At 47.5% G+C, this 71,826-nt stretch overlaps 3 protein-coding genes across 3 annotated transcripts; 1 reads left to right on the plus strand and 2 right to left on the minus strand.

Annotated features, from left to right (window-relative positions):
• The first annotated feature begins 24,644 nt into the window (after window positions 1-24,644).
• Window positions 24,645-28,459, plus strand: LOC149338206 (uncharacterized). The gene is made up of 4 exons (XM_089550714.1): window positions 24,645-25,183; window positions 25,258-25,458; window positions 28,126-28,177; window positions 28,394-28,459. The coding sequence occupies exons 1-4, from the start codon at window positions 24,930-24,932 to the stop codon at window positions 28,457-28,459; spliced, it is 573 nt and encodes a 190-aa protein (XP_089406840.1). The 5' UTR covers window positions 24,645-24,929.
• Window positions 28,460-34,030: 5,571 nt separating this feature from the next.
• Window positions 34,031-36,649, minus strand: LOC149338207 (uncharacterized). Its single transcript, XM_089550715.1, has 6 exons — window positions 36,523-36,649; window positions 36,274-36,460; window positions 35,592-35,834; window positions 35,106-35,277; window positions 34,885-35,033; window positions 34,031-34,212 (listed from the first exon to the last, which is right to left on the minus strand). Exons 2-6 carry the CDS (start codon window positions 36,431-36,433, stop codon window positions 34,031-34,033), a joined length of 906 nt encoding a protein of 301 aa, XP_089406841.1. The 5' UTR covers window positions 36,434-36,460; window positions 36,523-36,649.
• A 1,090-nt stretch (window positions 36,650-37,739) lies between these two features.
• Window positions 37,740-39,157, minus strand: LOC149338208 (uncharacterized). Its single transcript, XM_089547551.1, has 3 exons — window positions 38,839-39,157; window positions 38,615-38,761; window positions 37,740-38,214 (listed from the first exon to the last, which is right to left on the minus strand). Exons 1-3 carry the CDS (start codon window positions 39,155-39,157, stop codon window positions 37,883-37,885), a joined length of 798 nt encoding a protein of 265 aa, XP_089403677.1. The 3' UTR covers window positions 37,740-37,882.
• Between the last annotated feature and the right edge of the window lie 32,669 nt (window positions 39,158-71,826).

Consider the following 71,826-nt stretch of genomic DNA (forward strand, 5'->3'; position numbering starts at 1 on the left):
TTGGCATACATGCGTACTATATGTGTGAAAGTACAGTTTACAATATTCAAAAATGCTTGATAGCCTTACAACAACCAAAAATTTTGTTGGACTTCCTATTTGTTCTCTGTTCATGTGTAGAGGGTTTCTCCGCTTCATCGTTTGAACAGGGCTACTTTGGTACTTTAGCTGAAATCTTTTGGTTAACCAGCATGTTTCTCACCTATGGGACAGAAACGTCGAGGCTAATAGAAAGAGTTAAGCTTAAAATAGTATAGAGCCTAATTTTGGCGCGTTTTCTTCTCTATAATGATGCGGAAGACACTACTATGCATGAATGATCACGTGGTATTTGCCTGCGACCGCTAAATAATTTGCATTCAAATTTTTCTGCCATGCTGTTTTTGTGAACAGTTGAACTATGGCTTTGACGTCAAAGGGAGGTTATAGGTCACGCGAGGCATGGAAAAACTGCGATATAATCGCTGCTTTATCGTTTTGATTCACTACAGTGCTGAAGCCGGCTTTCCTTGAGAGCTTGAAGTACCAATTGTATTGCAGTTTTTCACGCCTCACGTGACCAATAACCTCGCTTTGACGTCACAGCCATTATTCGGCTGTTGAAACTGAAACAGATACAGCAGGAGAAATAAATTTGATTATAAATTATTTAGCGGTCGTAGGAGGATGCCACGTGGCAAACCGTGTAAAATAATTTATGCTTTATTACAAAGAAAAAACAGGTGCCCAAAAGATAGATGTCTGTACTCATTTGGGTTCAGGACAGCAAAGTGAGCTATGGAAAGGAAAATGAGATGTTGAACACTAGGAGACCAAAAGGGGTGGAGCGGGTGAGGGAAAAATCGCGGGTTAATGGCAGGCTACTCGAAATTTAGGGGAAGAAATAGGCTTGGGCAGGCGTTATAATGCGAAGGCAAGATAACCGCTAGTCTTCAAAGGTAACAGTGCTATGCTTGCCAAGAGAAGGCAAGCATAGCAGGGGGTGGCAGAAAGTTAGATGGGCGCAAGAAATTAAGAAGTTTTCGGGGATATGGTGGCCACACCTAGCGAAGGACAGAGTTAATTGTGGAGACATGGGAGAGTCCTTTGCCCTGCAGCGGGTGTGGTCAGGCTGATGATAGTTGTACGTGTCGCACCTGCTGCTTCACGCTATCAGCAGCCGCATGCTTGGGCAACCAGACTAGCCAAATTTGTGATGTTGGTTTTCTATCACACCTGCACTTCTGTACATAGAGAACTTGAATGGCAGCAGGCGACCCTGTGCATGTGTTCACGCCACAGCACACACGACCCACACTGAAAGCTTCTCGGCCTTTAGTAGACAGCACTGTCTCATCTCAGCTGCACCAGTATGGGACATAATGTATCCCAGTGCTAGAGTATGAGTAAATTGGTCTGGAATTTTAATCTGGTATCAGATAGCATAGCGGAAAAGAAGGCTAGCGCGGCTGCCTAATATTCTCTTGGGCAGGTGTGCTGGATTTTCAGTGTCTCTTAGAGTAGACCGTGAAAGTTCATTGCAACTCATTCGTTTCGGTGTAAGTTAGAAAGTTCTTAGAGCCCTCTGCTTTTTAATGATAATAACAAGGTAATAAGGCAATTCAATTCCACCTGTTCTCTTTCAACACAGTAAAATGCTGCTGGGTCGAGTCCACAGTTTTACTTTGTAGGTGTGCTCAGGCTGTGCTGTCGCATTAAACAAGAGGTAATTCATCAGATTATCATTATCAAGCTCGTACAAATGGATTGATGCACGTAGTGTCAGGTGCACACCACCAGCTTACCCCTGCTGAGCTCACATTTGCCTTATTGATGCAGGACCACCAAGGCAGGCGTGAGGCTGAGTGGTGCAAAAACGATTTTTCAAGAATGTCTTTGTGGGCATTGCCATTAATCATCTGAATTTTCTTTCACTTTAGGAGCTGCACACAAGTTATGTGCCTTTCCATGCTGATCATGCTGGCCAGGTAGGCTTATGGTTACATTACTAGGCTATCTTCATAAGGGCAATTGTGGATTTCTGTGTGGTTTTGAAGCATAGATTGTATAAGTATTTGGCCTGCCACAAAAGTATAGTGGTGCATTCAAGGCCCGTGTTGCAAGCGGATGTTTTGATTCCTACAAGGAATTGAAGCCCGTGTGTGGTTACTGTGGAAGGCCCCCTCACTACTTAGGAATGGCTATTTGGGTTAGTCATTCATTTGGCAGAAGAATAGTATGTACAGATAAAGAATGGAAGACTGCTTTTAACTAAAGAAAAAAATCCAGCAAGCAGACTCGGAAGGACTACAAAAATGGCAAGACTCTCGAATCTTTTACACTTAGAGTTCTTATTGCATAGACCGGCTGATGCTTGGCTTACACACATAATTTCTTTAGGTATGCAGTAGGTCTCAAACATCTTGTATCATATGCCCACGGTGCCAAAAAATGATGGTGGTGTCAGAAAACTCGGAATACAGAGGAATGTCTTACAATCAGCAGCGAGACCTCAGGTCAGTATCTCTCGAACTAAGTTCATGCATCTTTCATCTCTGGCTGATGAAGCAGCTTGTCTGGCTATACACCTTCGAGTGAAAGTTATACAGAGCACCAATAGCACAACCTATACAAGTCCCAGTGTGCTTGACATTGCACTCATTTCGCATACATTCTCCCATATTTCATTTCTTAAAAAGTAGACAAAGGTGCTAAATAAGCTGAGTAGGCATCAGGAAGGCACTTCCACCTCATAAATAGCATTGGAGTTCATTACAGAATGATATAACTTGTGTAAGTACGTTGTGACCACAGTTGAAAGGCCATAATTCTTTTGAACAGAACCAGCAGTTTGGGGTTGTTGGTCAGTGATCATGGTTAAAGAATGCAGCGCGAAAAGACAAGGACAAACGAAGAAGTGGGCAGGACTGGCGGGTGAGCGCCAATCCTAATGCCAGCGGCATTCTATAACCATGATCACATTTCTTTGTCCTTGACATTTTTTAGAAACATTTTGCTACCAAATGTTAGAACGTATGTCAAACAATTGAAGCCTGGCTGATAACCGCCAGAAATTTGACCTGCCAAATATAATTACGTATGCAACAGTTAGACATGTAGAAAAATAACAGCAGTACAACTTTTTTAGATTTTTCACAGTAGTGTTGCTTGTAGTGCCGCTACTGCTAGGACATGTATTGCCTCTCCAGTACTGTTGCCTTCATGCATATATTTTGTAAACGAAAGGTTCTTGTCAATTGTAACCAGCCTACAAGGAACCGGCGTTTTGGCATCTGTTTTAACCTACCTCTGCAAAAGCCTTGCCAAAGATGGCATCCAGGAAATGCGTCCATTGGAAGAAAACTGACACAGGATTGCGATAATTCCGTACATGCACCAGTTATCTCATTCTTTGAAAAATGCTGGTGCCAAGTGCAAGGTTGTGAGGGCCCTGTGGGTACTTATAAACTTGAGCACCTTTGTCCCCTCATTGACTAATGGAAGACAGGCATTAGTAAGTGAAAAAAGCACAATGTCAAGCACAGCTTAACAAATGTAAATTGTGCTCATGGTGATTTTTTTCATTCCTTTGCTACGTAATAGAAGATCAAGGTGCTATCAAATAAATCAAAGTAAATGGAAGGCAGTATTAGCGAAAATTTTTTATTTCATAGCCGTCATTTTATGCATATCTGAATTGATATATGTGGTCTAATTGAGCTGGTGCAATTATATAGTGCACCAATAAATCTCGCCCATTACGATTTGAAGGCAGGTGTACATTGTCCAGGCCGGCCATTGCATCAACCCATTATTTTTTTAAAGGTCTTTACTTCTGCATTTAGTAGGCCGATACCTTGCGGCAGAACTGACCCATTATTTAGGGAGCAGAACTTGCACATCGACCTGCTTCATCTCCACATCTTGTGGGTCATTCTAACATGTCCATCTGGGCAGGGCAAATTTTCCAATGCTACCTTTATTTTTCGGCACCATGTCTAACTGATACAAGGAACAGCCAAACTGCTGGCCGCACAGCTAAAAACAGTATCAGGCGCAATGCAAGCATCAACCTTCCTACATGATTATATTTGCAATTAAGATTGCAATGAAGTTTCTGGCAGTAAATTCAGTTGTGAGACATTACTCGTGCTGTTTACTTCCTTTGCCCCTCATCTCTGGGTGCTATTCCTTCTTGATAGTCTTCCTGGGCTGAGCTTTTGTGATATCCTGTTGACATACGCCAAAGATAGCATTTGTGAATTTAGTGTCTTCCGGGCTCTGACTGGGGAAGATGCCCTTTTCAGGGCTACTACCTCCAGATGTGCCATATTTCTTTTCATAGCCAATGTTTGCTGTAGTGCTGCTATCCAGTTCCCCATTTTATAACGGAAGTTTTCTAGGTTGTAGCAGGCCAGACATTATAACTGTAATGCATAGAGTGCTACATACATTAGTCGAAAATTCATCGTCATCAGCCTCACTACACCGACTGCAGAGCAAAGGCCTCTCCCATGTCTCTCCAATTAACCCTGTCCTCTGCCAGTTGTGCCCCTGTATCCCCGCAAACTTCTTTATCTTATCTGCCCACCTAATTTCCGGCTGCCCCCTTCTACGTTTGCGCTCTCATGGAAACCACTACGTTACCCTTAAGGGCCAGCTGCTATCTTTCCTTCGCATTACATGCCCTGCCAAAGACCACTTCTACCTCTTGATTTCAAACAAGATGTCATTAACCTGCGTGTGTTCCGTCACATACTACGCCCGCTTCCGATCCCTTAACATTACAACTACAATTTTTCTTTCCATAGCTCGCGGCGTTGCCCTTAAATTAAGCTGAACCCTCTTTGTAAGCCTCCACGTTTCTGCCCCATAGGTGAGTACCGCTAAGATACAGCTGTTGTGTACTTTTCTTTTGGGGGATATTGGCAAACTGCAATTTCCGATCTGAGAGAACCTGAAATATGCGCTCCAACGCATTCATATTTTTCTAGTCATTTCCCTCTAATTATGTGGAACAGCGGTCACTACTTGCCCTAAGTATACATATTCTCTTACTACTTCTAGCACCTCGCTACAAATTGCGAACTGCTGCTCCCTTGCTGGACTGTTGTACATTACTTTGGTTTTCTTCATGTTAATTTCTAGCCCCACAAATCTGTTATGCCTGTCTAACTCATTCATCATGCTTTGCATTTCATGTCCTGAGTGACTTAGCAAGGCAATGTCATCAGCAAATCGCACATTACTTAGGTATTCTTCATTAAACTTGTCCCCAACCGTTCCCATTTGAGGTCCTGGAATACCTCCTGTAAGCAGGCGGTGAATAGCATTGGCGAGATCGTGTCTCCCTGCCTGACTTTTTCCCTTAATGAAATTTTTTGCTAACTTTATGGAGAACTATGGTACCTGTGCAATCATTATAAATATCTTCCAATATTTTCAGATAACACTCCTCTACACCCCGACTCCGCAGTGCCTGCATGACAGCAGTGGTTCCACCCAGCCAAATCCTGTCTGGCACTCAATGAGGCCAGCAATAAGGGTTGTCTATATTCTGCGCATTTCTCTGTCACCTGTTGGTTGTATGAATATGGTCTCTTGTTGAGTATCCTTTACGGAAGCCCGCATGATCATTTAGTTGATTGAATTATGAGGTTGTTCTGTGTCTGTTAGCGATCACCTTAGTATATTCCTTCCAGGCAATGGATAGTAAGCTGATCGGTCTGTGATTTTTCAAATCCTTGACGACTTCTTTCTTATGAATTAAAATAATGTTAGCATTCTTGCAAGTTCCTCATACGCTCGTGGACCCAAGGGAACCATATACAGGGTGGCTAGTTTTTCAAGCACAATCTCTCCTCTGTCCTTCAACAAATCTGCTGTTACCTGTTCCTCACCAGCTGCTTTCCCCCTTTGCATTGCTTCTAAGCCTTTCTTTATTTCCTCCTTCATTAGTGGCTGGATGTCCCATTTCTATGCTCTACTGCCTCTCTCAGTAACGTTCTTATTTCGTTCACTGCTGTAGACATTTGTGTAGAACTCTTCTTCTACTTTAACTATCTTATCCATATTGCTTATGACAATTCCCTCTTTGTCTCTTAGCGGATACATCTCGCTTTTACCTGTGATTAGTTTTCTCTTCACTGCTTTTAGGCTACCTCCATGCTTTAGAGCATGCTCGATTTTCTCCATGTTAAACTTCCTTACGTCGGCTACCTTGCGCTTATAAATACATTCGATAGCTCTGCTTGTTCTATGCTATCTCTTAAGTTAGACGTCCTCATGCTTTGGCGTTTCTTAATCAGATCTTTCGTCTGCCGAGATAGCTTGCCGGTATCCTCTCGAATGATCTGGCCACGTACTTCTGCAGCACCCTCGAATGAATTTAAATATGTATTCAAAGATAATAGTTAAAGTGGGAGATTGAGCTTTGAGATTTGCTCTTCAACTCGGGAATTATGCCGCTGCTACACAGAACACTTGATCTCCGTAGAGATATTTTATCGTCTGGGACCAAGCTGCTGTGGTGCCACTGTCACAGTTGATAATTTTGCTGAGGAGGTTTGGTAGCACTCACACAGTTTTGAAAAGATGGTATTGGTTGTTTTTGTGTAACTGGCAACAGGGATAATATGCTTGCTGCAGTGTTTTGTGGCCAGCTTTTCATTTTTTTTCAGTGAAATAAGATGTAAATTTATGTTCAGTGATTTTTCAGCGATTAAATTGCTTTGATTTTATCGCTTAGTGCACAGTTGCGAGTGCTCCATGTCTGTGTGCAAATTTCTACCACTGAAAAGCCTTCGAAATTTCAATAGAGTTCCACTCTGTTCTAGGGACTCGGTGCCTATTGAAAATGCCCATTTAGCAGCATTCAAGTGCCACTGAGTTTATAGGCTATCGGTTTGAAAGACTTCAAAATGCCTGTTTGATACGGTTATTAGATGATGCTGAGCAGCCTGCTTGCTTGAGTCAGGTTCTCCAATGTCTGTATATCAAAACTGAGAATTTGCGATGCCGTCATTAGTTCATTAATGTAAGAACTACTTGTGCCCTTTTCCGGATTTTCTAAAGAGAGACTAACTGAATGTTTTTACCTATACTGCTACGTTTCTGCAGATGCTGCATAGTGAGATCCTGTATAAAGACGCCAACCTGCTGGACTTGGGGAAACTCAAGAAGTTGTTTGGTCACTGTGTGGCACCCATTATGAGTGATGAGGCTACAATAAAGCCAGTTAAGGTGACCTTACCTATCTCCTTTTACAAGCATGCTACACACGTGAGAGCCATCCCGTGAATCACCATTTCTGCAAAGCTTGTTGTCTCACAACATGCATGCCGAATGAGGCAACGGCAGACAAATGAGGAGGTCTTAAGGCAGGACATTAGTGAAACGTGTTGAGCAGTGATGTAGGAGCCTTGCAGCCATACAAAGTATTATCGGCATCATGATGGTAACTCTGTTTGAAGCTGTCTAGTGCTCTGTGAGCCAGACTCGGCTCTCGCACATTCGGGGATTCACGCTCGGCTCTCGCACATTCGGGGAGCCTCGCTCAGCTCTCGCACATGAAGCAAGGATGTCACGCGTTGTGCGAGCATTGCTCAATCCTCACACTGTACGCAGCAACAAACACGCACAGAAAGGTACGCAGAAACCACCCTCAATATATTCTCTGGGGAAGTGAAGTGCATTGGAACAAGAAAGAAACCTTATTCTAGCAGCTGTCTCCGAGGGTACCGTAGTATACCTGACCAAATGCAACGCGAGAGGTTCCAAACAAGCACACATAACTCTCAGGTAAAAAAAGCGAGTTTGTTGGTTTTAATGGTGTTCTAACCACAGCTCTTTTAAAGTATCAAACATGCTATCTCGTGCTACTATGGCACGCTGAGCCTTTTAAATCGGATGTAGGATATCCAGGCAGGCTAATTGTGGGAATGTCCACTCTTTCCATGTATAGCTAATGTACATGGGTCTGTCGATAGGTGTTGCACGGCAAGTCGTTGGTGGCGCATGACTTTTCTCGATAGTGAAGCACAGAGTAATCTGCGCAGAACGAATGAAGGCTGCAGGCGGAAATATACTAGGTCTTTGCCCACAAAATGCCGCCTTGGATTTGTCAGGGTACTGCACGGGAAGACCCTCTTGAGGTTACCCGTTATTCACCGTGATGTAGCCCGTGTCTTTCATGCGCTCACTGGATGCTTCGCCACTGCCAGATAGGCAGGTTACAGGGCGGAGTGGGCGGGACTGACAAATGCGCACATACCCAGGGCGTGTATTTTCTATGCAGGACCGATGCAGGCTACAAGCGGCAGTACTGGTGTTAGCCCGCAAACAATCCAATTGGCTCCGTGAGGATTGTACGCGTACAGCCTGTATTCACGGTGCCCACGCTTCACTATTATGCAGCCCTATTTTTAATGCAAACTACTTGCATGCAGCGTATGCTTGGCCCTTTCATGCCCAATTTACGCTACACGCGGAAAAGTGTTGGGAAAGGCGAATACGCCCATGCCTAGCCCATGCGGGACCGTCGCACGTGTTGCTTAGGCAGCCCAAACTTGTGTGGATACCCATGAATCCTCTGCCCCATAGTAACAGCAGCGCGTAATTTTCACGCGATGTTATGCGCGCGCCGTTCAGGAGGATTGCGAAGGTGGGCGCTCACGCCGCCTCCCTTGCTCTCGCGCCACGCAGCGACGCCACCGCAGGAACTTTCCGTCTTTCCCCTCTTAGTACCGAGAGACCTCCTCTCCACAGCCCGGTGGAAGGCGCGTTTCTTCCGGCTCACTGGTCTTCTGGCGGGAGCCGTACGTGGCCTGCCACAGAGGCCGCTGCCCTTCCCACATCGCCCGACCACCGCGTGTGACTTGACCGCCGCGGGCCGTGAGCGAGGAGCCACGCAAGGTGAGCGGAACCCTCTCCTTCTACATTTTTGCTTGCGTTCTTTCCTTTTGTGCTTTTTACCCCCGTGCACGAGCGGAATTCTCCCTCGTGACGACGGTTTTGTTCCTGCTGTTCTGTATTGCACGGCAGCAATAAACGCGCATCCGAGTAGAATACTCGTGTTGGTCCCCTCTGGCCCGAACCCGCCGTGCTGGCGACTTACCGCACCGCAGGTTGGGGGTCACGGCTCTGACTGCTAGGGCTGGCACACTGGTGTAGAAAGCGACAACTGCTTCTGGCCCTTTGTGCCTTATTACAAAAATAACCCACATATTCTTGGCGCCCAACGTGAGGCCAGAAGTGTGAGAAATCGAGGGTCGGTGTGACCGACTGCCGACACACAGCCTAGCCATGGCGGCTACCGAAATTGACTTTCAGTCCTTTCTGTGGTTGTCCAATACCGTATCTCAGCAGCAACTCCTTGACACGGCAGTAACAACGACTGCAAGTGTATTCCCAGAGGCTGACGGTAGCGCCTCCGATCTTATATATTTTGAGCGGAGCAGTGATTCCCTCGACACATTGGCTGAGACGAGCTGAGACGCTAGGCACTTCTCACCAAGCTCTATGCCGCCAGGTGGGGAGAGCATGGCCCGACCTCTGCAACTTTTCTCATCCCACGCGGCCCCTCAGCCAGAACATTCTGGAATTGGCCACTTCCAAGAGGCTGTGTTGCGCAACGCCTTGCGCCAGGTAGAGAGCCTCACGGGTATCGTGCAGAACACCCTGCAAACACCCGCCCCAGCTGCGAAACCGAGTTCCACGGATGGACTTTCCCAGCTACGGTGGCTATCATGATATTGGCATTGCGAACGAGTACATTGAGCGCATGCTGACCTACCAGAAGGCGACGGGGCTTAACGATGGCGAGATTCTGGCGCGTGTCGTGCCAGTCTCTCTGACCGATCAGGCTGCCCGCTGGTTCCGCCTCACTGGCCGCCCGTCACGCACAATAAAGGAGTTCCGAGCGATGACTCTCGAGGAGTTCTTGCCAGCAAATCACGAGCGCCGTCTTTGGCGCGATTTGGAGCGGCGTATTCAGCATCCAGACGAATCCTTGCTTGAGTACGTGAGGGCGATGGACGACCTTTATCGTATCGCAGACCCCTCAGCTCCAAACGGCAAGAAGGTAGAGCGCGTCACGCGACAAGCTCACCCTTCGCAGCCTACCTACATTGTGGTCAAACTTGGCCCATTCCAGACATTCCTAAGGCACGTGTTTCAAGAAACAATTCAGGGGGCATACATTTCACAGACTTGGACGAACTCGCCTCGGCAGCCAAGCGCATACAGGCTGACCTACTCGCCTCCCGCGTGTTTCAGCCACACCCGCCAGCGTCGCAGGCACTTCAGCCGCGATGCGCCTGGAACGTAGACACTTTTCACATTCGTTCCCGGGGAGCCGAAATCGTTACATTCAGTGACGGGCAATTAAGAAACTGTTGGGAACAATCATACCGACCTTTCGACCCCTACACGTGTTGTATACGGGCAGCCCACGCAGCACTTGGCCGAGGTACGCAGAATCCGGACCGACATACCGACCCGAGGACGCTAGAACAAAGGACAACTCGACGGTACGTTAAATTGAATTCAGCGCAAAAATACAGACAAGGGACAAAGAGAGACACACTGAGACGTTCACGAGCGCTAAACGGTACGCCCGGCAGGGAGGGACGGTCAACCCGCGCGTGGCGAGAACTGCCCGCCCGGCAACGGCCGAATACCCTCTGCTACCGGTGCAACCATCGAGGGCACTACACACGGGAGTGCAGACGCCCCGTGAACCGAGAGCACGCGCTTTCGGGAAACGAACGCAGCCGCCGGTGACCAACGCTGCACTGCCGGTGGCGTCAACAGCGGCGCTCAGTGAGTCACAGGAACTCCTAGCCCCGCTGGCTTGTCGGTTGGAACCACTCAGCGAGACGCCTGTACCGCTTATTCAGCTAACAGTGGCACAACATAAGTTCATTGCTTTGCTAGACACAGGAGCGAGCGCATCTCTGTTTGGCGACAAGGTATGTGAGCATCTCTGTCGGACAGGACTCCGACTGCGAGCGAGCAACCTCACGTTCCGATTAGCCAGCGGCACTGCGCACGCGAGCGGTGTCGCGGGGCTTGTGGTGCGGTGGAAGAAACGAGTGAGACGCCAACGCTTCGCTAAGGTTCCAATTATTCTTGGCAGAGACTTCCTCGCCAAAACGGGCATTGTTATCGACGTCTGCAACGGAGGATATAAGGAGCGAGCATGTGGCACCCTGAAACCTGTCTTTCAACCCCCAAAAGCGTCAGGTGCACAATCGCTTTTCGATGCTACGCGTGCAGACATACGCAATGATCGCCTGAAAAAGAACCCCGAAACGCCTTCGGTCCGGCTGACCTGCCAGCCTGTCAACCACGTCGAGAGGAAAAGCGCAAAAGTGAACTTCTCCCCTACCGCGCGACCCCTGTCCCCTCGCGGTTGCGCTTTGCGCCACGGTGGCAAGCAGGCCTCCCCACTCACTGCTGAACAACTCATACAGCTTGTCGAGGGAGGAAAAGCGCGTTTCTCGCTGTTCCTGAACGAGTACGAAGCCGTATGCACGGAGCGGCCTGGCTGCACTACGCTGGTTAGGCACAAAATTGAGACAGGCGACGCTGTTCTAGGGAAGTGCGATCCTCGGGCAGTCAGCTTGGCTAAGAGGAAAGCGCTCGATAACTCTCTGGACTAACTTCATGACACAGGCGTTGTGGAACGTTTAAGCAGCCCCTGGGGGTTTGCGGTGGTGCTTGTGCTCAAAAAGGTTGCAACTACCCGCCTTTGTGTGCACTATCGACGCCTGAACGAGGTGACACGGAAGGATGCATACCAACTTCCGAGCATTCCCTCAATAGTGTCCAATGTTGGCAGAGCAATGTACTTCCCTACGCTCGATGTCAGGAGAGGATACTTTCAGGTAGAGATGACTCCCAGTGACCGAGAGAAAACTACCTTCACTTGTCACAGGGGACTTTTCCAGTTTACCCGAATGCCGTTCAGCCTGCTCGCAGCGCGTAATACGTAACAGTGTCTGATAGACCGTGTCCTAGGCTATGCAAGGTGGCACCACGCTTTTGCTTACTTGAATGACATCGTGGTGTATTCGGGAACCTTTGATAAGCACTCACGCTATGTTAGGGATATACCGGAAAGGTTGAGGTCAGCGGTAATCGCTCTGAACCCGAACAAGACCCAGAGAGCGGCGACCCGAAAAACACTGTTGGGGTTTACGCTAGACAAAGGACGCCTTCTGCCGTGGGAAGACATGCTGTGGGCTATTTTGCAGTTCCCGTCGCAGGCAGACATAGGCGGACTGAGACGCTTTCTGGGGCTGGTGGACTTTTATCGCCCCTTTACCCGAGATTGCGGAGCTCTGCAAGCCCCCGTAACAACGTTGTTAAGGAAAGGTGTGAAGGGGCATTGGGGACCCGAACAAGAGGCGGAACTACGCCATCGCTCGCGGAAACCACAGAGCTGAGGCTCGCTGACCTGAACAGGGAATATGTGTTCCACACGGACGCTTGTGTCTTGGGCTTAGGAGCAGTTCTGCTTCAAGAGCACAGACGTAGCCTGAGACCGGTGGCGTTCGCCAGCCGCTCATTACCTCTCGCAGAGAGGAACTATTCCGTGAGAGAAAAAGAGCGTCTCGCGATCATCGCCCTGCGGAGGTTTGACGACTACGTCGACAGAGTCGCTTTCGTGATTGAGACTGATCACATGGCACTCACGTGGCTGAGACACCTAGACAAGCGAGAGGACGCCTAGCAAGATGGGCGCTACTCCACCAGCGTTACGACTTTACCATGCGCTACAGAAGAGGAAAGAACAACGCGCTGGCGGACGCTCTGTCGCGCGCGCCCTTTGACGGCTTGGGAAGTAACAGCACTGCCCCCTCCGCCGCGCCCTATAGCCAGAGCAGCGCGACTGCTGTGAAGCTCACCCAACGCCCCGAGGGAAAGGACAACCCGTCTTCCGGAGCGAGCAGAAGAACTTGCTTTGGGGCTAGTTGGTTCATGATTGAAGTTCAGAATGGCGCAAAAGACACAACACAGTAAAAATAGGGGATGACGTAAAGAGCGCCTACTACCAACTGAGTTTATTGCGGAAACACCCTCTTTTATAAAGCAAGACATATCAACCACGAACCGGAAGCAGAAAAAACAGATATTCATGGTTTGAATTCACATTTCAAAACACCATCGACAGAAAAGAAAAAGCTACAAGAACAAAAAAAAACAACAGAATCTAGAACTATTCGTGGCCGTCTAAGAAACCCAGCTCCTGGCGGCACAGTTTAATCAATGAAGTGCTAATCCACGTGCACCCAGCTTTCTGTATATGATATGCTATTATAATCTCTCTTTGAAATCGCTCCCTGCCTCTGCCGATAAACGTTGCCTGTTCCAGCATCGGTCCGCAATCTCTGCATTCCCAACAGTGATCCGCAGGTTGCCCCTGTCATTGTTTTTAATTGTTCTTCTGTGCTCGCTAGCTCTCTCGTTGAAGCACTGGCCAGTCTGGCCAATGTAGGCGGATCCACAGCTGAGAGGTATGCGATATACGACTTCGGACTTGCATTCAGTGAACCGTATCTGATGTTTGATAGCGCATCTTCGGGATCGTCTGTTCATCATGGAACAAATTTTTGCAAGCTTGCATGGTGCTGAAAACAACGCATTTACACCATATCGACCCCCTACCTTCTTGATATTGTGCGCTATCTTATGCATGTACGGTATTACCACCATAGGCCTCTTGTCTTCCTGCTTGCTTTGCGTATCACCGCTAGAAGTGGCCTTGATTCTTTTTAGCAGACATTCACATATCACTGTTATCATCAGATACGGGTAGCCAGCGCTACCCAGTCTCACTAGCTGCTTGTCAAAGCCAGCCTGCACACAATGATCGCAGGATTTCGAGAGAGCTGCGTGTAGGCGCGTGACGGCATTGCTGCGTTTAACCAGTTTGGAGTGGGATTGCTGAACGGCATGAGGCTTTTCTTAGAACGGGGGTTGTACACCCAACACACATGGTCTTTTTTAGAGAAATCAAACATTATGTCCAGGAACTGGATTTTACCCTCTTGAGGCAGTTCCCAAGTAAAGTTATGGCCTTGAGAACTGTCTCTAAAAATGGTAAGAACATCAGCAACAGCATCGTCATAGATAAAAGGAGAGGCCCCGACAAAAAGAATAATATAATCATCAACGAAGCGGAAAACCCGTCTAACAGGTGTCCCGTTCAACTGCGCACTAATGCGCTTGTCAATAAATGATAAAAAGATGTCCGGAGCGAATGCGTGAACCACTTGGAAGGCGTTAGTTCAGTGGTGAGTGTTTTCAGCAGAAAGGAGCTATTGCAGGCATCGCGGGAGAATCCATTTTGTCGAAAAGTATTCGACGGGTTAGGGAGCCGGGCGGCGCGGCCGCGGCGCACATGGAAGCAACTGGTATTGTTGTCTGTGCGGGGCGCTCGAACAGAGCTGGTAATGCTGTGAGTGCGATGGATTCCTATCTGCTCGACTCCGATGGCATCCTGCTGAGATATATCCCCTCCGAGAAGGATACACACGTGTCCATGAAGGTGGTGATTCCACGCACGTTGAGAGGAGCACTTTTACGCTACTTTAATGGCACGTCCATCGCCGGGCATGCAAGTAGCCCTAAGACTTAGCTCACGTTGTACCGCCTCGCTACCTGGCCTCGCATGAAGTGGGATGCGATACCCTACGCCCGCACGTGCGACGTGTGCCAAAGGGTCAAGCCACGTGGTGGACGCCCACCTGGGTTCATTCAGGCGATCAATAGCCAGTCTCCTTGGCAAATTGCGGCTTGTGACGGCATGGTACCTTACCCCAGGACTCCGAGTAGGAAACAATATCTGCTCGTTGTCAGGGAGGATTTCCGCAAATGGGTGGAACTGTTCCCAATTCGAAAGCTGACGGCACGCGTAATCATGGGGAAGCTTGTCGAGGTGCTAACACGCTTCGGCTACTTCGGCCGTTAATAACGGACATTGCATCGTATTTCACTGCCAAACTTTTTGTGGACTCCTGTGTAGCCCTTGTCATTATGCACAGGAGAACAGCCACGTACCACGCCCAGGCGAAGCCCACGGAACGCTTGAACCGCAACAATAAACAGATACTCGTTGCATTTGTGGAGACGCACATCGACTGGGACACCTGTCTCCCCAAAATTAGGTTTGCTCTAAGGTCGAGCATGAACCGCTCGACTGGGTACATACCTGCCCTCTCAACCTTGCCAGGGAGATGCCGAACCCGGCAGAACTTTGCAGCTTCGCAGCAACACCCCGATTGCTTCGTCGGAACGCGCCGACTATGTGACCGGGCTGCGCGCGAGGATGACGGAGGCTTTAGACAAAGCACACCGGAATCTGAGCACTGCTCGGGCCCAGCAGAAAGCACAGTACGACCGCTCTCACAGGGAAATTCACTACAAACCGGGTGACCTGGTGTTGAGGCGCAGTCACGTTCTGAGCGATGCTAGTAAGCGGTTTTCTGCTTCTCTGGCGCCGAAATGGACGGGACGTTATCAAGTTCGGGAGAAACTTTACTATCTCCTCTACAGGCTGGCGGACTTAACTCTAAGACCGACCGGTGGAGCGGTGCATGTCTGTGATCTTAGTAGTAGTAGTAGTACAAGACCTTTATGCAGCCGTCATTTACAGGCACAGCATGTCGACCGCCTGGGCGACCAGAAGTCGCTGTTCTTCCTCCCCTTCAGTGCCAAGCCAGTCAAGCCAGGTGGTGATGGATAAAAAAGGTGGGGGGTAGGAACCCACTGCTGAGCAGCCGGGCAATAGAAGAAGCAAATGGGCCAGGTCCACATAGATACAGCGGTAGTTGGGACAGCAAGGGTCCGATCGATAGCGATAGAGAAAGAAGCTAGACGGGGTGATAACTGCATTCATTTGGATGTGCCGAAGAAGGCGAGCCTCCGCACCGTGAGTGATGGATGAGGTGGAGAGGAAAAGCGTTGTTCTAGGCAGAGCTCGATGTAGACCTCTTTTATGGTGCGGCGAAGAGTGAGTCTCCCGCCGCCCTCCGAGGGCTTGGGCCAGGGGATCAACGGTGCCCAGAAAAGTGTGTCGTGTGCCTCTACAAGGTAGCTCTCAACTTTCCTATCACTACCTCTATCGCTAAGATCTTTGCCAAAGGGCACTTTATCCTCTCGGTTCTGTTCTCTCTCTCCATCGTGACTCGCAGCTTGCCCGGCTTCCCTTAGCCGTCAGGGTCAGTAGTTACTAACTCAAGCGAGTATCTCACCCATTCCCGTCGTTCATTTTACCTCTCCCGTTCCAACCCCGGCTCCCAATCTTCGTATCCTCCCACTCCCGACCAACATGTCCCCCGTCCTGCACGCCGGCCGTCGTCATGCGGCCGCGCAGCATCATTACCCTCTCTTTGATACCCAGGGTGAAGACACACGGATGCTTCCTTCGTGACTTCTCGAGGTTCTTACGGCTACGCCCTGTACCATCCCCACCTCCCCGCTCCTGAAACCCACACCAACGGGCCGTATATACACCCTCCGGATGCACTGTCCCTCGAGGTCCTCGCCGTTGCGCATGCCCCCCAGTCATTTGCTCTCCTTCCCTCTCTTCAAGAGTACAGAGTCTATTCAGACTCACAAGCCTCTATACATCACATAGAGAAACGCACGCTAACCCCTTCTCTCCAACAGGAGGTCGAACGAGCGGTCTCCGCATTACAGCCTCCCATCGTTTTCCTCAAACCCTACTCTAACAGAGGGAACGAGTGGCCTGTGGAGAATGCCGCGTCCTCCGCCAGCAAGCATCCGCACTGAGATCTAAGGCTCGACAACAGAGCCCAGCGATTCGTTACACCTTGCGTTGCAACGTTGTAACAACTAACTCTTGCCAACGCGCAGGGAGTAATTTCTCCTGCTTAATGTGGACGGAAAACCCGCTCATATATATCACCATAGCTTCCGGAGCAAGCACACGCTTTCTCATCAGAAAAGACCGAGCGCGGTTAGACTAGCTCAAAAAAAAAATGTAAATTGGGAAAGTAACTAGAATGAAAAGACAGCCTTGGAGCCGTAGGCCTGCCTTCACAGCGTTCTCGGAGGAGAGCCAGCGGACGCCGCAAGGACCACTGCTGCTTCGAGATCCGATAGCCTGGCCGTTTGGAGGGCTGCCGCATTCCAAAACTATTCCCCAAGAGGTTTTGGGAAATAATAAACTCCCAAGCAACATGCAACACATTTATTACAAACGCCGCGAGTGAGGAAGCCACTGATGATGAAGGTGCTGAAATATTTAACCGCGCTTTTGCGCCCGTCTTCACTGACGAAACACACTCATCACTACCCACTCCGCCTACTGTAGCACTACCAACAATGCCACCTCTTGAGATCACAGTGCAAGGCATAACTACCCATATTGAGAGAATAAAACTTTCATCAGCTGCTGGAGTGAACGAAATCAACTCCAAAATACTGAAAAACACAAAACACATTTCAGCCATGTGTCTTTCATTATTGTATTCGCAATCGCTTTCAGCAGGAATGCTACCGGATGACTGGAAGGTTGGGAGGGTCATTCCGGTCCACAAATCAGGTCCAAAGGACTCTCCACTGAATCACCGCCCCATCTTCTTAACAAGTGTGCCTTGCAAAATCATGGAACATGTCATCTATTCCCATGTCATAAACTTCCTAGATTCTAACAACTTTTTTCATACAGCTCAGCACGGGTTTCGTAGGGGACTCTCCTTCGAGACCCAATTGGCAATCTTCACTTTCGATCTGCATGCTAACCTGGACCGTAACCTACAGATCGATGCATTATTTTTAGATTTCGCGAAGGCTTTTGACAAGGTACCACACCAACGCCTATTACTTAAACTATCCTTTTAAATTTGCACCCTAATATTCTAGACTGGATTAAAGAATTCCTAGCTAACCGTTCTCAGTTCGTTTCTATTAACAATCACAACTCAAGCGCTCTCCCTATAACATCCGGCGTTCCGCAGGGATCTGTGCTCGGCCCGGTTTTATTCTTAATATATATTAACGATCTGGCGCCACAAGTATCGTGTAGCATTCGCATATTCGCCGACGACTGTGTAATTTATCGTACCGTTACTAACATTTCTGATCAAGTGGCTCTTCAAAATGACCTCAACCGCGTCCATGAATGGTGTGACCTCTGGCTAATGACACTAAACGCTAAAAAATGCAAACTCGTCTCATTTCACCGTCAACGCAACCCCCTTATTTTCTCCTATACAGCTGCCAACTCATCTATAGAAAGCGTCCAATCGTTCAAGTACCTCGGTGTAACACTCTGTAGCGATCTTTCTTGGCGAACACACATTACCACAATCATATCATCTGCTAACAGATCTCTAGGATCCTTAAAACGTCATCTTCGTCATGCACCGCAACACGTTAAACTTCTAGCTTACAAAATCCTTATTAGACCTAAACTCGAGTACGCCAGTCCCATCTGGAATCCACACCAAATATACCTAACAAATGCACTCGAATCAGTTCAAAACCGCGTCATTCGCTTCGTTCATTCTGCATATTCATATACGATCAGCGTTTCATCTCTAAAGAATAATTTCGGTCTCGAAAACCTTGAAACTCGCCATCGCGTCGCCTGCATGTGTTTGCTCCACAAGTTTTTCCATAGCACTCTGAATCAAACACCTTATATTTCTCATCCGACCCGCATATCTCATCGCACTGCACACCCGTTTCAGATCGCCCGGCCTCTATCGCACACTGCAACTTTTTCAGGTTCCTTTTTTCCCCGCCCCATTGTTGACTGGAATGCCCTCCCCGCCGATGTTGCCGCCATCACGTGCCCATCTTCATTCTTATCTGCTGTAACCATTTGTGTCGTACTGCAATGACATGTATTTATTATTGTTGAATATACTAACCCACCCCTTATGTAATACCCCCTGAAGGGGGTCTTTAAGGTGAATAAAGGGAATTGAAGTGAAGAAGAGCCCGCATCCGTTGTGCTCTAAGCGGTGCGGGTTGGGCGCATTACTTTTCATTCTTTTTAATCGCCCACCCTAATTTTGGTCACTACCGAGCAACCATACTGAAAAAAGCTTCCGGTCGGCCGCGGGACGATGGAGCGAGAAACAGAGAAACCGGGGCTGTGTCTACAATGGCGAAAACTGCAGCAGAGAAGCTGCTTGGAGTTCGCCTGTCCCCGCGGCAGCGGCTTCGCCCACGAGAGAAGCTTGGTGCGCCGCTGGGCCTGCCTCGCAAATCCTCCGCGGCAGAGGGAAAACGGCTCGGGGCGCGTTTCCCACACCCATCGAGGGGAAAAGAGGGAGAGCCAAGAGCAAGCGGTTCAACCAGCTGAGTGGAGGCCTGCTGAACGCCATGCATCGGGACAACACGGTGCATAATGGGCCTGAGCCTGCCTGCCACCCGCGCCTCCCAGCCAAGCTGCCCCTGGCGGACTTATATTAAGCGGGACCTGCGGTCATCAGCCCCCTTCAATACTTGGATCCACGGTCGTTCATGGCTGTCCTCTACACTGCCTCCCTGCCCTGGCGTTCACGGCCTTCGACGACGGCGCCCGTGGCTGTGAGGTGATATGTTTTTAAAGTTAAACGGCGTTTCGCCGCTCCCACTCGGTACTCCGTTCGATGAACGCGGTCACTTCTCGGCCATAGGGCAGTTTTATGGAGAGGGGGATGTGGGGGTACAAATGAATCCCCTGCCCCATAGTAACGGCCGCGCATAATTATTACGCGATGTTATGCGCGCGTCGTTCGGGAGGTTTGCGAGGGAGGGCACTCACGCCGCCTCCGCTTCCTTCGCGCCCCGCTGTGACGTCGCCGCGGGGACTTTCCCTCTTTCCCCTTTTAGAGCGGTGAGACCTCCTCTCCACAGCTGGGGGAAGGCGCGTTTCTGCAGACGCTCGCTGGTTTTCTGGCGGGAGCCGTGCACACGCACAGATCACAGATCTCCGCGGATACTGCTGCCCTTCCCATATCGCCCGGCCACCGCGTGTGACTTGACCGCCGCGGGTAGTGACCGAGGAGCCACGCGAGGTGAGCGAAGCGTTCTTCCCCCATATTTTTGCGTGCGTTCTTTCCTCTTTGTGCTTCTCACCCCCGTACACGAGCGCAACGCTCCCTCATTACGGCGGTTCTATTGTTGTTGCTGCTCTGTATTGCTCGGGAGCAATAAACGCTCATCCGAGTAGAATAACCGTGTTTGTCTCCTCTGACCTGAACCCGCCGTGGTTGCGACTTACTGCACCGCGGGTTGGGTGTCACAGCTCTGACTGCTAGGGCTGGCACGCACCTCATAAACTACATGCCTATAAAGCTCCGACACTGTAAAGCCGAAAAGCAAACCCCTGTACTTCTAGATCTGTCGCAGAAATGCGCTGAGTATAAAAAGAACCTGATGGTACAGGACTGGACACTTGTTGTTCTTTTTACACTCAGCGCAGTTCTGCTACAGATCTAAAAATGAAACACCAACTATCCCCACTTGCCGCATTGTTAACCATGTATTTTCTATGGTGGATGTTGGCTGAAGTCGGGAATACTAGCTCTTTGCCCACACATAAGCGCTGCCGTTTCCTCACGGTGATGTACGGGCAGCTCCTTTTGCGGTTACCCGCACATGACCATAACCGTGCCCGCATCCCTCTGCCCGCAAGTATGTGCGGTGGGACTAGGTGGGTCGGGGCTGTGTAGTCCATTGCATTGCCGACGAGGGTCCTACTTAACCATGAAATGGGCAGCCCAAGCGTTTCGTTTTAGTGCTGCTTATACGGGGTATCTATGTGGGTTTACTGCACGCAGCCACCAGCCGTGATATCCCATGTCCTACCCACATGAGCCCGCCGCCCTGTGCTACTGGTTAGTATGCACTGTTCTTTTTATTGGGGCATAAAATGTCCAAAACCTTTTCTCATTCATCTCAAACATTTATTTCCTTTCTTTCCATGGCAGTAGACGTCTTGATCCGTGTTTCTTTCAGCAACACATACACAGTATTGAAAATAAGTATTCCATTGAAAAGTACCAGTTAAAACATACGAAAAGTATACCAGCCGTATAGAACGTCTTGCCTTAACATCCACACATATTCTTTAGCGATCACAAGAACTACAATGCCAGGCAAACAAAGCCAATTTTACAATACGCTTTAGGTTATTGTTTTACAGGAATAAGTAGATGTAAAATTTAGAAGTATCAAGGCAATCACTCAAGTAGGTGCTTCAAAATGCACATTTTTGTTGCATGAGTATATGCAACTTAGGCATGAAAGTTTTTTGTTTATAATCTATATGTAGTATGCATTCTATTCACTACATTCAACCCCTGAAAGCCACTTGAATTCGTAAAGCTACACCGAGGTTATATTTAGTGATTCGTCTTCAAATTTGTTTTGTAAAGAGCTGTGGACAGTCATAACTAAATTTTCACACCAGACATCAGATTTCTCTGAGTTTATTCTGCATGTCATATTATCTTAATATATTCTGTAATTAGTGTTTATATAACCAAGTATGATTATGCTCGGCTGCACAGCATCCAATAAGGGTGAATAAATTATATGTTCTGAGCATATCAGTACTTTTATACTAGAGAACACATCAGTCCGCTGATCTGCACTTTATGGCACCGAAATAAGTATGCTCTGCAGATTACATGCCACCATCCCATCTCAGCGTGACCACCACAACACATTAACGCTGTAGAATATGTACACCAGCATACATTAAGCAATGTTGTATGAACATTATGTAAGAAAGAGAGTTGGGGTTTGCTGCCCCAGCGGCTAGCGCCGACGAAGGAGACGAAGAAGATAGAAGACGAAGCTGACGAAGCTTGGGTGCGCGCTTGCGAACGCCGGCCTGCTGAGAAGCACTGCTGGGACAAGGACTGTGGCCGTCCACACTACCTGTGCGAGTCCCCAAATTACACTTGGTGGAGGTGCTGCTTGCTCTTCTCCTGGAGTTACGCCACGATGCCCAGGCTACCAGGCTCTACCACGACATCTGAAACTTCGGCCCAACCTGTCTCCACCGCTGTCATCTGTTCCGGTGCCGTCCGTCAGCGCGACCCTGCGATCTTCAGCGGTACTGACGACACCGATGTAGAAGATTGGCTGGCCTCTTACGAACGCGTGAGTGCTTACAACAAATGGGATGACGTCGTTAAGCTCACGAATGTCATCTTCTACTTGACCGATGTCGCCAATTTGTGGTTCCGCAACCACGAAGCGGATTTTACTACCTGGGCGGCTCTAAAAACCAGCCTGACTGACGTGTTCGGCCGCCCCGCTGTCCGAAAACTTCGTGCTGAATAACGGTTGCGCAGTCGTGCCCAGCAGAACGGTGAGAACTTCACGAGCTATATCGAGGACGTCGTTGATTTGTGTAAGCGGCTAAATCCATCTATGAGCGAGGCGGACAAAATCCGACACATTTTGAAAGGGATTGAGGACGATGCGTTTCAAATGTTGTTGTCTAAAGATCCCCAAACCGTCTCCGACGTGGTGTCTTTGTGTCAGAGCTACGACGAGCTCCGCAAACAGCGACATGTCACCCGCCGTACCACTTGCTCGGACGACAGCATTTCGAGCTTGGCAGCAGGCAGTCCTGCCCACGATCAGCCGACACTTCTTCAGCACATCAAGCAGTTTGTGCGGGAGGAGGTGGCTCGTCAATTATCGCTGGTTACCTGTCAACCCGCTCCAACGCCATCGCTGTCGCCTTCTATTCAGCGTGTCATCCAGGAGCAGGCAGCTGAGGTCCTGCCGCCTGCCAATCCACCCCCTCTGGTCACTGCACCGCTTACATATGCTGAAGCAGTCTCCCGGCCACGACCTCAGCCGGTTATGCCTACTTATGCGCCACCTGTCAACGTCTACCCTCAGCAGCAGCTCGCCCCTGCGCTGCCACTAACTCACCATCCTCTGCCTCGCACCGGTCCCCGCCCTGTGAATCCGTGGCGCACCCCAGATAACCGCCCGATTTGCTGTGCCTGCGGTCTCGCTGATCATGTGGCCCGCTGGTGCCGCACGCGCGGATCCCGTCCTTACGACTACGGGCGCCCACCGACGTACGACGTTCCGTTGCCTTCCGTCCCTGTCACTCCTCCTCTACCTCCTCAGAATCCCTCTCCGTCTCGCTCCGACTCCTACACCCGAAGCCATCGGTCGCCGTCTCCTCGACGCTGTTCGCTCTCTCCTATGCGCCGCCGGTCACCACCCCTCCAAACGGAAAACTAGGCACCGCAGTTCCGGAGGCAAGAACTGCGCCGTCAACGACTGTCTCAAGCCCTATCACCGCTCCCATGAATGTTATTGAAGTGATCGTTGAAGGTGTTACTGTTCACGCGCTTATTGACACTGGTGGTGCCGTGTCCATCATTAGTCGCAACTTGTGCCGCAAACTAAAAAAAGTGATGACGCCGCTTTCTGAGCTTTCGCTTCGCACCGCCAGTGCCGACTCCATTCGCCCTCTCGCAGCGTGCACTGCCCGCCTCGTCATCCAAGGCCTCTCATACACCATTCAGTTCTTCGTTCTCGCCCGCTCCTCGCATGACATCATCCTCGGGTGGGAGTTTCTGTCCGCGCATCACGCCATCATCGACTGTGCACGTGCTGAAATTGATGTGTCGCCGCTGTGTGATGCTCTTGTGGACGTCTCCCCTGTTACCGCCGCGCCTATTCTCGCCGCTGACGACGTCGACGTACCAGTTTTCTCTTCTGTTTTCGTGCCGCTGACCTGTGCTACCCTCTCTGACGCTACTGTCCTTTATTCACCCTGTCCTCTTTGTGCGCAACGAAAATCTGTCATGCTCCCTTATGCCGTGCTCACTCTTTCTGGTGGTTGTGCCGCCCTGTACGTCGCAAACCCGTTGCCATTCCCCACCACTTTACTTCGGGGAGAATCGCTTGGCACGGTTGATGTGATCGATCTCGACGACGCTTCTCCTGTCCTTGATGACCCAGACGCCCCTGACATCAACGCCCTCACTCCTCCCACCGACGTCGCCGACCCGTCCTCCACGGATATGTTTTCCCATTCTGTCGATGCCGCTCTACCACCTCACCAACGCGCCCAGCTCATCGCTTTGCTGCAGCGCTTCCGCGCATCCTTCGACTCTCCTCAAGCACCGTTGGGTCGTGCAACAGCGGTTCGCAACCATATCGACACTGGCACCCATGGACCCTTGCGCCAACGCCCCTACCGCGTCTCCTCCGCCGAGCGCCGCATCATTGATGACCAGGTGAACGACATGCTACATCGCGGCGTGATCCAGCCCTCTCAGAGCCCGTGGGCTTCTCCGGTCGTGCTCGTCAAGAAAAAGGACGGCTCCATTAGATTCTGCGTCGACTACCGCCGGCTAAACAAAATTACTCGGAAGGACGTCTACCCCCTGCCTCGTATAGATGACGCGCTGGATTGCCTGCAGGGAGCGGAATACTTTTCTTCGTTGGATCTGCGCTCTGGGTACTGGCAGGTGCCGATGGCCGACGTCGATCGCCCGAAAACAGCTTTCATCACGCCTGATGGGCTGTATGAATTTAATGTGATGCCCTTCGGTCTGTGCAACGCGCCTGCCACTTTTGAGCGTATGATGGACAACATCCTCCGTGGACTTTTAAAGGGGTCGTGAAACGTTTTCTGAAAATTTTGAACGACGTGTGTATTTGGGATTCTGACCCTTCATTCCATAGTATGTCTTGATTCGTTTCATCGTCCGGGTTGAGTAAATAGCGTAAAAATATAGATTTCGGTTTCCCAACGCACAACCTCCTCAACTCTACAGAAACGTCATTTTAAGAAGCCAATCAGAGACTTCTGTTGTTGATACAACATGGCGGCTTAGCGCAGCCTGTTGACCCATAGTTGACCGAGGTGAGAGCATCATATGGATTCAAATGTGACGTCAAAATGACGTCACGCACACACGCTAGGTAATTTAAAAATGGCCGATCTTCCCGAGCTGCAGCGTCGCTTGCTGGAAGAGAGTCGCCTGTTGGGCTTTGAGCCGTACGGCGACACACCTTTGAGGGTGCGAGATCGGCTGTCTTCGGAGGACGACAGCGGCGGCGGTGACAGCGACTGCGAAGACGGAGCGTGCGCCCGGCAACCAGCAGTTGTAGCCCGCGACACAACCTCTGCTTGCGGAGGCCCCGACCGTGAGCCTCCCGAACCCGGTCGTGTCGGGAATGCGCACTGGTACGTCCGAGTCTTGTAGCTTACGTTGAGCAGTTTGCGAGAGAGTGCAATCGCTAACCGAAGCATTCGAATAGGTGCGCCTGCGGGCGGTGCGTGCCGATGCCGACCGTCCTGGAGAGCACCTGCTGCCGCGAGATACCGGCAGCAACTAGGAAGCAGCCGTCCGGATGCATTACGGAGCACCCGCATTTTCACACTCTGTGCCTCGACGAGGTGGTGCTAACTGTAGCTTTGCACATGCTCCTAGACCATGGGCTACACGTAGAGAACACAAGGTAAGAACCATGCTCAGAGGGCGCGACGCTGCTTGAACAAGAGACCGCCTGTTTTTGCTCTTTTCGGACATGCGAAGCGCTGTTGTCAAAACTACTATCGAGGAAGGCAGTGCTCAATAAGGCTTCAACTTCAGCGGTAACTTCTGAAATTACATCATGCTCTAGGAAAATGCCTAAAAGTGCCGATGTTGTGTTTGCACAAGGTGTCATGGAGTGTAAGTATACATCGCAGCACGCTAGTGCAAACGCGACACCAGTGGTATTATTTTTTTCTTTTTTCATAAGCGCAGACGAGCACGATGTTTTACTACCCAGGTGGTAGAAATATTCTCGAGTGAACGAGAAAGGCAGATGAGACGTGTCTTCTGGGATGTGTGAACTTGGAAAATGGGGTTGAAGATCATGCACATAGTTGTGACATATTTGTGTGTTATTGGCTGGGTATGTAGCTTCAACATGCGCAGCAGTTAAGAAGAGGATTGCAATGGAAAGGATCGTGAGAATTGCAGTAAAATTGGTTGGTCCAAAACAAACCTTCCTTTATTTCGCAGCAGGCTGTACAATTTCATATAGCAAAGTAACCTATCCACACTCACTGCCAGAACAACCACCATCCCAGCACTGCCCTCTTCACTATCTTTTTTTGCCAACTAACATTAGGTGATAATGTGCTGTAGTGTGGCACACATAATTTGTTTCGATTAAAAAACATTTGCTGATGGACTTCATTGCAGCCATCATCACCTCTACTGAAGTGTGGATGCTTGTCACACCACATGGTATATAAAATCCACATCTTCAGCAGTCACAAAGTTAACCTCTCTGAAATGCATTGACAATGACATCTTGCATGTTCTTGGGGTGCGAGGCATTCCTCTTTGAAACTCCCAGCTGTTCCTCAGCCCCACTCGCCAGGTCTCTTGTGCTCTAAAGTTGTAAAGTCATAGGGCTGACAAAAGTGAAAGAACAGGTGGGATCACAAAACCAAACTGAATTATTTAATTAGATTAACAATTTTGCATTGATGAACAACACACAAAAAGCCGCCGCGGTGGCCCAGTGGTTATGGCGCTCGGCTGCTTAATTTCGAGGACGCGGGTTCGATCCCAGCCGTGACGGCTGAATTTCGATGGAGGCGAAATTCTAGAGGCCCGTGTACTGTGCGATGTCAGTGCTCGTCAAAGAACCCCAGGTGGCCGAAATGTCCAGAGCCCTTCGCTACGGCGTCTCTCATAGCTTGAGTTGCTTTAGGACGTTAAACCCCGTAACCCAACCAACCAACACCACACAAAAAAAAATGTGCTTGCCTTGGTTTCGATGGCTGTTGACTTGCAACATAACAAGACCCTTCCCTCCCTTTTCTGCTCAGCAGCTTAACAAGAGGCCCTGGCAATCTTGATGCCACAGGTAGCATAATAGGGTTCTCTCACAACTTCTGCCCTCGCCACTCAATCACATTCCTGCATGACACTGATAATTCCTGATAATTTCTCATTGATGAACACCACAAAAGAATAGAAACATTCCACTATGCTTGCCTTGTTTTCTATGACTGTTATCATCCTTCATTTGAAATTTCCAACACACCATGCAAAATCTGTGAAGCACTTCACTTAATAAAGACAGATTCTTCAGAAGGCCTGCACAGCAACTGGGTGCAGCAACCTTTAGTGTCACCTATTATGTGCTCTTATCAACCATGGTAGCAATGTTCATTCCTGTTCATTCTTCCAACATTTACACTCGCACCTTGCACTTGCTTGTTGAGCCGGATGTGCACAATACTGTGAAACAGTGTTCTCGTGCCACGGGCCATTGTTGCTGTAGATGGCAGTTGCACACAAATGTGAGGGATTCAACTCTCTTGACTTGATGCTTACCACACTCTTACTATCCGATCCGTGTCAAAGTGCGAGCATTCCAGTCGAGCCATAGACTTCTTAGTATCAACTGCATGATGAGCCAGTCGCTTTTGTCATCCGAGCAGATTGCATTACAGACTGTTCTTGCCTAGTATGCGGTGGCGCTTGATTTTGCTGAGCCGGCCACTTCCCCTGTGCTGCCAATTTCTCGCACACAACTCCAGGTTAACGCTGGTATCGCCCCACCCATCAGACAGGATCCCTGTTGCGTGTTCCAGGCTGAATGAATGGTTATGAAAGAGCAAATGCAAGATATGGTACAGAAAGGTGTCATCCAGGAGTCATTGAGCCAATGGGCTGCACCTGTTGTACTGGTGCGAAAGAAGGATAACTCCTGAAAGAAGGACATCTGTCCCCTCCTGCGTATTGATAATGGCATGGATTGTCTTGAATCTGTGTCGTACTTCTCATCGGTTGACCTACACTTTGGGTATTGGCAGATCCCCATGCATGCATCGGACCGGAAGAACACTGCGTTTGTTATGCCTGATGGACTTTGTGCATGTAATGTTATGCCCGTTGGGTTATGCAATGCCCCCCTGCATTTGAGCAATTTATAGACACAATATTGCATGGGCTTAAGTGGGAGGTATGCATGTGGTACCTCGCTGCTGCGATGATTTACGGAAAGACCTTTCACAAGCATAATGAAGAACTGGATATGGTGCTGGCCTGCATCGCATAGCTGGTCTGGTCTTGAACTCCAAAAATGCCACTTTAGTCAACGGCAAACCTTTGTCCTCAGGCTTCTTGTCAGCAAGGACAGCATCCGGCCAAACCCGCAGAAGATAGCTACCGTGTGTCAGTTCCCACAACCATGGTCTTTGAAAAACCTTAGTAGCTTTTCAGGCCTCTGCTTTTATTTCTGTTGCTTCATTTAAAGTTTCGCCCAGCTCGCTCACTTCCAACTTCTCTCGTTCATAAAGACGCCCCATTTGTATGGTCGTCTGCATGTGTGTTTTGCCTTCCAGCAGCTAAAGTTTTTGCTAACTTCTGGACCTGTTTTACGCTAGTTTGATCTGGCGGTGCTGACTGAAGTCCACACTGACGTCAACGCCATCGGCGTGGTACTTATCTAATTCCACAATGGCGCCCAGCATGTAGTCGCATGCGCAAGCCGCACTTTGACAAAATCTGAAGGCACCTGTACCGTGACGGAAGCCAAGCGTCTTGCTATCACCTTTGCTGTGCAAGAGTTCTGACCATATCCACATAGACATCACTTCAATATTGTTACAGACCATAACTCTTTGTGTTAGTTTGTTGGCCTCGCGATCCTTCAGGTCGACTTGCTCGCTGGGCCTTACACCTTCAGGAATTTGGCTTTACTCTGGCATATAAAAGAAGTCGCTGCCATGGTGATGCTGACTGTTTGTCCTGCTTCCCTCTACCAGATACTGCAAGTTGCAAAGAGGATTTCAATAACCCCCTTTCCACATAGTTTCTGAACTTGCGACTTTTCATCACCAACAGCACAACAATCCTAGTTTTCAACCATTGTTCGATCAAGCCCGTATGTGTTCATCTGTTACGCCATTTGTCATATTGGAAGGCGTGCTTTTTAAGATGAGCTACTCAGTTGGGGGTGCATGTCCAGTATTGGTCGTCCCTAGCTACGTTTCTGGTGTTGTCCTTCATGCCATGCACGACGATATTGCTTCCAGTCACCAAGGGTCTTCTCTTACATTTCACAGAATGTTTCAACGTCTTTACTGGCCTAGACTTTACAAGTCAACTAAGCAGTATTTTGCAGGTTGGCTGCAGTGGCAGCACTTTAAGCATTGCACTGCCTCTCCTGCCGGCTTCTTGCGACCAGTCAGACTGCCTCACTCTTCTTTTGAGAGGATTGGGGTTGACTTGCTTGATCTGCTTCCCAAGTCTACCACGGGCATATGCTGGATTATTGTGTGCTTTGACTACTTGACTCGATTTAGAAGACAGCTGGTCTCGTGTCCACCAAACATCCCATCCTTTTTACTGCGCTCAGTCATTCTTCTCCACAGCGCTTCTTGAGTCGTAATCAGCGACATGGGTGCCAGTTCACTGCTGACATCATGGAAGAGCTACTACGGTGCTGTCATTGTGACTGTCGTCATTCGACACCCTACCGTCGCCAAATGAATGGCCTGACTGAGCGCATCAGCCACACTCTCACAAACAGGTTGTCCATGAATGCAGCCGCCAGGCTCCCCTTTTTTCTTCTTTACACCGGTATCCCATGCACCTTTCTGGACACAATTCTTCCCTTTTCTCAACATCCAGATTCATCTGTTTTGTAGACCCTTTGCCATGCAGAGGAAGTGCCAAGACTAGTTTGCCTAAGAACAGTCAGGACACAAGTTCGCACCAAGGGCTGTTAGGTCAGTGGACACATTGCAGTTATGCACGAGCCAGGTCACTACATTTGGCTCTGGACTCCACTGTATCGATGGGGTCTCTATCAGAAATTCCTTTTGAAGTACTGTGACCCTTTTGTTGTTCTCGGTTGCCTCATTGCTGTCAACTTCATAATTGTCACAGTTACCACAGGTATTTTCCGCTCCCGCAGAACCAAGGTCGTTCACATAACCCGCCTAAACTGCTGCCATCACAACGCTGTCTAACTTGCTCAAGTACGAGCTTCGACTCACCCGGGCGAAATGTTAAGCCATGCTGCAGTGTAGTGAGATGATGATGAACACTATGGGCGCAAGACTGAGCTTTGGGGCCCGCTGCTGACCGTTTCGAGACGTTCCCGATCCCCGTTATGGCCTTGCATATAAACCCATTCCCGTCCTCACAGCTTGATATGAATATATATAGTTTAGCAACATTTGCCTTTGCTGGCACATAGAGAACCATGGCACCAAAAAGAAATGGTTTCAGCGTTGCATGAAATTGTGGTTATGCCACTGTTGCATTTTTTTTCTTTCATTTTCTCTCAGTAACTTCAAAATGTTGCAGTAGAATTCAGAGTTCACCATGCTGCTCAGGAAGAACACTTGGTGAGAATCACATGGTCCAGCTTGCAAACATTGACGTTGGCACTAACTGTACAGACACTGGTAACATGATTAACTTTGCCCAAAACTGAACTTTCAATTTGCTATGCTGAAAAAAATGGTGACTTGTTTTTCTCTTGCCAACAGGAGGTACCGCTACATCAGCTACAGCCAGCTTGCACACTGGCTTTGGGGACGCCTGGGCAGACATCACAGGAAGGTCCTCCCTGCTTGTGCTGTGCATCAAATAAGAGAGAGGTTTCCATCTGAAGGTTACACTGGTTTCCAGTATGCACAAGGGTTGCAGACGTTTGTAAAGTAATGTTTGTGAAGTTACGGTCATATCTTGTTACACATAATTGCGCTTTTAAAAAAGACTTGGCCAACATCGGGACGACACAAATACTGTTACGCAATGTCGTCCCTGTGTTGTCCCAAGTCTTTTTCAAAAGCACAATCATTATGATCATGTTAACTACCAACTAGCCCAATTTGAAACCCTCTTAATGCCTTGTTAACGTTGACACCCTGCAATAAGGATGCAATTTTCAAGGACTGATCTCTACCCATTCCATTCTGCCTTGCAGTATTGAAAAACACTGCCTAGACTGTTGACAGCTTATTTAGGAACCAAAAGGAAAAACAGATGCATTTTGTCTTTGGGCTTCTGTGACCATGCTCATTGGATATAATGTGCAGTTTTGATTTTGATTCGTTATTATAGACCACTCACATTGTAAACAGTTTTTCTGGGAACAAAAGTGTCGATATTAACCACACATAGCTGTATTATGCAATTCAACAAGTGCTGAAGAGGGTAATGTACCGTTAGGACTAGCGACTTCCATCCATCCATTTCTGTAGCTGTGCTGTCCATTTGTATCCATCCATTTCTGAAGAATATTTCTATAAAGTTTCATCTGCATCTACGTTGTTATCTTTATCTTATTTTTTTCGATGTGCTGATGTTGCATACAAGGCATAGGTCGGGACAGAATGATTGCATTTTTGCACTCTGTCCCAACCTATGCTTTTGACAGATGGAGAGTACCCTTTTTTTTTGGCTGAGTGTGTGACTGACAGTTCAACCTCTGCCATGCTTCATGGTAGACATCGTGCAATCGTAGCACTTGCAGATGTGGACAAAGACAGGACATGCAAACAGCAGTGCACTTGTGCGTGCCCTCTCTGTGTCCTCGTCTGCAAGTGCTGTGATTCCAAGATGTCAGATAAAAACCAACTAGCATGGCAACACGCCCTGCATAAATTCATGGTTCAGGATGGACATATAATTAACCAATAAATAATATTGAAAGTAATGGGCCTTTCCTTCAACACTGATTTGGTAATATTATGGAATACACACCTGTATTAGACAGTGGTGTAGCGGTGCTGGCATCACCAGTGGCGCTGATGAAGATGAAGCTTGGAGTGTGACCTGGCTCGTGCAGAAAACACATTCAGCAACCGGCCTGGCCAGCAGTGTCGGCCGCCCACTCCGCTGGCTCACCAGCCCTCCTTCAATAAATGTGGATCACCTTCCACATCCGTTGACTGGGACGACAGCGTCAACACAGACAACGCCGCACCCACCAGTCCTACGCTCCTGCCCGTCCTACTCTCCGCTTGGCCTTGCAGCTGCAAGCCTGCTGTTCGCACCCAGCTTTCGGCAGCTTCTTCTCGCCACCATGTGCACCCCTCCCACCGTATCTGGACGGCTCCACCAGCTGTATTAGTGCTCCTTCCTTCCCTGGCTGCCCGGCCTGCCTAGCTTCTATGCCAGGGATCCTGTCTTGTGGCTGGCGCTGCTGTACCCGCACTTTCACGTCAACCAAGTGTCCAGCCAGCTTTGCTATCAGCACACCAGCCGCGAACTCCTGCCCAGTGTCCTGGCAAGACTTCAGTTGCCACCTCCTGGTCCAAACATTTATGCCGACTTCAAGAAGGGCCTGACGGCATACTTTGGCTTGGAGCTCCTGCCGCCTTGGTGCACTCCTGTTCCGGACTCAGAAGCTGCACCGCCACACGACTCACCACCCATGGCCGAATTCCATAACCGAGCTGCTTCGGTTTTTCCCTCCGCCACCTCCTACATCGGAGCGCCACCCAACACCTGTTTCTTCACCGTCACAACCACCTAATGAGCCCACACCCATGGTTCGGCAAGTGCGATGCATGCAAGCGTCGGTCTCTTGCCAACAGTCTCAGCCGGCTGCCTCCTCCTGGACCGCCGTTCTTGCCAGGTCTGCTCCACAGACCGCTTCAAGCACCTCCTCTACCAATGCCTCTAGGGAAGCCCCACGCTCAGTGCACAACCTCGTAGTCCCCAACTCTACAGTTTCATCCCACACCTCCAAATACCTGGGCGCTAGTCATGCCTTTGGCAGGCACCATCGCCTAGACTATGCCAGGGGTGCTGTGTTCACTTCAGTTGTCCCAACCACTAGTGTTGCAAATTTCAATACACCCGCTCCTGCGCCGCCCCCTTCTGAACTTGACACCCAGCATGCCTTCGCCCTTGGACCCACATCCGCCTTTCCTGCGCTTGGACACCCCAGCGGGAGCAGTTGCACAGTTCCGCACTCTAGCCTTCTGCATGCCCAGAGGCTTCCACATGCCCAGAGGCTTCCACATCATTATCCGTGCTCTGTCTCATCACACGTGCTCTGTGCCACCATCCAGCTCAACGCTGCCACTTTCACCTGCACCTTTCGCGCTCGACAGTGTCTACTTTCAGCCTCCGAGCATCTGCTGCCACTCAGACTCTTCGGTTTTCAGCAGTGATTCTTTGTCACCACCCAGTGCACCATTTTCTTCATGAGCAGTGCGTCCTTCACCCCTGCCTACGGGGACACCCCCATTCTGATTTCGTCCTACTGCCCCGTGGCCATTGCTTGGCCACTGCCCTTGTCCGCCCTCCTGAGGCCTGAACGCAATGCCGGCGTCCCCACCTGGATCCCCAACTTTTGCCTCTCCCTGGACATTTTGTGCTCTACTATTTCCAGGACCGCCATGAGCTGCGTACATAACTATCTTCGTTTTTTTCCCTTATCGCGCACCGTGCTATGGGGGGGAGCACCTGTAGCAGTACTGGTATCGCCAGTGGCGATGATGAAGTTGAAGCTTGGAGCGCAACCTGGCACTTGATGTCCGGTTGACCCAAGTTCAAGGAAAGTCAATTCAACCCATCTGTTCTGCATCGTCACTCCTCATGCGTGCAGCTAGTGTGGCAATATCCGGTTGACCGCACTTCAAGCTGTCAACGCACTCTGCTGCAGACATGGGACAAAAGCCACGCACTGTGACGCAGATCTGCCTCGCCGCAAGCACGTGCACAACAGGATGCGACCTAATGTCTCCGTCCCTGGAGGGAGTTTGACCTTTCCCGTAATCCTCCGCTATCCGGCGCCCCCTTATCCCGATGGGTAGCAAGTGCGACTCGCCCCCTACTCTGCAATTGTGCGGAGGGCACAAGAGAAAGAACGTAATGGGCATTCAACTAACGCGAACTGGATGCGGCAAACAATGTACAGCACCGCTAACTTCACTCTGGCTCGCGCAGAAAACACATTCAGCAACCGGCCTGGCCAGCAGCGTCAACCACCCGCTCCGCCGGCGCACCAGCCGTGGCCTCGTTCAATAAATGCGGATCACATTCCTCAGTGGTGCTCACTCCATGCTGTTGGCAAACCTAGATCTTCGGGCTGCCACGAGTTCATCCTTAGATGGCCTCGGGAAAGAGTGACTCATGGGGGGTGGAGCAGTCGAAAGGTTTGCCGCAAAAGCTTCCTTGAAGGATGACCACTCTTCACAGCAGCGGATTGTCTCCTTCAGAAGCAGGCCAACATAATCTGGAAAACAATAGGCGTGCATATAATATGAGCATTATCATTGCAAACATTTGTGACTATAACCAGTCATAGAACAGAGCATACTAAAGAGGTATAGCAAGTACGCCTTTGTTGATGACCATACACACCTATAGCTTTAGTTTCCATGGAAATATCCACAATAGAACTTGCAGACGAAATTGAATATTTTGATAGCTGGGTTGAATATGCCACCAAAATGCTGGTGAAACCTATTTTCTAAACACAAAAATTGAGAGGTGCTGGTGCACATGTGAAAGATTGTAGTAAAATTCTAATATAGATATGTACCGCACATAGTAGCATGGCCAATGGCTATTTTCACGGTTGGCGTCATTGGGGTTGTCTGGTCTTAGGTTACATCCACCTGCAATATTGCATTGCGCTGACACACCCATGTGGCTTAGAGTGGTCGTGCCCAGATGTAATGGATATCCTGAGGCACACTGTGCTTATTCACATCAGTTTCACATTGCTTTGGAGCGTGTAGACTGATAAAGGAAACAAAATAATTTGTTGCCGATATTACAAGTTATACTCAAGTTATTTCTGATTTTCTTTTTCATAGCCCAAATTGTGTTTTGTATCCCTCAGATCTCTGACCTTAAAGAGATTACAACACATTGTTTTTGTAATGCTCAATAAACTACTCACCATATGTAGGCTCTGCTTTCACAGGACAAGCAACGGCTGTGCCTTTCCTTGCTTTTGGGTGCTTTATTTTCCATCGGGACAGTCCTTCAGCTGTGGTGGCCTGTCCATTGCTAGCATTCTCATTAAAATGCAGTATTGCCAGTTGTGTTCTGAAAAACCAGACAAGCAATTCAAGCAGCTCATCATGTATAAATTTTCGCCTGATCTCATTCACTATTTACCTTGCACGCATGCCATCAGGTGAGAAGCATACAGACTTCGGTGCGAAGCCTATGAGTACGCTGTGGAAGGCCTCCAAGCTGAAGGTGTGTGTGCAAGGGGCCAGTTGCCTGATGTCTTTGAGGAGACGAGGTGACTTCACAACTTCTACAAACTTCTTGTGTGCAGTTGTCCCTGCGTTGAGAAAGCAATTTCCCAGAAAAGCCTTCTCCAAATGGCATTAAGGAGTACTGTGATATGTTTTTAAAATCGTGAGTAAGCAACTCTTATATTCACTGACAACAACAAACAGTTTCTTGGGAAAGGTTGGCAACTAGCTGGATACCAGCAGCTTGGCTCTTTGACAAAGCTTTGCAATTTCAACATGTCGCAAGCCATGCTTCATCACAAGGACGTGATTCCAACTTGGAAAGCAAATAAATATGCAGGAAGTAAATTCAGGGTTCTGCAGAATGCATATCTTGCTTTCAAATAGTTACATTACTCACCAGGAACTAGCCATTGCCTCTCTCCAAGGTCTTCATGCGCACAATGTGTGTAGAGCCCTGGGTGTCCCGTGTGCATATTTGCAGCATGCCGCTCCATGCTCTTCCACATGTCGGTTAGGAGCTCGACGTTGCCACCGTTGAGGGCTGCACACCAATATAGGTGATTGCTGGCTGGCTGGATCCACAGTTCTAGCCGACTACATCCAGCTCTTTTTGCATGCGCAGCCAGCTTCTTCTTGATGCCTGGAAAGGAGGTGTAATAGTTTATTAATGAGAATTAAGCCTTCATAATATGCTAATCTGGCTTTTGAGCTTGCACCCCGAAACGCCCGCTTTCTCTCCCCTCACCTGCAGAACGCGGGGAATCTGGTTTCGAACCACAGTGCCTATCTGCAATGTCTGCAGGCATGATGGGCCCTACCCTCGTCATCATTCACATCAAAAACAGCCAGAAAGAAAAGCGAACAGATAAAACCTTCCCCCATTTTTGTGCCGCTTACATTTCAGCAACTTTTCCCACTGCTTCACTATTTGTTACAATTTTGCTGTCCGGCCCCTTGTATTAAGTCTGCATGATCCAGTGAAGTTGTCTAAAATTTCACCGCATTCTGCACATCATTGAGGAAGCAGTCTTATCTGTGAAGTGTGGTAATGAGCATCAGATATTTTCATTCAGTGCTACCTTTTGAAATGTGCCAACAGTCAAAGTAGTGCTGGATGGTGGGCTCCTGTGTCCGCATGTACTTGGTGACTTGGGCATGCCGGTCAGTTGTCACCGACTTCACCTTGAGCCCCCGCTCCTTCACCATTTTGAGGCTCTTCACAAATGCATGCTTTTCCATGGAGGTGCTCGATTTGACATCTGCACACTTGTGAGAAAAAAAAGCTAAGTTACATCACAAAGCCACTTTATTAAAAAGCTCTAACCTACCTCCCCAACTTGCACTTGCTCGAAGTGAAGAATTTTGTTGAGCTGGGCGACATGTACAGAGTAAGTCAAAAATTTTGCCGAAAACCCTGGGGAATCGCAGCGTCCATCGCCAGCCAGGTCCACAGTGCAGCCCTCCAACTGCTGAAACAGCTCTTCCTGTTGCTGTTGCCAGATCTGGTACAACAGAGGTGCAGCTTTTAAACACCATATCAAACGCAGAACACTAATGCACTGCCCGTTTGCTTCTGTCTTTAACAGGTGCCATGAAACGATTTTGAGAACTTTTTTTCAGAACCTCTTTTCGGATTAAAAATTATTGCTGCGTCTTATGGAAATTCAAGATCCTATGAGGTCAGTCTAGCTGTCATCAGAAAATCATTTCATGGACCTTTTATGTATGTGGGCCCCGAGATATTGGTTTAGTAATTCTTCGTTTGACAATGCACAACCTTTCTCCTACCTTGTTGATTGCAGGAAGTAGGTAGCCTCGCTGGTAGTTATAAAATGTTCGTGGCGTGAACACCTGCACGTTTGCGTACTTGAACATTCGGAGCACTGAGGTGGGGCTGGTGCCAGCAAACAACATAGCTGCTGACATCAGCACATTGCCTGCTGCTTTGCCGTTTATCATGGGTTGGCTTGTCCATGTTAGGGTGTGGTTGTTTGCACAAAGTGTCTGTATTTCAAGCCAGGTGCCGGACACACGACTCGCACTTTTGCAAGCGGCAAAGCACTTGCGGCACACTTGAAATAGTTCGGATAGACAACTTTCAAATATTATGAATTTTCTTTCATCCTGAGGGGGGACTTCTTCAGTGCTGGAGTCAAGTCTGAAACAATATAAAGTGAGTTTTAACGGTTAAATTGTCATGTCTTATGCTGCTGGGATAACTGGAGGCTAGAATTTAACAGGAATAAAGAGCAGTAAATGTAACGGCAGCCCACACTGACACTATGTCTTGAGTGTTCTAGTGCACATTTTTGCATGCTGTGCATTTTTTTGCTTGTAAGTAATTTCAGATTTGCAAAGCTCCAAGATTTTTTGTCTCATTGATGCTGCATGAGCAGCTCCTTGTGCCACTGAATATTGTAAAAACATTTCGATGGATCAAGATCTGCTTTATGAATATTCATACAGTGTGAGGTTGGCCAGCTGCTGAGAGGACATGTGCATCACCGCAATGCAATTGTGTGAGTGCAGACAATATGATACTCATGCCTGCCCCTACCCAAGAAAGGGGAGGACATCATTATGGTGCTCTTCCATCGCCTAAATGACTGATCTGATTTTTAGTCATGCCGCCATAATGAAATGACATGCAATGCACATGCTAAAGGGGTGCACATAAAGTCGTAATTATTACCCAAGGAAGGTCTCGTTAAGTGATGGGAAAAACTGCGAGCTCTGCCGAGTGTTATCCTCTTCTTCACAGTCTGAGGCATCAGATTGTATTGGGCTGGATGAGTGTCGTGGAGCGAATGGGATGGGAGACGGTGCTCGACCATCAGTTGGTAGTGAGGAGACTGTTTGGGAGGGAGAACGTGGCAGAGGAGAAGAAAGGGGTGGTCCTGTGTAGGCTGGAGCAGCACTTGTAGTGGTGCCAGCTTCGCAGTATGTGCCGGTGGACTGACAGGCATCTGTCTGCACATGCATATCCTTTCTCAGGGAAATGTGGAGGTTCACCTGTGTATCTGAAAAATAATGAAGAAAATGAAACTCATGCTGTGCCAGTGCTCTTTGTTTATGCAATGTTGATATCGCATAGTCATGGACACCTCATTAAGAGCTACTACCAAACAATATCAGCTACACAATCACTACCTGCGTGTAAAATACGTGATAGTCTTCTTTGGAGGAACAAACAGTGATTTATACACACCTCAGCACTTCCCCAGATTGGAACTGACACAACATGAATGCCTCCTCCAGAATTTCTCTAGCATTCAGTGATACCACTGGATAATTAACCAAGTGGTGCACCTTAATTCCCTTTCCCCCTTCCTAAGACCCGGCAAAATTATTGCAACACAATTTATTCTTGTGGAATGTGGGAAGAAAACGAACACACCGCTTCTGCGAGGAAAATCTTACATTGTGTTTGCACATCAACGCCGTCGGTCTGGCAGGCAACAGTGCAGGTATTCCTTGATGTTTGTGTGGAGCTGTCAACCATTCGAGGCGAAATTTGCGCCTCTTCTGCTGCCATGACAACTTCCATATCCTGCGGTTCAGTGTGTCCTAAAAAAAATAAAGCTGTTAGCAACCGAAAGAAATGACAATAAACTAACACAACTGATAATTTTCATCACGCGTACTTACCTCGGACGTTCTCCGCTTTTTTGGCGGTGCGTCGGGACAGAGGTTTTGCGTCGGTACGGCACCTCGCTTGAGGCGAGCGCTCTTCATGTCCATACCGAGGCTTCGGAGGACGTCCAGGTTCGTTTCATAGTCGCCCGGTAGAAAGTGCTCGGAGCACACGAACCCGGTCTGACTGACCATACCCTTTGGACCATCGCGGCTAATTGCTCGAAGCCACGCGGCTCTTCGCTGCGGGTCATCGGGCAGCTTGTGGAATCTAACATTTACACTCCGGTAAGTCGTGCGACACTGTCTCACAACGCACACGGTTGGCATGGCGTGCACCCAAACGCGGAGAACACGGTGAAAACCACAGCGTAGCGCTGCCACAACAAAGAAAGAGCGGCGTGCTGTTGCGAGCTACCGGAGGTCCGGGTTGAATCGCATTGTCGGGTTACTATAGTTCATGTAAACGCCGGAAGTCGGGTCGGACTGGACTCGACCTCTCAACTCCACCCAAGGGGTGGGTTGAAAAGCAGCCCCTTCCGTAAATAACGCATGAACATTCACACACAGGTTTCCGAAAGCATTTTTTTTTGCAGGGGAGGACCGAAGCGGGAGCCAGTTTACTAGGTGCGCACCTCGCAGGACGGGTCATGAGAGTTGACTCATTCGTATCTAGCTCATATAAATGGAGAGGCGTCGAGTTTAGCTGACCTTGCTTTACTCGATTTCTTGACTGAATCTGGCGTTGTTGGGTTCTTGTAAACGAAAAGACCCCACGCAGGACGGAGAAGCGAAACCGAAACCGATCTCAGGCCAATGACCTATTGACGATCACGTGCTGTATCTTACTGAGTACAATTGCGTGTGCAAATAATTGCCACGCCTTTTTTTACTTTCTAACTTTAATACAAACCTATTATTTTGGTATAATTGAAACTGAGATGAATCTAAGTTTCTAAGCGTCTTAAAATGACGTAGTTGAATAGTGCTTATTTCTGCCGATGGCGCCGCATGGTCGTTTTATGAGGTCGAAAAGGCAACTATTTCCAACGGGCTTTATTAAATGCAGACTCAATATTGCGCCGAAATATTTCGGAATTGGCATCTCCAATGTTTATTGAAGCAATGAAAATTACAACCGGGCAGCTTCATTTTCTTTTCACAACCCCTTTAAATGGCAGACATGCCTCTGCTACTTGGACGACGTTGTCATCTTCTCCAAGAATTTTCCGTCTCATCTTTTCCGCCTCGAGAGTGTTCTTCGCTGTCTCAGTGGTGCTGGCCTGCAGCTGAACTTGAAAAAGTGTCGTTTTGGCGCCCGTCAGCTGACTATTCTAGGCCACGTCGTCTCCAAGGATGGTGTACTTCCGGACCCTGCCAAGCTCCGCGCAGTTACTGATTTCCCGAAGCCCGCGTCCATGAAAGAACTGAGAAGCTTTGCTGGACTTTGCTCCTACTTTCGCCGGTTCATCAAGAATTTTGCTGTTGTTATCGCCCCGCTGACGCAACTTCTCGCTGGCAGCCACGACTTGTCGGCTTGGTCCCCTGCATGCGACGAAGCTTTTGCAACGCTGCGGCAGCTTCTCACTTCTCCTCCGATCTTGCGCCATTTCGACCCTTCCGCGCCTACAGAACTCCACACGGACGCCAGCGGCATTGGTCTCGGTGCCGTTCTAGCCCAGCGAAAACCTGGTTTCAATGAGTACGTCGTTGCTTACGCCAGCCGTACACTCACAAAAGCAGAGACTAAATATTCTGTCACAGAAAAAGAATGTTTGGCGATTATTTGGGCGATCACAAAATTTCGTCCTTACTTATATGGACGCCCGTTCGATGTTATTACCGATCACCATGCCCTTTGCTGGCTGTCTTCAGTCAAAGATCCATCTGGCCGCCTCGCTCGTTGGGCTCTGCGTTTACAAGATTACGACATTCGGGTCATTTATCGTTCCGGTCGCAAACACTCCGATGCCGACGCTCTCTCGCGCTCCCCTCTGACCTCTGATCCTGACCCGCCATCTATTTCCGGCCTCGCACCTTCTCTTGACAACGTTGATATGGCTTCTGAGCAGCGCAAGGATCCTTGGATCACTTCTCTTCTGGATTTCTTAGCCAACCGCTCAGCACACCTCCCTTCTAGAGCACTCCGTCGTCAGGCTCATCACTTTGTCGTGCGTGACCAGCTGCTGTATCGTCGGAACTACCTCCCCGATGGTCGCAAATGGCTGCTCGTGATTCCAAGGCATCTCCGCTCCGCCATTTGTGCCAGTTATCATGACGACCCGCAATGCGCTCATGCCGGTCTGCTGAAAACTTTTACCCGCCTGCGCCTTCGGTATTATTGGCGGGTCATGTACCGTTTTGTCCGCCAATACGTACGCTCTTGCCTGGAATGCCAGCGTCGCAAGAACCCCCCACCGCACTCACCTGCTCCTCTGCAACCTTTACCGTGTCCTGCCCGGCCATTCGACCGTGTTGGAATTGACCTCTATGGCCCTCTTCCCATCACTGCCGCCGGGCACCGCTGGATCATCGCCGCCATTGATCATCTCACGCGCTATGCCGAAACTGCCCCGTTGCCAGCTGCGACTGCCTCTGACGTAGCCGGTTTCATACTTAAGCACATCATTCTTCGTCACGGTGCGCCTCAGGAATTGCTCAGCGACCGGGGTCGCGTCTTCTTGTCCGGCGTCGTGGAAGCCCTCCTTCGGGAGTGTCATATCGTTCACCGCACGACGTCTTCGTACCATCCGCAGACGAACGGCATGACCGAGCTCTTTAACCGGACCCTCGGCGACATGATGGCCAAGTACACTTCTGCCGATCACTCAGACTGGGACCGCATTCTACCTTTCGTTACATACACCTACAACTCTGCAACGCAAGCCACTACTGGTTTTTCCCCGTATTTTCTTCTGTACGGACGCGAACCTTCCTCCATCATGGACACCGTACTTTCTTACCGCCCCGATTCATCCGAATTTACAACCGTTTCTCAGGCCGCTGCGCATGCCGAAGAATGCCGCCAACTCGCCCGTTCTTTTACTTCACACGACCAGCACCGTCAGAAAAGCTCCCGCGCCGCTTCTCCCGGTCTGCCGCCGCCCTATCTTCCTGAATCCTTGGTTTGGCTTTGGGTGCCCTCCTCCAACCCAGGACAGTCTACAAAACTGCTGAGCAAATACCAGGGCCCCTATCGCGTTGTTCAGCAGACATCGCCAGTTAACTATCTCGTGCAGCCCATCTCGCCTTCGTCTGACCATCGCCGCCGCGGCCGTGAAATTGTGCACTTAGACCGCCTGAAGCCTTACTACGACCCAGCTATCGTCTCGTGCCCTTACGCCGCCAGGATGGCGCCTTTTCATCCCGGGGGTATTGTAAGAAAGAGAGTTGCGGTTTGCTGCCCCAGCGGCTAGCGCCGACGAAGGAGACGAAGAAGATAGAAGACGAAGCTGACGAAGCTCGGGTGCGCGCTTGCGAACGCCGGCCTGCTGAGAAGCACTGCTGGGACAAGGACTGTGGCCGTCCACACTACCTGTGCGAGTCCCCACATTACAATTATAACACACTAAAACTCTCTGATGGTAACATTAGAACACATCAGACTATCTGAGAAAAACCAGGCCACAGAAACTACTACTTCTGTATTTTTAGAGTGGGGGCCATCGTTCTTTGTGCCGTTGGCGACATGGGTGCACGCTTCTTGGACTCCAGGGGTTGTCATGAGCATAGTATGGTGACTCCTAGACATTCTGAAATGTTGCACAGCCACTCCTCTGTGGAATTCGGCTTTCCATGGCTTAGGCCACTTCGAAGTTTGAGTAGAAGCTTTTGGCGGCCATATTTCAGGTGAGGGGACTCTTCGAGACTATCGTTTAAATAGAAGACCTCTTGTGATTGCGAACAGACGCCCCACAGAAATTGGTTGAACCGGAGTACCTCCAGCATGCAGCGCCGAATATATCCGTCATTTCTGTTGCTGCGGTGGAGTTCTCGGTACTTGGTAGGATAACCTCCGTGTAAATTTTGTACACACGGTGTTGTTTAGTACAAATTAGCGCTAGCAGCGACTTGTGCAGTTTGAAGGCAGGTCTGGTACTCATAATTGACAAGTCGTCTGTTCGGACCTATAAAACGGTCCTTTCAGCGTTTGTAGGCCTACAATGCAGCAGCGACGATGCAACTTCATGCTTTCCAACAACAGCTGAGGGACATTTGTTATGGCGGTGGAAATGTTGATTGATGCACTTGATTTGGGAGTTATAGATCAGTATTGTAGAGATGACGGTACATGAATACTTCTCGATGAGATTCATTCGTGTGACCATTTATATGCTCATTATGAGCATATAACAACTGAGAATAACGCACGGTGTACCATACGCTGTGTATTTCTAAATGAGGGTTCCATTTCGATGATTAAATCGAGAAACGAATCTAAATACGTCAAATTTACTTACAAAATTCTGCTTTCACCAAAATGATCAGTAGTAGGGGCATTCATATCACTGGTATCTGGCTATTAGGTACCAGGGCTGGAACCAGGAACGGGGAGGCACAAGGCCTCCTTTAAAATTCAGTTCCTAGCCCAAGGGGCACGCCAATAATTGACCAAACCAATGGCAAAACAGTAGACAGAATTGGCACAGAAACTGGTCCTTCATCAGTATTTGGCCAAAGCCCTACTTTTCAAGCATAGCCCGCTGTTTATGCTAAGAATTGGCCGATGTTCAGCATTATGACAGTCAACAATGCCCCCAAGGTCGCTGCCTACGCAGGGGTCAATACGCACGAATAGTGGCTTTTGAAGTTATTGGCTTATTCAGGTAGCCTGCTGGCATTTTCAACGTGAGAAACCATTGGTTTTCCCAACAGCACTAGTAGAGAATTATCGGATGCAATTAGAGGTCCTATCTACGTGTTTTATTACCGTGGACCTTTTGCTGTATAATGTGTAATTTGTTAAGACTCACGTAAAACTTAAACAAGACTGCAAGCAGTCTTTTAAAGCAATATATTTACACTTGGCAACAATTTAGTGATTCTAGCAGTCCTGATGGACCTATTTTACGGCAGCAGCTTTTCTTCTCAAGTTTGTTGCCGTTTTAATGATTCACCAGGTAATACACGATGCGCGGCCCCTGTGAGGCCCTCTTGGGTAAGCCACACTGAGGCAACCACTACAATATCTACGTCAGCCCCCTTAGATTAATAAGTGGCCAATCGCACACTGGGCTGGCCCCTGTTGATGATACTTGGGTTTCATATTGTTGTTGCTGGAAGAAGTAACTCAGTCTACTCTCCTGCATTATGTCCGCATCCGTTAGTTAAATAAAACTTGAGGGCAGATGCGGCATAAGTATTGTCTCCGTGTGAGTAAAGCCTCAAATGGAAATGGGGCTGCCCAAAATAAACTGCTAGTGCTCCCACATCAGCCTCAGCTGGGCTGGACAACATAAATGCCCTCGTGTTGGGCATAATTTGAAGGCAGGTGCAAAATACACCGATATCTATTCGGGAAAACCTCCTAAAACTTAATAAGGGCTGCCTACACAAAATCGCTGTAGGTCCCACTTTGGCTGGGACGGGGGTGCAAAAGTGCGTACCCACATGCTGTCTACATAGGCCTTCTCTGAGGAGTGAGGGATGATGCAACATAAATGCAGGCCTCTAGGCAGGAGAAGTACTGGCAAACCCAAATGGTGCTGCAGATGAAATGCCGCACTCAGTGCCACATTAGGCATAGCGAGGCTGTGCTCATATGCTATCATGAATATCCTATATGCTCTCATTTATGCGTTTTTCATCTTGCAAATTTCAATTATACATGCTTATCACCTTCTCTTCATGATGATTTGTATGAAACTTCGGAGTATTTTGCTCGATTACAAAATTTCTTAGCTTATGACTCTTGACTTAAGTAAATTGTAAAAAAAATACAAGAGCATACTTAGAAAGCCCTATTTCACCTTAGCAGGTTACGTTGAACTGCCTGCGACTTTCCAAACCATTACATTTAGAAAAACACACGTGCGCTGCTCTCAGTAGGCCGAACGCGAAGTCGGTGCAGGCAGCTGACACTGCACGCATGCCCTGGTATTTTTGGCAGCTTGGGCAGGGCTAGCATATAAAAAATGAAAAATTAATGTTTTATGGTCGGAACTGGGAGTTTAATGGTAGATATTGGTTTGGGCTGCCTAAAAACTCTCCAAATCGGCCCCAGCGGGAAAAATGTGGGGCAATCCCAGATTGGACTTGCCCCTACAGAACCCACAGCGGGCCCCATTGATGTATTGGAGAGGCTAACCGATGTTGCCTCCTCAATGCGGGCCTAATCACTCCAAAGCATGACCAACGGGGAAGCTGTTTAGGATGCATACGTCGATGTCATAGGGGACCAATCTGGATTTTTGTGGTCAGGCAAGCTGAGGCTCATGTCGAATCGCGTTGATCTGATTTTCTCATGACTGTGTTGTCTACTTCGACACCGTTTGTTTCCTTGCGCTCCAATTACTATGTGCACGTCAAAGTACTCTTTTTTTTTCGGACAAATTTATGCAATAACCCTCGATGAAATATTCTTTTCGCTCTACTTTCTTCAACATACGCGGCACCACATGGAGGTTCGAGATCCTACGTGACCTTGCAGACCTAGGTGTCCGTAGTAAGACGCTCAACAGCTTCAAATATTTCTTCTGTTATCGTTCATTTCATGGGCGCCTGGGTTTAACTCTTTCGAAGAGCATCGTCTATGAAAATGGGATACCGCACGCTGTAATTCAAGCAGTACATTTTTTGCCGAGTAAATGAATTCTGTGGCTAAAATAATTCCAAAGTTGATTATGTATTCTGTAGGTGTTGATGACTTTCAAATAGCCTCCGCATCCACAAACACAAGACCATGAGAGATAAATAGACTTAACAATAAACAACCTTGTTGCATGGCCAGAATGGAAATGGATTCCAGTGTTCCACACAGAAACCAGTAGCTGTTCTTTTCTCGCTCAAATGAGGCATACAAACCGACTCTATCTTGCACCTAAACGAAAAAGAATTGCCTTTAAAAATGAACAGAAATTTATAGGTGTTACATTTGAAAAAAAGTTCATATTCCTAGCTTAGAGTAACACACTCAAAAGAGAGACATCGCATTGCCAGAACACAATCAAACAATTTTCTAGAAAAGATTGGTGATCTGATAGAACACGTCTTATGCAAATTTACCGGTGTGTTGTACACTATAAATAGATTATAGATGTATACTGTATGGGTCGCCGAGACCATCTTACCTCAGACGAATGGGTTCAGTACAAAACCTAGGTTTGTCTCTTTCAATTGGCGCACACAGAACATCCCTGTAAATAGACTCTATGTCGAAACACATGAACCACCCTCAAAGAGAAGAAAACAATGCTTCTTGAAATATTCAGCCGCACCAATAAGACACCTGTTATTACGCTTCGAATGTAAATCTGAAGACAAAGAATGGCTAGATGTAGTAGCTGAAATCGACCAAGGACAAAATCCAATGCCGCAGTGGTAGAGGCTACTTTCAGTGGTTTAGTTCACACTAGCACACCTTCGTAAGATACCAACACCACATGAACACATGCTAAAGGAACATCTACCGCTTGAAGAAAAACATACAACATACAACCACGGATGGCTCAAAATGAAGTAAATAAGTTAGGATTCCTGCAGTACAATGAAAAAGGGAAAAATAATAAAACTGCCGAATTGAGCATCAATTGCTACTGCCGAATACTGTGCTGCGTGTATAGCTGCGAGTAGAATGATGAATTGTAAAGTGCATAATATAGACTGATTCTTTAAATGCAGCTGAATTTCTGGTTGGAAGTAATATACACAAGACAAATTAACACAAGATCACTTTATAAGATTCTGCTGAGTGCCGAGCCATGTCGGGGTAGAGGGAAATGAGATAGCAGACATATTGCCTAATGATCTTGCAGCAGTGAAATAAAAAGGTGAACATGCTCTATAGAGACTGTATGAACTTAATACACATTAAGTGGAAAGACAAATGGCACATAGCTTGGGAAAACGAAGTAGACAACATACTGCTGTGCATGAAGCCTATCATGGGAGAGTAGAGATATGCAGGCATTAGAAACGTTTCAGAGAATTAATCTTATGTCGACCTCGCATTGGACAGATTCACCTAACACACAACTTCTTATTCATAAAACAAAACACAAACCTCTTGGCTAAATGCAGGTTATGAACTCACTGTTAATCACATTTTAATTTCGTGTACAAAATTTGAACAACTGAGAAAAAATATTTTTCATCATTCTACCATGAACGCATCCAATTACATCCGATGTGGCTTTTTGGTGATCGACCGCTTGTTGGTTTTTTAGATATTTTAAGTGTATTTAGGAAGCAAGTATTTCAAACAAACAAAGAGTATTGTCTTTAACACGACCACCGAACCCTGTGTTTGGTGCATTACAGCTTTAATCGTTTGTGTGCCATAACACTCAATACAACTATCTTCTCATCCCATTGTCGTTTGCCTTTAACAGACAGCAGCCATGATTTACGTGCCAAAGGGCGTCAGTGTAATGCAGAACTCAACGCGACGGTGGTACCAGTGGAGTATCAAAGGCATGATGAGGGAAGAAGGCCCCCGACGGGAGTAGGCGCACCGCACGTGAATGAAGAATGGCGACTTTATGAAACCAATAATGGTCAAATGTGTAGGCAAAATGATTAGCTTTTCTTTGTTGCCCTATGGCTACGCTTGAGTGGACGTTAATGAGTAATCACTCCCTTATTACAAATCTGCTCTACCTTGGGGGATTCCCCTAAACATTTGACGAACACTGTTCCCACTTCGAGTTATTGATCAATTGGCTCTTGCCCTACCATAAGATTGCCGTCCCGGTTAGCTCAATAGGTAGGGTTACTACTCCGGTGAAGCGGTGGTCCCGGGTTCAAACCCCTGACCAGGACGAATTTTTCTTTAACTGCGAAGTTTCTGAGAAAGCTGTACAGCTTTCATTTGCAACCATATGGCGGCGCTTAGGTGGACGTCAATGAGTAATTACTCCCTCATTACAAAACCAAAAATTGCTGCTCTTCGGAAGTGTCTCCCGAAAGCGGGAACACCGGAGCACATCTGATTATTTCTGCCGGTCGACCGGCCATCGTAGGCGTAGCAGTTGCGTGGCTACTTCCCGTTGTCTTTAGTGCTTGGGAGACAGCAGTGGTGGTTTACTTGCCACATGGCGTCAGTACCGAATAGAGCTCAAAACAACGGTCGGAGTAGCGGTGTTCTGGAGGCGTGATGCAGAAGGCCGTCGATGGAAGCAGGCTCATCTACCCTTGCAGGAAGAGTTACGTGCTACTCGCTTTTGATTTACTTCGTGTTATTTATGGACCCTAGGTTCGCGGATGTGCCCTACAAACGGGGGTGGTGGCCACCCAGCATGACATATTTGATTGATTAATTCATGCTCTGGGAGGAGAGCTGAATATAGCAGCCCAATTCATTTGCAGTATAAATAAAGCTTTAACAGCGTCATTGAAGCAGTGATGTGGCCGTCCACTGCAGTTGAGCTTGCCTAATTGCTTGTTATATTCCGCGGCTATCATAGGTTCAAAGAAAATCTACAATTCGATGAGCAACGTACCACAAATTTTTTTTCTTTTAACTTTTCTTCTGCTGTCTGCTGTTCTCCTATCTGTTTATATAGGTTCTCAATATATCCTTGATTGTCTTCTTCTTGGTGTACCAGTCCTACCGTCTTCATCTACGCTGAACCACATTTGAATCATTTCGAAACCTTGCGAAGAAAACGACCTTCTGAATTTAGTGGCCAGCAGTAGGGTGGAAACTTTAAGCCTAATGGAAACGGTTGAACCAAAGTAAACGCCAATGCTTTTGGCGTTTCAAAGGAAAATGATCAGTGTAGCAATAGGAGGCAGAAAGAAAGCATAGTCGGTAACGGAATAAACGCATGTTAATTATATCCTGGTAAAAATAAAGAAGAAACGAATTTGGTCATAGCATGTAGTTAAAAAGGCAATATAACCGATAACAGCTTTGAGTAACGCACTTAGGCAACATAAGGCAAGCATAACCCGACTCGGCAGAGAATCAGGCGGGCGCATAAGATCAGGACATTAGCAGGGATAAGGTTGCAGTAGCAGGCACAAGAGCAGGTTAAATGGAGGGACTTGGGAAAAGCCGGTCCTGTAGGAGCAGTTAAGCTCATGATAATGATGGCACAATGTGAGTGCGTAGAAGAAAATTCATCCGGCCCCCGAATGGTAACGATGCTAATTCTCAGGAAGAATTTACTTTTGACTACATCAGGAATGACGCCAAAATTTTATTAACAATTACGCTCGTAATTTTCTATTGTTCAGCTGATTGTCGCTTTTTTCTTTCGTTTGCAGAGAGCCCGATAATGTACGTTACTGTAACAAAAATTTTTTTTACTGGAGGACCACAATTGCTAAGGTTGATTTATATATATATACAAGTGGGTACTTGTTAATCGGAGGCGTATACCAAGATGTGCCCCGCAACGAAACACTGTTTTACGCAAGTTCAATTGAAGCTACTAGCAATATTGACATTTTTGACTGCACATGTGTGAGTTTATAGAAGAACTGGCGCTCCATTCGTCTTCCGCGGCGAAACGAAAACTGCAGCGCAGGTGTGCTCTGTCCTCGTGCGCGCTATTTGTGCTCTGAGCGTTCTGGTCCACAAGAGCGTTCAATAGGGAATGTCTGCTCTTTCGCCTTGGAACTATTCTGAGATCTGCTATCCCGTTATTAGGGTGCATGCGGGTTGCCTATTTACTTCACGCGACCGCAATACCTTGAAGTCAACAATTTTCGAACAAATGACTGTATACTATGAAGCGTACATTCAATGAAATCTAATTCATACCACAGTCCTGCACACCCGTCAGCTTTTTTTGCCTATTTCTTTTCCCAGATAAACTGTTAAGAACTCAATTTCCCATAGATAACTTTGGTGCATCATGGGTATTTCATAAATAAAGGTAGATTAAAGCGTTTAGGACTAATACAACGGAGTCATAAGACCGGCTAGCAGCACGTAGACCGGCTACTAGCCTATAAAAGAACATGTTTACCTAGTGTTTCGAACTAAAAATATCTGAAGAAGTTCTGATGTAAACAAAAAAAAATTCGAAATTTCTGCTGTATTTATTTATATATTTATTTATTTCATTACCCTCAGGGCCAGAGGGCATTACAGAGGGGAGTGGATTACACACGAAAGTGAAAGAAAAAATACAGCTGTAAATACACTTAATAATTAGACATAAATGAAGCTCACAGAAAAAAAAACGAATAAATAGGTTACGTGAAAACAAGTAAAAAATTAGCAGCGCATATCGCAGAATGAAAACAACAACAAAAAGCAACAGCATACAATAAAAACAAACAAGAGAAATCACGTTCAAAAGGCAGTAACATGCGCGCATATAAAACAAGTGGAACAACCGTAAAAAGAAAAAAAAGATAACAGTGTTAAGGATTCTCGAGTTTATGACAGCAACAGGTTGGTTAAAGCAGATTTAAACATAGAATTATCAGAAATTTCGACGATAGATCCGGGAAGGTGATTCCAGATTACTGACGTACTTGGGATGAATGAATTGTGATAATGGTTGGTTTGGCATGAAGGAATACCAACCTTATGACGATGGTCAATGCGACGTGAAATGTAAAAGGGTGGTAACATCATTTTATTCTTAAGGATGGGATTATCGTAAAAATTTTATGCAATAGGCAAAGACGCTATATTTTCCTACATTGTGACAGCAGGGGTAGTGACAAGCTTGTTTTCGTAGTCGTGACGCTGGAGTTGCGATGATAATTTCAAAGAATGAAACGAGCCGCCCGGTTCTGGACGGATTCCAGTTGATAGATGAGCGTCTCTTGCCTGGGGTCCCAAACAGATGCAGCATAATCCAGTTTAGTACGAACTAACGATTTATAAAGAAGTAATTTTACAGAACTATGAGCAAGATAAAAATTTCGGCGTAAGTAGCCCAGCATGCGATTAGCGTTGTTGGTTACATAATCTACATGGGTGTTCCAAGAAAGATTAGAAGAAATAAATACGCCTAGATATTTGTAACAAGGCACAGATTCGATGCTGCTGTTATTAAGATGATACATGGGCAGTGAAGTATTACAAGGAGAAACACGCATGTGCTTGCATTTCTTAGGGTTTAGTTGCATGCACCAGGTGTTAGCCCAGTCAAGAACATGATCGATATCGGACTGAAGAAGAGTTACATCAGCGTCACAGTTAATTTCGCGGTATATGACACAGTCATCTGCAAAAAGGTTAATTGATGAACATATGCTAATAGGCAAGTCGTTGATATATATTAGGAAAAGCAAAGCCCCAACACAGAGCCTTGTGGTACCCCTGATTCAACTGTCGAAGTGAAGGAGCAAGTGTTATTTACTGTGACAAATTGTGAACGATCAGTAAGAAAAGAATGCAACCATGCAAGAATGTTAGTATCAAAGTTAAGCTTGCTTAGTTTGAAAAAAAGCAGTTGATGTGAAACCTTGTCAAAGGCTTTGGAAAAATCTAGGAATATACAATCGACAATGGAACCCGAGCCAAGAATGGAATTCAGATCATGCGTAAACGATAAGAGTTGTGTTTCACAGGAAAATGACTTACGAAATCCATGCTGATAATCCGTAAAAAAGGCATTTGACTGTAGGAATGATGCCAGGTGAGAGTAAATTACATGCTCCATGATTTTGCATGGAATGCTCGTTAGAGAAATGGGTCTATAATTAAGCGGTGAATGTTTATCTCCAGACTTGTGCAAGGGAATCACCTTCCCGACCTTCCTGTCGCCAGGAATGCAGGCTGTGTCAAGAGATTGCTGGAAAAGATGAGAAAGAATTATAGCGCTGTATACTTTAGTCCTGATCAGAAACTTTGAATTGATGTTATCAACCCCACATGATGAAGAAATTTTTTCGTTTTTCTATCATTTTTCACACGCCAGCAATATCAAAGATAATATCTATAATATCTTCAATGACAGGTTCTACACTGCAAAAAAATTCTGTTTAGTGTTACGTACAAACTCTCCATAACAGAACGAACTCTTGCTCTGTTGCATATAAAATGGATGGACCATCCGTAACACATTCGTGAAGGTGGCTGGCCGTATTACGCATTTTCTGAAACGTATTACACGCCGTAACTGTTGGCCCCAGGGCTAGGCGCCACATGACGTCCCATTTCCGATCTGGGTGGTTTACTCTTGTACCACAATGTCTGCAAACTAGCATGGCGAATAAGCTTGAGCATGTCTATTGAGGTGAACCCAATGTGCAAAGGTGAAGATCCGAGGGGGGGTGATAATCAAATTAGACCCAAGTGACGCATAATTTTGCTTCAACGCTGAGGGATTGCTACAAATTGTGAGCAACGTTAAATAAAGAAGGTCTTACTTTGCTATAATTTTAAAAGAAGAACATTGACTTCATAAAAAAACATGTTTTGACCATATTGCTTGCCACATGACGGGGCAACAACTAATAAATGCATTTAGTAGATAATTTAGAAATGCAGTGTAATGAGGTCAACAGTTAAAAAAAACATTTAGACACAGACAACGATTAGACAACTTCTCGAAATTGAAATTCAACACCAGCTGAAAATACATTACAAACACGATGAAAGTGCACGAGCTGAAAGCCGAATTTCTGTCTGTTGTTCGATAAGGAAACGAACCACTGAGAAAGCCAAAAGCGTGGGCAAACAAATCTGTGAATGCAGTGCAGTGTAGCAGTCACACCTTTCCTACACAACCATCAATCGAAAACGCTAACTCTTTCACGGATAACAAAAGCACAGGCACAACAAAATATTGCTCATTGCAATGTTTAATTTATTAGGTACGTATTGCCGGCCATTCATGCCAGGTCTTCCTGCGGATGAATAAAATGCTGCCAAACAGCAGTGAACCGCCATAATTGCTTTAGTGACAAGGAGGATGTGCACCGTCGGTGCTGTTCCCTCATCCTGAGCAGGAAATAATAGCTGTTTTTTTCTGGAATGTAACCTGGAAGCATGAATTTTCTATTCACCTTTTATTTAGCTTCCACTGACACGACCCATCATGAACTCGGCAGCTTTGACAAATATATGGGCCAGTCGACAGCCACAGAAGACTGTCCAACCCTGCTAACTTGCAAAAGACCAGTGCTCGGAAACAAAAAGCCCTATGTTTTATATGGTACTAAGAATGTGGCTAAGACATGGCATGAATAATGTTTCTTTCTGCTCAGTTACAAACTTTCTAGCCTGTGCCAACATATTACTGCAGATGTAAATAATGAAACATGCCAGCACTGCCCAACATGCTGTAAGACTTTAAAAAAAACCCTGGCAAGGCTACCACATGCCTCTTAAATGCGGTAATGTTTATATCTACCAAACTATCTAGACTGTAAGATGAGACACAAAGCCTCTGACATCTGGAGATGTGTACCTCCTATGTAATTAGAGTGATTGAAGATGCCCCTTCTTGACGGCATTTCAGTTGCTAGGTGTGGAAGGAGCAGATATGAAAGTGAACAACTAGGCACCAACTTTTTAAGCAAAGACACACGAAAAAACGTACACAAGAGGAGGATACACACAGGACAAGCGCTAATAATAGCGCCTGTCCTGTGTGTATCCTCCTCTTGTGTGCGTTTTTTCGTGTGCGCTTAAATTTCATTTCAATATAAGCTATGCACCATCTAGCCCAAACAGAAGTTTTGTTAAATTTTTAAGCAACATCACAATTAGCAATGTGCCTTGGCTTTTCTTCAGTCCAAAAAGTTTTATTTTCCATGTTCTGTGTTTATTTAACTGCTTGCATGTGCTCATTTTGGCTTGGTAGGAGGTGCTTTTCTGTGTTAAACTAGTTTTAACTCTGGGCTCAGTCCTCTCACCTTCTTCATTTTTTGCAAGTGTTCCCCTTAAGTAATGTGCAAACTCACGCAGATCTCTACTTTTCTACGTTTCAAACTGTCACATCTTCTCTGCCTTCGTCGTGTCCATCACTGCATCCGACGCCTTCAAGTAGGCTGTGTATAGTCATCTTAACTAGTCTGCCTATTACACATGTGTTTTTGTTGAATTGTAGTCTAAGCTAAGTCTTAGCAAGCATGCATTTTACCATGTTGACCAGTAGAGAGTGGAGGGTAAAAAGATGCTAAGTGGAGCTTGACATGCCTCTCGCCCCTACACTGGAAAACAGCAAGCACCAAGGCATACGTAACCGCTAACCACAACAGATCATGCCAAGTGTGAAGTAAATCAGTAACGCTCCTTGCATTTATCACAGGGCATATTCTCTGCTCAGCAATTTATTACCCCATTAGACGTTCTGCAATGAGTGTATACAATGATGTGTCACCACAGTACCATTAGAATCATTAACCCTGTGCCAATACAACAGCAAATAAATTTCTGCCCAATAAATGAAATAGCTTACAGTGCAACCAAGAGGCAAGAATGGGCCACCCTGGCACATATTTCGAAAATAAGCTTAATATAATAAAGAATGACATATGAGCAGCCGCTCATTCCCCTCACCCCCGCCCTCAAAAAAACATGAAAAAGGGTACTTTTCCCACGGCACGTTTGAACGATGCGGCTGTAATATTTGCGACAGTTCAACTACGTGTGAAATTCAGATATAAATAATTAACGCCAATGCAGGCGGTTGGAAGTAGAACACTGCACGGGCCTCAATATGAGGCCCAAGCCCGGCCTGGGCCCGCGACCTGAAGCCCGAGCCCGGCCCAGGCCCGCGGCTTCAAGCCCGGGCCTGGCCCAGGCCCGCTAAAGTATCGCTGTAGCGAGCCCGGCCCGGCCCGTGAATCCCAGAGTGAAGCCCAGCCCGGGCCCGGCCCGGCCCGTTTCACAGTAACGCTGAGGTATACCGCTCACTCTGAGCAAGTTGACTGCTACTGGATCGATAAGAAACTGGCCGACAAAGGTTCTGAAACCACAGTTTGGCATGCAGAAAGTTGGTTCTTTTTAACCCAGAAGGAAATGATTAAGAGTTGTGCTCGGCAGGCCCGTCATTTGGACAGTGATCTCGTGTAGGTGCGCAATGTTAAACTCGGGGAGTTCGGAGAGCCAAATAAAAAGAGCTGCATACGCGCGCAGTAGACTATTTGCATTCCCCCATGATTTTAATCAGTTATATTTTGCCGCCCGGATGTATAAACATTAAAGCTGCCTAGCAAGCAGTGGGATGACATTTTTTTGTGGACGCGATCTCAGAGGTTAAACTCATAGCAGAACTGGTCGTTTTTCAGCAGAAACAAAAAGCTGAAAGGCTTGAGTATTTCACGGTGTGTGTTTTGAAGACCGTAAGCGTCCTAAACTAATACGTTCTTCCCGAATGCATTTTAATAGTGCATAGGTATGTTTTGGGATGACGAACGATCAATTTCCAATTAAGACCGGTTGAATTTTACTCTTATTGGTGGAGCAGAAGATAACGCGCGAATCGCGTGATAACACTTGTCATGACAATGAGGATGAAGAAGCGAAGCACTTGTCATGACAATGAGGATGAAGAAGCGAAGAGGGGTAGACTTATGCGATGAGATTTACAAACTCTCGAGAGATTTTTTGGCTATCTTATTTACGAGACGTTCCGGTCAGCTGATCAAAAAGAAAACCAAACGCGCTTTAGTTCTTGAATTTTACCAGATGAGAAAAATATAGCTATAAAATAAAAGCTATGTTTTTGGTGCTTAAGGGCCCAAGGGGAGTCAGGCTTTGAGAGACACCGAAGCAGAGAGCTCCGTATCATTTCCACCACCTGAATTTCTTCAACGAGCAATGATACTACAAAATACAAGGCTGTCATGCTTGCCGCCTAAATAGAAATGCGGCCGCCGAGGTTAGGAGCAAACCGTGCTTCCCCGGCTCAGTAATCAAGCGCCTTGACTACTAAGCCACCGCGGCGTGGAAATAAGGAAATAGATAAGTCAATGAATAAAGCTTAGTTTTCTTCTCAGCGCGTACCATGGCCCATAGCTCATCCGTGTCGCTGCTCCAATGCCGCAGTTGTGTACTTCACTGTGCAATAGTGAGTGACTACTTGGACACTAGCCGTTTCTGTACGGACCCAAGCCTGACTCGGGTCCGCAGCTTTAAGCCCGAGCCCTACCCGGGCCCGCAACTTCAGGTCCGGGCCCGGCCCAGGCCCGTCAAAACAAATCATGTCCCGGCCCGGCCCAGCCCGCGGGCCGGGCCGGGCCCGGGCTTTCGGGCCGGCCCGAGCCCGTGCAGTGCACTAGTTGGAAGTGAGGCGCCAGGGTGCGGGCAAACAGTAATCGTCTTCAGGTATCGACTGGTTCCACCTCCTGAGGGCCGCTGCTCGACGAATACCACTCATGAACACATTCACATCGAACGAGCTTTTAATAAACATTAGACAGGTGTTTATCATGACGCAGCAGCAGCTCATCAGTGCTGTTGGTCAGTGCTGAATGTTTTGGCTTGATAAACGCAACCATCCACCGAAAGGCGTGTCGACTGTTCCTCGCCAGATTCTTGCAGTTCCACGAGGGTGAGCAGCTTTTCCGCCAGCTTCAAGTCTCCATTTTCGTGCAGGGGCACTAGCATTGTAAGGCACATTCTGCACGGTCGTTTTACTATGCATCGATGCCGCATGGGACAGCAAGCGGTTGTACACTCCAATGCGGCATACGGGCCGCACACAGTAACGACAATACAGCGCGCAGGACGCACGCAGCGAACACGGGAGAACAAAAACCGTTCTAAAGCACCCATTCACTCAGCTCCACACACATTCCGCGCATGGTTACGACTGCGGGCTTGGCTAGCACTTCCACTTCGCGGTGGTAACAACGTTCATGCAACGAAAAGAAAAATTTTAATATGTAAAACCATTCAGGTTGTCAGCTAAAAAATCTACGGTAAAATGACATACATTTTATATGTTTTCAACGTGTTGCGCTTTTGCGGCGTCAGTGGCGTGAGCATGGACACGATTTCCCGTGAAGCTCTGCTGGCCACCACAGCTCTGCAAATGGCGTCGTGCTGGGCTTTTTGCGCGGCAGACTTGCCCGCATGAATTTTACTTCCTCCGTGCACACATTCTTAGTGAGGTGAACGGTGGTCGGTGCGAACAGTTTGAAGTTTAATCGACTGAAAACTGCTCAAGGAAAGTCAGCGGCATTGCATTTTTATTGTTTCTTAGCATCGCGAGTGACTTTGGCGGTAGCTGCACGGCAACGTCTCCGGTTTGGTGAACTTGTGAGAAGGTGAGCAATTTATTCTCAAATTTTGGAAGCGGTTTTTTGTTTGTATTGTAACCCTGTGTCTCGTCGCATGTTATTTTCACGGTAACATCAGTGAAACGTGCATGCGCTTTTTGTCTCTATTTGAAGTAACATTGGTCGATCAGCGTAAACTTCTGGACTCAATTAAGCACAAGCCGTCCATGTTGGTAGTGTGTGTCAAATGTGCTTTCAGATCATTCTGCGCACGAGGTGGTCTTTGATAATTTGTTTATTACCAGGCGTAGTCTAGAGATTTGGAACCGTTCATCCCATTGCAACAGTGCTGAAAAGCTTATTTGTGTTCATGCATCTGCTGTCCTTAATTTTTTCGGTAATTATTCGCGTGGTTCCTTTGGATCTGGACATTCGGCTACTGTTGCTAGGGACGCCTCGCAGCGGAGCCCCTGGGGACGCCCAGTGGGTCAGCTCTTTGTCCAGGTGCTAAGTTACCAAAGGTACGATTCCAGACTTTTTTTTTCTCTTCATCAACCTCATACTCCTTGCAAAAATTACAGTATGTAATTACGCACTAAAAAATTGGTAACATATACACATTTCGTGACAGTTCAGAGAAATGAAATGAAAATTGGGTTTTGACGAAAGGAAATGGGGCAGTAACTGTCTCACTTCTCTCGGTGGACTCCTGAACCTAAGGGAAGGAATAAACGAGGAAGTCTAGAGAGAAATGCACATGCAGCATCAGTTTCGAGACCTGGATTCATTCCTTCTAGGAGAGTGGCAAGCCGTAGGTGAACTGCACATAAATTTATTTTCCTCTGGTGCAAAGTAAAGAGTGCAAATGTTATAAGGCAAGTCTCTAGTCTGTTTACTTCTCACTGCATTTGCTCGAAGCATAATATGAAATGCTTTATTTATTATACCCTGGTTTCCTTTACTTTGAGCAGTAGGTATTGACAATGAACATCAAGGCAATTCCACTCTCATATCTTGTTGCTGCTTTTATGTTTCCTCCATGATTTTCGGCTTGCTCATTCCTGGCCTTAACATATTTTCTTCTGCTGCTTAGCTGCGAACTATTGGCTAGGTGAGATGGTTCTGCTACTTCCATGTTCACTCTCAGGTTTGAGAGCTTCTTGCTTTGTTCTTTTTTTATAAGCATCTTTGTCTTCTCGAGGCTGTTTGGCGGTCCGGAACAGAGACCACATGCATTGTTTATGTAAAGATGATGACATGATAGCCTAAAATGTCGTATTCTTGCCATTCGAGACCCTGTGTACTTACTTTGTTGCACTGGGAGCAAAAAAGTTTACTGGAAGTCGAAATGAGGCGCACTTTTGTTTAGACTACTGGCAAAGGTTTACTGTTGCTTCGCGGCAAAGCGCTCCCACCTGTCGAGCACAAGCATATAGATGGCTGTTAAATACGACTTTCAAGGATATAGCCGTTGTAATGTCGCAGGTCTGTTGTGCAGGTTTTCAAATCATAGTCTTGCACTGTCACCGAAGCCTGTTGTGTGTCAGTCACACCACTATGCTGTTGTATTTCTGTCCAGTGCAAAAAATCATTTCTGTGATTATGCTACACGCAGAAGTTCATGGGGAACTAAATATTTTGTATCGCTTCAACCTGATAATGCTTCAAAATGAACACATGCAAAAACACATGCTGGTAAAAGCCTTGGCTTCTGAAACCCAAGTGTGAGGAGTATATTATTACGGCAGGGATTCTTGCATTGCAACCTTTTAAATTCCTCTTTTCTAAAAGAATGACGAAAGTGTTTATGAGTTACAGTATAGCTCTCTTTCATTGCTTGCTGAGAGAAAGTGTTTATTGTAAGTAAGCAGTAGTCGCTTTTTTCTATTGTTCAAGCAGCAGCATCAGCATGCCTCATCATTTTTGTCTTAAATGACTGAAGGTGCTTCCAGCGCATTGCCTTCTTTTTTTCTTGTTGCTTATTCAGCATGCAATATTGTCTCTATAGATTGCACTTTAGGATTATTTTGCGTTCTCCCAAGGAAATTTTAGGCGACCAAATTCAGAAGCACCTTGTATTGACCTTACATGCTCGCTAATAATGCAAAAGTAATTATATGCCACACTAAACACCAAATCTACATCCTTCAGAGTGGGTCTAGGAGCTTTTCTTCAGACTCTTGCCTTCAAGGAGTTCCTACAGGTTTCACATATCTGCTTGGTGTTGGAAGTGACAGCCTGCACTGATAATGATATTGATGCGGGTAGACGACGACGACGACAAAGAGCGATGGCACGAGTGGGAAGAGTAGAAGAGGACAACGAAGTTCGGACTGTGTTCTCGGTGCCGCTCGCAGCTGTTCTTGTCTATTTGTAAATATCTGTAAATATATTCTTTCCCGCAACATATTTGGTGGAGGTGCGGCTTTCCCCTACGTCTACCGACGACGGAGCTCCGCAGCGGCCGCCAGGTGCCTTCACTCATCATGACCCAAGACGCCGCCCAGCAAACCTCAGCCCCGGCCATGACATCACTCGTTCTTTCTCCCCCTCGTGACCCTGGGACCTTTTCTGGTACCGACAACACTGACGTCGACGACTGGATCAACATGTACGAGCGAGTGAGTACCTACAACCGCTGGGATCCGACCCTCATGCTCGCAAATGTAATATTCTATCTAAAAGACACTGCCCGGGTCTGGTATGAGACGCACGAAGACTATCTGACCAGCTGGGACGTGTGCAAAGAGAAACTCCGCGAATTGTTTGGACGGCCGCTCGGCCGAACTTTTGGCGCTAAGAAGGACATCGCCTCCCGAGCTCAAACATCTACGGAGTCCTATGTGTCGTACATTCAAGATGTGCTGGCCCTCTGTCACAAAGTTGACGCCAACATGCCCGAGTCTGACAAAGTCGGCCACGTGTTGAAGGGAATCGCCGACGATGCCTTCAACTTGCTCGTACACAAGAACTGCACTACAGTCGACGGAATTATTAAGGAATGTCGACGCTTCGAGGAAGCCAAAAGCAGGCGTATTAGCCAGCCGTACACACGCCTCCCCAACACGGCTGCGACTTCTTCATGTGAAGACCTGCGACACCGGGAAACTCCAGCGCCCCCAGAAAATGTGACCCGCATCATCCGACGCGAGCTCGAAGCTATGTCCCCTGCCCCCCTGCATCTACATGATGGCGACAACCGCTTGCCTACCATCTCTCTGGTACAGGCTGTCGTCCGCCAAGAGCTTGCAAACCTTGGTTTCCAGCCCGTCAGCCCTGTACGGTCTTCACCACCACCCGAAATCACTGCGATTGCTCCTGGACGACCTTCGTACTTCACTCCACGTCGGCGAAACCCTAACGATTGGCGGACAACCGACGACAGGCCCATTTGTTTCCATTGCCACCGCATTGGCCACATCTCCCGCCACTGTCGAAATTATTGGTCCCGTCGCAGCACATACCGTCCTCTCAGCTCCCACCGCGACGACGAACAGCCCAGCCACTACACGCCCCCTCCAGCCCAGCACAGTGCTTGAGTCGACGGCCAGATTCCCCGCTCCAGCCGCTCCCCGTCCCCCCTGCATCGACAGTCTCGTTCGCCCCAACGCCGTCGCTCCTCTCCTGGCCCCTACGGACGCTCGCAAGCGGAAAACTAGACGCTGCAGTGTCTGGAGGTGATGCTGCAGTACAGCCCCAGTCCCAAAATCCTCGATTAGCCCTTCGCGCACACCATAATTTGCTCGCCATTCATGTCGATGGAGTGCCTGTGCGAGCCCTGATCGATACAGGCGCGCACGTATCCGTCATGAGTTCAGCCCTACGACGCCGCCTCCGAAAAGTACTGACCCCTGCACCCAAAGCCGTTCTCCGCGTTGCCGACGGCGGAACGCCTCATGTTGTTGGACTATGCACAGCCCGTGTGACCATATCCGGCCGCCATACATCCGTTCTGTTCTCTGTTCTGGACCAGTGCCCTCAGGAAGTCATTCTTGGCCTCGACTTCCTGTCTGAGCATTCAGCTCTAATTGACTGCGCCACTAATGTTGTTCAGCTTGACCTTCCTCTTTCTGCTGAGTCGCCGTCCCCAGTTATACACTGTCTTTGTGCTGTCGACTTTGTCCGTCTACCGCCTCAAGCCGCAACTTACATTTCTTTCTCATCTGTTCCCCCTGTACCTGATGGTCACTACGTCGTCACTCCGGAACTTGACGTCGCCCTGACGCGCAGCATTGCGCTTCCAAACATTGTATTTACAATGTCGGCCAACCGAGCCTACCTTCCGGTCCTGAACTTTGATTCATCCATCCAACCGCTCCCGCAAGGCATCTCACTCGCCACGCTGTGCCCTGCTGCCGAATGTGTGATATCAGTCGTGGACACCTGCTTACCTTCCACTCAGCAATTCCGGCTGCCTGCGGCCCCATCAACTGAGAACCCAACGGACGACTACGCCGACATGATCGCTTATGACCTACCGCCAATGCAAGCTCGCGATCTTAGGCGTCTCTTATCATCTTTCCGCGACATCTTCGACTTTGATAGCCGTGTTTTGGCTCGGACCTCTGTGGTGACGCATCACATAAACACCGGTGATTCCGCTCCTCTCCGCAGACGTCCGTACCGAGTGTCCAGCGCCGAACGCACCGTCATAAATCAAGAGGTGGACAAGATGCTCGCAAAAGACATCATCGAGCCCTCGTCAAGTCCTTGGGCTTCACCAGTCGTCCTGGTGAAAAAGAAGGACGGCAGCTGGCGCTTCTGCGTTGATTATCCGCACCTCAACCGCATCACAAAAAAAGACGTATATCCACTCCCAAGGGTAGATAATGCATTAGACTGCCTCCACGGCGCCAAATATTTCTCTTCAATTGATCTTCGATCGGGGTACTGGCAAATTGCCGTTGATGAAAAGGACCGCGAGAAAACCGCCTTCGTGACGCCTGATGGCTTATACCAGTTTAAAGTCATGCCGTTCGGCCTCTGTAACGCCCCGGCTACCTTCGAACGAATGATGGACTTCCTTCTTCGTGGCTTTAAATGGTCCACTTGCCTCTGTTACCTAGACGATGTTGTGTTTTTCTCGCCTACTTTTGCCACGCACCTCGAGCGCCTCTCCAATATTCTGACAGTGTTTCGTAACGCCGGCCTTCAGCTGAACTCATCGAAATGCAAGTTCGGTCGTCGACAACTCACTATTCTCGGACACCTCGTTGACGCTTCTGGTGTATGCCCAGATCCCATCAAAATTCAAGCTGTGAAGGACTTTCCTCTTCCAAGGTCGTCGAAAGATGTGCGCAGCTTTGTCGACTTGTGCTCGTATTTTCGCCGTTTTATCAAAGATTTCGCCGGCATCGCTCGTCCCCTCACCGATCTTCTGAAGAACGACACCCCCTTTACCTGGGGCCCTGCTCAAGAGAACTCATTTTCATCCCTCGTCCATTTGCTGACCACTCCGCCACATTTTGCACATTTTGACCCGTCGTCTCCCACAGAGGTTCGCACGGACGCCTCCGGATATGGCATCGGCGCCGTACTTGGCCAACGTCAACAGGGTCAAGATCGAGTCATCGCTTATGCCAGCCGCCTACTTTCAGCCGCAGAGCAAAATTACACCATTACTGAGCGCGAGTGTGTTGCCCTTGTCTGGGCAGTGGCTAAATTCAGACCCTACCTGTTCGGCCGTTCATTCGCTGTTGTCACTGATCACCACGCTCTCTGTTGGCTGTCTTCACTAAAAGATCCCACCGGTCGCCTTGGTCGCTGGGCATTGCGCCTCCAAGAATACTCATACTCCGTCGTGTACAAGTCAGGGCGCCATCACCAGGACGCTGACTGTTTATCCCGATACCCTGTGGAACCACCTGACCTAGAGTACGCTGAGACCCTGCCCTGCCTCTTAGCTATCTCCGATCTTGCCGATATTGCCAACGAACAGCGCCACGACTCATCTTTACGTCCTATCTTTGATGGCATCCGTTCTGCAAACCGATCTCCGTGTCTGAACCTTTATGTGCTCCAGAACGGCATTTTGTATCGCTGAAACCTACGCTCCGATGGCCCTCCGCTCCTGCTCGTGATACCCCAACATCTACGCTCTTCTGTCCTTGAAGAACTGCACGACCTGCCGACAGCCGGTCACCTTGGCGTGTCCCGCACGTACGCTCGGGTGCGGCATCGCTTCTTTTGGCCTGGTCTCTATCGTTCCGTCAAGCGTTACGTGGCCGCTTGCGACCTGTGTCAACGTCGGAAAAGGCCCTCAACTTTGCCTGCCGGTCTTCTGCAACCCATCGACATACCTCCGGAACCTTTTCACCGTGTTGGCCTCGACCTCCTTGGCCCTTTTCCGACGTCTATCTCCGGCAACAAGTGGATCGCTGTCGCAACTGATTATACGACTCGGTACGCCATCACGCGTGCTTTGCCGTCCAGCTGCGCTACCGATGTTGCCGATTTTCTTCTGCAAGACGTCATCCTTCACCACGGCGCCCCTCGTCAACTGCTCACCGACCGCGGTCGTTATTTTCTATCCAGAGTAGTTCACGACATTCTTCGTTCGTGTAACACGCAGCACCAGCTCGCGACAGCTTACCACCCACAAACCAATGGGCTTACGGAAAGGTTCAACAGCACGCTCACCGACATGTTAGCCATGTACGTATCGCCAGACCACCGAGATTGGGACGCAGCCTTGCCTTATGTGACATTTGCATATAACTCTTCCCTTCATGACAGAACAGGCTATTCTCATTTCTACCTTTTGTTTGGTAGGCATCCCACCTTGCCTTTGGACACACTCTTGCCGCCTTCTTCAGCCCCCACCACTGCTTACGCTCGGGACGCCATCTCCCAGGCCACGCTGGCGCGCCAAATAGCACGTAGTAGGCTCCAAGCCTCTTAAGTTTCCCAGAAGTCAGCCTACGACCGCCGTCACCAGGCCGTCGAATTTACCCCGGGATCACTCGTCCTTCTCTGGACGCCCTCTCGCAGCGTCGGTCTCTCCGAGAAGCTCCTTTCGCACTACCGTGGCCCTTACCGTGTCGTGCGCCGTGTTACCGACGTGAACTATGAAATTGCTCCCCTTGAAAGCTCGCCATCGTCCTCTGGCGCCACCACCGACATCGTCCACGTCTGTCGCCTTAAACCTTATCACGACGCCCATACGTCGCCGCCCTAACGCCGAGACGGCGTTTCAGCAGCCGGGGGTCCTGATGCGGGTAGACGACGACGACAAAGAGCGATGGCACGAGTGGGAAGAGTAGAAGAGGACAACGAAGTTCGGACTGTGTTCTCGGTGCCGCTCGCAGCTGTTCTTGTCTATTTCTAAATATCTGTAAATATATTCTTTCCCGCAACAATATACAGGGTGTTTCACCTAAGACTTCCTGCAATTTTTAAAAATAAGCTATTTGAGTTAGATGCGCGCTTTTTCTGGCATAGCATTGTCAGTGGTGTTGTACATCATAATGCAGCTAAGACGTGCAAACTAGCAGGCTTGTTAACCAATATTTAATAGTTAACTTTTAAACTATTACCGTTGGGCTCCTTAATTATTGAGAGGCATGTAGCCCACTGTAATTAATGTCCATATCCGTTTTTAGAATTATGAGAACGCGATTATCCTCGGCGCTGTGTCCCAACAAATTTTGGCTATTTCGACGAGTTAGGTTCGCTGGAGAGGTTGCTTTGCCTGCAAGCTTCTCAAACCGCATGTATTTTGGCGCGATGTAGGTGAAATTTGTTGGGCCACAGGGCCGAGAATAATTGCGTTCTCGAAATTCTAAAAACGGATATGGACATTACTTACGGTGGGCTGCATGCCTCTCAATAATTAAGGAGCCCAACGGTAATAGTTTAAAAGTTAAGTATTAAATATTGGTTAACAAGCCTGCTAGTCAGCACGTCTTAGTTGAATTATGATGTACTACACCACTCACAATGCTATGCCAGAAAAAGCGTGCATCTAATTCAAGTAGCTTATTTTTAAAAATTGCAGAAAGTCTTAGGTGAAACACCCTGTATATGCATTAGACACACGTTCTGCATTTACAGTTAGGCCGGAAAAAAATGCGAACATGCATGTGCAGTAGTTTTCTACTTTGCACAGAGGTATACATTTAGAAGTGGTTCACAAAAGTGTATTAGGTAGATATCTTATCCTGAAACAGGAATGGGGCTAGCTGCATGCCCAAGCTGAAATCACACAGGTGAAATGTTTTGTCTTCTTCATAGGCGCTCTTTGCACTTCATTCCAGCCTGATTGTGCACTACTGCCATAGCAGGTACCCTATCTAAACGAGACACTCTCTTGTGGCAAATCACGCGCATATGTTTTAGACAGGTGTGTGAAGAAATGTGCAGCTACAAACATTGCATACTTGGTTATTCATAATGCTTTTTTTTAGAGCGCAGCTCTTTGGCGTCCGTTCCTGGGTTTCGCGTCGGCGTCGGTGTCGGCGTCGGCGTCGGCCTCGTAACCAGCTCCGCCCCCAATGTTACGCTTTTCAATTGGTCGAAATGCTCGTGACGTCACAGTGCGCGAATTTCAAATGGGGCCAATTGTACTTTGGCTAGTAACCATGCAACCAATCAAAGGGATCGTATAGTGATGCTGCAACTAAGTTGGACTGAGTTTAGTTAATTGCTTAATTAATCAATTAGCCTAATTAATATACAGGGGAATGAAGAGGTCAGAAGAAAAGAAAAGAAAGAAAGACGCGCGCCGCAGCGACAACAGCGTCCGCGGAAGGACACGCTGCTGAAAAAAAACAGATAAGTACGAAGCCGCGTTCCCTCCACCACCACGCACTTCCCCACTCAGTAAGACGTTGCTCGTTTCATATACGTTGTGTCGAACATCCTAGACAGTTCCAACAATTGACAGGTTAATGACAGAACACGATGGATAGAAATGCAATAATATAAATATGAAATAGCCTAATTAACCTTTCTAGTTAGAGCGCATAAATCAATAAAACCGAGAACGAAATTGGTCGAGTTGGGGAATCGAACCAGGGTCTCCGGAGTGCGATACGAGCACGCTAGCCACTCCGTGAACAAAGGCGCGTCTAGCTAATACGGCGTCTTCGTTCACTCCCATCTTCCCCCTTTCCCTTACGGTGAGGTGCAGGTGTCCACCCTGATATGCGAGAGAGAGAGATACATTTCCTTTCCTCAAAAAATAAATTTACCGTCCAGCAAGGCGTACAGCCGAATTGGCGATGGCGTTCTCTGGGCTCCCTGGCAGCGTTGCAAGACGCTGTCGCGTTCCACTCTTACAGGCGAAGCTTAACATGTTAACCACACATCAGTAACACACGCAGACAGCCAATGGACGCGTCATTCGCTGGCAGCACTTGATTCATCATTCACAACCACATTCTTAACGTACGCTCCCTTGCCGCACATGCCAAGGACGTACACCACGATCACATTCTGCGCCATTCCTCTGTACTTTGCTTTGCTGAAACCTGGATGGATCCCGAAGAGCCTCTCGAAATCATAGATTTCCTATACTGCTGTGGTGCTCGCAGAGACCACAACAGAGCGGCGAGAGTCGCTATCTACTTGCGCACAGGTCTCTCTGCAATACCAGTCGAAATGTTTGGCACGTCACATGAAGTTGGCGAACTGTGCGCCGCAAAAATGCCCAACGGCTTGCTGGTAGTAGCTGCCTACTTCGCCCCTACCGCACTCAGGAAAGACGTCGTGCACTTCCTGCAACTCGCATTAACCGTCCATCGATCCACACCGATGTTAGTAGTGGGGGACTTTAATGTTGACATAAAGACAAACAGCAATTTCCTAACACTTATGCGGGAGAACATCCCGTTCCTCTCGCTCGTAACGCGTCCCACGGCTGTGACAACCTCGCGAGGCACTTGTATAGATCTCGTCTTTGAGAATCAAGCATTGGTGTACCAAGTCGAACATATATCAGTCTATTTCTCCGACCACAAAGCTTCCTTCATGACTGTCAAGAACTGTTAGTGGAGTCTTTGTTAAAGGAATACGTGTGAAAAATAAAAAAAAAATTCTGTGATAGCGCATACATGTGTTGCTCGATTTCTTTGCCTCAATCTATCGAAAAGGTGAAACAGCTTATTTGCTGCGCTCAAATTTCGGATTAGGAAGTAACGTAATCGTCGGTAATTTTTTGTCATGTGCATACAATAATGTTCAGCTACATTGCTTGCTTTGTTGTTACTACCTCAATTTTTCTGCTAATATTAAACTACATATTAATTAATCTCAGACACCAGATTTTCAACTGAATGATCCTTCTGTGTCCCAATAGGAAGGCACAAGCATCACGCCTAGGGCTCATTCACCGCCCTTCATCGCTGTTTTGGTTTCACTCGGTCACTTATGCTATCAATAATTCTAATCACTTTATAGCACAAGTATATATTGAAGTATATTTTGCGCTAAATGGGGTTAACAACTTATCCACTCTGCACTCTCTTTTAGTCTCTCTCGTGTGTTTTCCTGTGTGTGTCTTTTGTGCGCAATTCGTACCTACAACAGTGGTATGGTTGGTCTTGTACATCATTACTTGGGTGTTAATGTTTCTTTTGTGGTTGCTGTCTAAATAACTTTGCCTGCCTATTGTATCCTACGTCCTTTAGTGCCTGTCTTCCTTCCTACTGGCTCTCTCCCTTTTCAGTCATTCCTCTTTCCTTTACACTAGTGATTGGTCACAAGCCTCCTGTGGGAATGGCAGCTAGCACTAAGCCCCTTTTTTTCATCGAACCTGCACTACTAATATTAACACTAATAGTACTGTATCAGTATTTCTGTGATACTGGATTTTTTGTTATGCATAAATAGTTGGCTAAGCCAATGGTAGCAGTGTTGAATACCACAATATATCATGCATTTAGCTTGCATGCAATATATCAGTATATTCACTATTACACTACCCTCTCTTTCTTTCACTTCGGCCGTTTGGTTGCAGATATTTTGTACTTCTTTCCTAGTTTAGTCCACTCAAACTAAAACTTTGTTTTCTGTGTTGCAGGTAAAATCTACAATGAATGCCGCTCTGTTTCTTGTACGCTGGAGGCGGTGGTAATGAAGCCATGAACTTTTCTTGCAGATGACTAGCGTTAGCCTTATTATGTAATGAACCTCAAGTCTGAAGAGAAAAATGTCGTCCTGGATTTTGCAGTGGTGAGCCATCATGATGAATCTACCAGTACGAAAGACGAGACGAGAGAGGAGACAAGACAGGCGCTGAGTCGCGACCAAAGTTTATTGAAGTGAATATGGAATACATGTAGAAGCCAAACAACACCACAAACCACACAATTACAGATAAGCATGCATCACAACATGAGTCAATCGCCCTGAACATTCCCCTAATCGAGATAGTCCAACTCATTGCGTGTTAGTGCGATAGACAACACACTTGCACATTAGTCACCGAATCGTAAGGTGTGTCTGCCCTCAATAATCTCCCATTTAATCTTCTCTGAATTTACTGCCAAAATGTATGCTGCCAAAAGTAAATTGTAGCAGCCTTCACATCCATTGCAATATACAGAAAAGTTAGAACCCCTACCCTCTTGTGCTCCTGTAATCCTACATTGATACACCTTCCAGTTGGACGTATATTTTCCCGACCACAAGATATAGTGTCTGATACCATATTCGTTTTACAAGGTGCATATACATTTCATTCCAGATGTGTACTTTTCTCGAGCCACATTCACAGAATTATTCTTAACAATTTTACATATTTTAGACAACTTATTAGGGGCCGAGAAAATCAGTTTTCCATCATACCTTCTGGCTACATTTTTCGAATTGTGTGACGATCTCTGTACGTACAGTAACACAACCGGTCTTTTGGCATCTCGCTGGCTGGCCCCGGCCTGATTGCGCCGGTTGCCGCGAAACAATGTATTGTATGCTCTTGCAATAACATGGTTACGAAATTCTGCGTTCATTAACCTAAAATGTGCTCTTGGAAACTAGTCATGCTATGAAAGCATTACTTGATCAATTCTGAGCCCAGCCTTGACAGTCCAATACTATCTTCCACTAGCTTGCAATAGCCAACCTGTGTCCAAGTAGCAGCTTAACACTCCTGGGTGAATATCACCAGCGCACATGGTGTGTGCAGATCATCAAGGTAAGGTCCAGAAACAGGAGCTCATTTTGTGGCGACATTTGCTCCAAGGTAATCCTAAGACAATAACATTGCTCCTTAAACAACTTGAGAATATGTTCACGTTCGAAACAATCAGAACCTTTGTAAAAGACCAGAAAATCATCAACATAGCAAAACATTTTTACTCCAGTCCATGCAAGTTCTTGACAATCATTTTATCCACCCTGCTAAAATATCTCTTAGCACAAGGCCCATCTTCGAACCACTACATATACCAGATTTTTAAACACATACCACTCTACAACACTCTACAACCATGCTCTTAAAATAAATGCTATTCACAAGCATGCCCTTCAGATCAATTTTCAGAATAGAGTTCTTGCAAAATTTCGTCTGGTTATTTGCAAAAGCATCTGTCTACTTCGCGTCTTGAATTCCGTTTCTTGTACTCAGTTCGCAGTGTGGTTGAGTATCTGAAGAATGCCAATCCAGCGGATTGTCTAGCGGTTAGTGTCGATGTAGAACTATTTTATTGCATCCCGTATGAGGACGTCATGAAAAGAATTGAATGTGTATATCAGAGCACAATGATGAGCTTGTGTTTAGCAACAGGTGCGTAATACTCTTTTTTTTACTTACCTCCTTTTATTTGAAAAGCATGTTTGTGGATTATGGCTGTGGGGCATATGTTCAAAAGTCTAGTATATGTATCGATTGAATGCCCCTCTGCTAAGTAATATTCTCTTAAGCAGGGTGCATGGAGTGATTGGCAAAAACTTGCATAGGCTGGGGCAAAAACTTTCACTACGTCTGATTTTCTGGTCTTTTACAAAAGGTTGCGATAGTGTGGGACCTGTACATATTGTCAAGTTGTTTAAGGAGCAAGGCCTTTCTTTGTCTTAGGTTTTCCTTGGAGAAAATGTCCCATCAAAAAGGTTTGGTTTGGTTTATAGGGTTTAACGTCCCAAAGCGACTAAGGCTATGAGAGACGCCGTAGTAAAGGGCTCCGGAAATTTCGACCACCTGGGGTTCTTTAACGTGCACTGACATCGCAAAGTACACGGGCCTCTAGAATTTCTCCTCCAAAGAAATTCCAGCCGCCGCGGCCGGGATCCAAACCGCGTCTTTTGGGTCAGCAGCCGAGCACCATAAGCACTGAGCCACCGTGGCGGCTGCGGCCAGCCAGCGAGATGCCAAAGGACCGACTGTGTTACTGTACATGCATAGATTGTCACACAGTTTGAACAATTTGGTCAGAAGGTATGACGCAGAAATGGTGCTCTTGGCCCCTAATAAGTTGTCTACAATCTGTAAAACTATTAAGAATAATTTTCTGAATTTGGTCCGGGAACAGCATATGTGCCTTGTATAATGTACGTGGTGTATCGGATACCGTTATCTTGGGGTTGGGTTTATGTTCGTCAAACACGAATGTGTATGAATGTAAGACTACGGGAGCACACGAGTCATTTGGATACTGGTAGGGCTTCTAACTTATCTGTACATAGCAAGAAACGTGAACGCTGCTAGCCATTCCTTTTGGCAACACTCATTTTGGCGATACATTTGGAGCAGATTAACTGGAAAATTATCGAGGCTAGACACAACTTATGACTCGGCGACGTATCTGTGAGTGCTGTCCATCGCCTTAATATGCAACGAGTTGGACTATCTAGATGAGAGGAATGCTAAGGGCGATCTTTTACTCATGTTGTAGTATAGCTCATCTGTAACTGTGTGGTTTGTGGTGTTGTTTGGCTTTTCTATGTACTCCCTTTTCACTCCAATAAACTTCAGTTGCGAGTCAGCGCCTGTTTTGTCTCCTTTCTCGTCATTGTCTCGTGCTGGTAGATTCACGCGCTTGCAGAACAGATTCACTGAATTGTATACTTGCAGAGGTTTGTGAATAAAAACAAGAGGAATTTTCCCTCCTTTGTTTGGGCTGGAAGGTTAAAAACTTTTTTCGCATAGCTAGATATTTGCAGCATGGAATTCCATTCTGAAAGGTGAAGCCCACTAAATTGTACATTTTGTGCTCTAGGTTACTGATACTTGCATGAAACTGAAAACATTCGTCCAGGCTATCTGGCTAGCTTCCTTCTTCCTTGTGCCCAGATTTTTTTCAACAGTACTTTTTCAGATTTATTTTGATCAGAAGTTCTAATAGCAAGTTAATTACACCACGTTTTGTGATCATATACAACAAAATTCAAAACATCATAATAATTGGTATGGTTTACTCAGGGGTAGAATGACGAGAAGTACCTAGTATATAGTAAAATTTAATATTACTATTCTAACATAAACAAAATTGCTCTTTTTTTACAGGAAAATTTTGCTACCAGAGGGTTGGAGCGGCTTGGCAGGATGAAGACTTGGACAGTGTGCATTCCAAAGTACCTGCGTTCATGTCGGCAGGAGAACTTGCGCACAGTGCTTCAAACAGTTGGTGAGTGCCTTGGGGCTGTGCTTCTGCTTAAATAGATAGGTAGATGTTTTATTTTAAATGTGCCTCAGCAGCCAATTGGCCTAAACGAGTTCACACTAATACAAACACCATAACATGAACAGACATAATGCAGAA

The sequence above is a fragment of the Amblyomma mixtum genome, chromosome 6 (assembly GCF_055824585.1).
Source record: "Amblyomma mixtum isolate Tamu chromosome 6, ASM5582458v1, whole genome shotgun sequence".
Classification (NCBI taxonomy): Eukaryota; Metazoa; Arthropoda; class Arachnida; order Ixodida; family Ixodidae; genus Amblyomma; species Amblyomma mixtum.

Bases quoted from the DNA above. Each gene is read 5' to 3' on its own strand.
- LOC149338207 (XM_089550715.1), bottom strand. From the start codon at position 36,433: ATGGAAAAGCATGCATTTGTGAAGAGCCTCAAAATGGTGAAGGAGCGG. The intron at 35,835-36,273 runs GTAGCACTGAAT...CCTCCTTTCCAG, and splicing joins CTGTTGGCACATTTCAAAAG to GCATCAAGAAGAAGCTGGCT. The intron at 35,278-35,591 runs GTGAGTAATGTA...TTCTCAACGCAG, and splicing joins GAGGCAATGGCTAGTTCCTG to GGACAACTGCACACAAGAAG.
- LOC149338208 (XM_089547551.1), bottom strand. From the start codon at position 39,157: ATGCCAACCGTGTGCGTTGTGAGACAGTGTCGCACGACTTACCGGAGT. The intron at 38,762-38,838 runs GTACGCGTGATG...TATTTTTTTTAG, and splicing joins GCGGAGAACGTCCGAGGTAA to GACACACTGAACCGCAGGAT. The intron at 38,215-38,614 runs GTAAGATTTTCC...ATTATTTTTCAG, and splicing joins CGTTGATGTGCAAACACAAT to ATACACAGGTGAACCTCCAC.
- LOC149338206 (XM_089550714.1), top strand. From the start codon at position 24,930: ATGGCCGATCTTCCCGAGCTGCAGCGTCGCTTGCTGGAAGAGAGTCGC. The intron at 25,459-28,125 runs GTAAGAACCATG...CTTTGTCCTCAG, and splicing joins CTACACGTAGAGAACACAAG to GCTTCTTGTCAGCAAGGACA. The intron at 28,178-28,393 runs GTGTGTCAGTTC...GTTTTACGCTAG, and splicing joins ACCCGCAGAAGATAGCTACC to TTTGATCTGGCGGTGCTGAC.